This window comes from Monodon monoceros, unplaced genomic scaffold (genome assembly GCF_005190385.1).
Source record: "Monodon monoceros isolate NGI ecotype Baffin Bay Population unplaced genomic scaffold, NGI_Narwhal_1 Super_Scaffold_7, whole genome shotgun sequence".
Taxonomy (NCBI): Eukaryota; Metazoa; Chordata; class Mammalia; order Artiodactyla; family Monodontidae; genus Monodon; species Monodon monoceros.
Window position 1 is genome coordinate 23760819 of NW_021703784.1, and position 72089 is coordinate 23832907.

Here is a 72089-nt window from a genome sequence, read left to right on the forward strand (position 1 = left end):
TTCTTTCTCATGGTGGAATAATATGCCATTGTATTTACCACATCTTTTACTCATTCATCTGTTAACTGCCACTTAGGTATTTCCTTACCTTGGCTATTGCAAATAATGCTGCAATGAACGTGGGAATGTAGATTTTTTAAGATATATATATATCTACACACATGTACACACACACGTGTGTGTGTGTGTGTGTATCCTGTGTTCATTTCCTTTGGATATATACCCAGAACTGGGATTGCTGGATCATATTTTTTTCATTTTTAAATTTTTGAGATATCTCCATACTGTTTTCCATACTTGCACCAATTTACATTCCCACCAACAGTGCACAAGGATTCTCTTTTCTTCACATCCTCAACAACACTTGTCATTTTGATGATAGCCATTCTAATACATGTGAGGTGAAATCTCATTGTGGTTTTGGTGACTACTGATGTTGAACATCTTTTCGTGTACCTGCTGGTCATTTGTATGTCTTCCTTGGAAAAATGTCTATTCACATCCTCTGCCCATTTCTAATTGATTTGCTTTTTTGCTATTGAATTGTGTCAGTTCTGTATATACTTTGGACATTAACCTCTTGTCATATAGATGGTTTGCAAATACTTTTTCCCACTCCATAGGTTGCCTTTTCATTTTGTTTATGATTTCCTTGGCTGTGTAGAAGCTTTTAAGTTTGATCTAGTCCCACTTGTTTATTTTTGCTTTTGGTGTGAAATACAGAAAAAAAAAATTCTCAAGACCCATGTCAAGGAGCTTATCTCCTGTGTATTCTTCTGGGAGTTTCACGGTTTCAGGTCTTGAATTTCAGGCTTTAATCCATTTTGAATTGATTTTTGTATATGGTGTAAGATAGTGGTCCAATTTCATTCTTTTGCAAATGGCTGTCCAGTTTTTCCAGCACCACTTATTGAAGAGACTGTTCTTTCCCCACTGTATATTCTTGGCTCCTTTGTTGTAAATTAATTGACCATATATGCATAGATTTATTTCTGGGCTCTCTATTCCACTGATTTATGTGTTTATTTTTATGCCTATACCATACTGTTTTAATTACTATAGCTTTATAATATAGTTTGAAATCAGGAAGTATGATTTCTCCAGCTTTGTTCTTTCTCAAGTTTGCTTTAGCTATTTGGGGTCTTTAGTGGTTTCATACAAGTTTTAGAATTGCTCTTCTGTTTCTTTGAAAATATGCCATTGGAATTTTGGTACAGATTGCAATGAATCTGTAGATGACTTTGGGTAGTATGAACATTTTAATAATATTCTTCCAGTCCATGAGCATGAAATATCTTTCCATTTATTTATGTTTTCAATTTCTTTCATCAGTGTCTTATACTTTTCAGTGTCCAGATCTGTCACTCCCTGGTTAAATTTATTCCTAGGGTATCTTTATTATTTTTGATGCAGCTGTAAATGGGATTATTTTCTTAATTTCTCTTTCTGATAGTTCATTGTTAGTGTATATAAATGCAAAAGATTTTTGTACCAGGCATACCTTGGAGATATTGCAGATTCAGTTACAGATGACCACAATTAAGCAAATATCACAAGTCGCACAAATTTTTTGGTTTCCCAGTGCATATGAAAGTTATGTTCAGACTATACTGTAGTCTATTTAAAGTGTGAGATAGCATCATGTCTAAAAAAAATATACATACCTTAATTTAAAAATCCTCTATTGCTGGGAGTTCCCTCGTGACCTAGTGGTTAGGATTCCAGTCTTTCACTGCCATGGCCCAGGTTCAATCCCTAGTCAGAGAACTGAGATCCTAGAAGCTGTGCAATGTGGCCAAAAAAAAAAAGAAAGAAAAAAGAAAAGAAAAAGGTAGCTCCAATAAACTAAAATTAAATAAATAATAATAAATTTTTAAAAGTTTTTAAACACTTTATTGCTTAAAAAAAATGCTAAGCATCATTTGAGCCTTCAGCCTTTGCTGGTGGAGGATCTTACCTCAATGTTGACCGCTGCTGGCTGATCAGAATGATGGTTGCTCAAGGTTGGGGTGGCTTTGGCAGTTTCTAAGGCAACAATGAAGTTTCCTGCATCAATTGACTCTTCCTTTCATGAACAATTTCTCTGTAGCTGTTTTATAGCATTTTACCCACAGTAGAACTTCTTTCAAAATTGGAGTCAGTCCTCTCAAAACCCTGCCACTCCTTTATCAACTAAGTTTATGTCATATTCTAAATCTTTAGTTGTATTTCAACAGTCTTTACAGCATCTTTACCAGGATTAGATTCCATCTCAAGAAACCACTTTCTTTGCTCATCCCTAAGAAGCAAATCCTCATTCATTCAAGTTTTATGATGAGATTGCAGCGATTCAGTCACATCTTAAGCCCCAATTATAATTCTAGTTCTCTTGCTGTTTCCACCACATCTGCAATTACTTCCTCCCCTAACATCTTGAACCACTCAAGTTATCCATGAGGTTGGAAACAACTTCTTCCAAACTCCTGTTAATGTTGATGTTTTGACCTAAAGGCATGAATCATGAATACTCTTTTTTTTTTAACATCTTTATTGCAGTATAATTGCTTTACAATGGTGTGTTAAGTTTCTGCTGTATAACAAAGTGAATCAGCTATACATATACACACATCCCCATATCTCCTCCCTCTTGGATCTCCCTCCCACCCTCCCTATCCCACACATCTAGGTGGTCACAAAGCATTGAGCTGATCTCCCTGTGCTATGCAGCTGCTTCCCTCTAGCTAGCTATTTCACATTTGGTAGTGTATATATGTCTGTACCACTCTCTCACTTCATCTCAGCTTACCCTTCCCCCTCCCCATGTCCTCAAGTCCATTCTCTACATCTGCGTCTTTATTCCTGTCCTGCCCCTAGGTTCTTCTGAACCATTTTTCTTTTTTTAGATTCCATATATATGTTAGCATACAGTATTTGTTTTTCTCTTTCTTACTTCACTCTGTATGACAGACTCTAGGTCCATCCACCTCACTACAAATGAGTCAATTTCCTTTCATTTTATGGCTGAGTAATATTCCATTGTATATATGTGCCACATCTTCTCTATCCATTCATCTGTCAATGGACACTTAGGTTGCTTCCATGTCCTGGCTATTGTAAATAGAGCTGCAATGAACATTATGGTACATGACTCTTTTTGAATTATGGTTTTCTCAGGGTATATGCCCAGTAGTGGGATTGCTGGGTAGTTCTATTTTTAGTTTTTTAAGGAACCTGCATACTGTTCTCCATAGTGGCTGTATCAGTTTACATTCCCACCAACAGTGCAAGAGGGTTCCCTTTTCTCCACACCCTCTTCAGTATTCATTGTTTGTAGATTTTTTGATGATGGCCATTCTGACTGGTGTGAGGTGATACCTCATTGTAGTTTTGATTTGCATTTCTCTAATGATTAGTGATGTTGAGCATACTTTCAGGTGTTTGTTGGCAATCTGTATATCTTCTTTGGAGAAATGTCTATTTAGGTCTTCTGCCCATTTTTGGATTGGGTTTGTTTTTTCGATACTGATCTGCATGAGCTGCTTGTATATTTTGGAGATTAACATTTTGTCAGTTGCTTCGTTTGCAAATATTTTCTCCCATTTTGAGGGTTGTCTTTTCATTCTTTTTATGGTTTCCATGAATGCTGTTAATGGCATCTAGAATGGTGAATGCTTTTCAGAAGGTTTTCAATTGACTTTGCCCAGATTCGTCAGAGGAATCACTATGGCAGCTATAGCTTTACAAAATATATTTCTTTTATAAGAAGACTTAAAAGTTGAAATTACTCCTTGATCCATGGACTGCAGAATGGATGCCATTTTAGCAGAATTTAAAACCATGTTAAGCTCACTGTACATCTCGATCAGAGCTTTTGGGTGACCAAGTGTATTGTCAATGAGCAGTAATATTTTGAAAGAAATTTTGTTTTCCTGAGGAACAGTTCTCAATACTGGGCTTAAAATATTTGGTAAACCATGTTGTGAGCAGATGTGCTGTCATCCAGACTTTGTTTTTCCATTTATAAAGCACAGGCAGAATAGATTTAGCATAATTCTTAAGGGCCTTAGGATTTTCAGAGTGGTAGATGAGCAATGACTTCAAGTTAAACTCACCAGCTGCACTGGCCCCTAACAAGAGAGTTAGTTAGCCTGTCCTTTGAAGCTTTGAATCCAGGCATTGACTTCTCCACTCTAGCTATGAAAGTCCTGGATGGCATCTTCTTTCAATAGATGTTTCATCTATGTTGAATATTTTTTGTTTAGTGGAGCCACCTTCATGAATTATCTTAGCTAGATCTTTGGATAACTTGCTGCACCTTCTACATCAGCACTTGCTGAATCTTGCACTTTGATGTTATGGAGCTGGCTTCTTCTTACAAGGACCAATCTCTGGTAGCTTCAAACTTTTCTTCTGCAGCTTCCTGACCTGTCTCAGCCTTCACAGAATTTGAGAGAGCCAGAGGCTTGCTCTGGATTGGGATTTGGCTTAAGGGAATGTTGTGGCTGGTTTGATCTTCTAGCCAGACTAATAAAACTTTCTGCTTACAGTAAGTCCCCCACATACAAACCTTCAAGTTGTGAACTTTCAAAGATGCGAACATGCGTTTGCATGTCCAGTCACATGTTAGTTCACATGTCTGGTGTATATTGTCACATTGCGTGCATCCTCTACAAGTGGTTGTGCTTTTGTCCAGACCCTCCGTCTCCTATTGCTGACAATCCTTCAGCTCTACCATCTCCCACTTCTTCTCCGTCCTCCAGTCAGTAACCTGTTCACTTGATGCCAGCCCCTGTATGCCACCTGTTGTACTGTACTACTATACTTTTCAAGGTGCTGTACTGTAACACCTAAAATGTTTTATTTTTTGTGTTTGTTTTTTATGTATTTGTGTGAAAACTATTATAAACCGATTACAGTACAGTACTATATAGCCGATTGTATTAGTTGGGTACCTAGGCATTGGACTTACAAACAAATTGGACTTATGAACTCGCTCTCACAACAGAACTTGTTCATATGTATGAGACTTACTGTATTAGCAGTGAGGCTGTTTCACTTTCTTAACATCCCTGGGTTCACTGGAGTAGCACTTGGTAACTGGCACAAAAGGCCTAGCTTTCGGACTATCTCGGCTTTGTACATGCCTTCCTCACTAAGCTTAATCGTTGCTAGCTTTTGATTTAAAGTGAAAGACATGTGACTCTTCCTTTCACTTTAACACTTAGAGGTCATGTAGGTTATTAATTGGCCTACATTCAATATTGTTGTGTCTCAGGGAGTAAGGAGGCCTGTTCCCTCCCCTCAGGGAGAAGGAGAGAGATGGAGAAGTTGCCAGTTGGTGGAGCAGTCAGAAGACACAATATTTATCAAGTTCACCATCTTGATATGAGTGCAGTTCATTGTGCCCCAAAACAATTACAATAGTAACATCAGAGATCACTGGTCACAGATCACCATAACAAATATAATGAAAAGTTTGAAATATTGTGAGAATTACCAAAATGTGACATAGAGACACGAAGTGAACAAATGCTATTGGAAAAATGGTGCTGACAGACTTGCTTGATACACAATGCAAGGTTGCCATAAAGCTTCAATTTGTTGAAAAACAAAAAAATACAGGCATATCTCGGAGATATTGCAGGTTCAGTTCTAGACCACTGCAATAAAGCAAATCACAAGTCACGCAAATTTGTTTCCCAGTGCATATAAGTTATGTTTACACTATAGTCTATTCAGTGTGCATTAGTATTATGTCTTAAAAAACAATTTGTATACCTTAATTTTACTGCTAAAATATGCTAACCATCATCTGACAACAGGATTGCCACAAACCTTCAATTTGTTTAAAAAAACAAAGCAAAACAAAAAACCACAGTATCTACAAAGTGCAATAAAATGAGGTATGCCTGTATATTGACTTTGTATCCTACAACTTTATTATATTCATTTATTATAACAGTTCTTTGGTAGAGTTTTTAGGGTAGTCTGTATATAATATATCATCTGCATTTCATCTACTTCTTCCTTTTGTGGAAGCTTTTTATGTCTTTTCCTTGCTTGCTATTTTAATTGTTCTGCTTAGGATGTCTAGTAATATGTTGAATAAAATTGGTAAGAGTAGGCATCCTTGTCTTGTTCCTGATCTTAGAGGAAAACCTTTCAGCTTTTCATCGAGTATGATGTTAGCTGTGGGCTTGTCATATATAGCCTTTATTACGTTGAAGTACATTCTTTCTACACCCCCTATATTAGGAGTTTTTAACAAGAATGGATGTTGAATTTTATCAAATGCTTTTTCTGTATCTTGAGATGATCATATGATTTTTATCCTTCATTTTGTTACTTGGTTTATAACATTGACTTATGGATACTAAACTATGCTTACATCCCTGGAGTAAATTCCACTTAATTATGGTGCATGATTCTTTTAATGTGCTGTAGATTTTGGTTTGCTAATATGTTGTTCAGGATATTTGTATCTACTTTCATCAGAGATATTGGCCTGTTGTTTTCTGTTCTTGTAGTGTCCTTTTTTGGTTTTGGTATCAGGGTAATGATGTCCTCATAAAATTTGTTTGGAAGGATTCCCACTTCTATTTGTTGGAAGAGCTTGAGAAGGATTAGTATTAATTCTTTAAATGCTTGGTGGAATTCACCAATGAAGCTGTCTGGTCCTGGACTTTTCTTAATTTGGAGGTTTTTCATTACTGATTCAGTCTCCTCACTAGTAATTAGTATGTTCAGATTTTCTATTTTTTCATGCTTCAGTCTTGTAGGTTATATGGTTCTAGGACTTTTTCCGTCTCTTCTAGTTTGTGCAGTTTATTGGTGTATAATTGTTCAGCATACTCGCTTATGATTCATTGTGTGGTACTAGTTGTAATATCTCCTCTTTCATTTATAATTTTATTTATTTGAGGCTTCTCTATTTTTAAGTCTAGCAAATGATTTGTCATTTTTTTTTAAAAATCAGCTCTTCATTTTTTTTAATCTTTTCTATTATCTTTTTAGCCTGTATTTCATTTCTTTTTGCTCTGATCTTTATTTCCCTGCCTTCAACTAACTTTGGGCTTAGTTTGTTCTTTTCCTAGTTCCTTGAGGTGTAAAGTTAGGTTGTTTGAGATCTTTCTTGATTCTTAGTGCAGTATGAAGTTCCCTATTAGAACTGCTTTTGCTCCATCACATGTCTTGGTGTGTTGCATTTCTACTTTCATTTGTGTCAGAATTTTTTTTATTTGTTTGGTTTTCTTCTTTGACCCATTGGTTGTTCAGTAGCATGGTTTTTAATCTCCACATATTTGTGAATTTTCCACTTTTCTTCTTATAATTGATTTCTAGTTTCATACCATTGTGATCAGAAAAGATGCTTGATGCAATTTCAGTCTCCTTAATCTTAAGACCTCTTTTGTGGCCTAACATATGCTCTATTTTGGAGAATGATACATGTGCACTTGAGAATATGTATTCTGCTGCCCTTGCATAGAACGTCATAATGTATCTAAGTCCATCTGGTCTAACGTATCATTTAAGTCCAGTGTTTCCTCATTGATTTTCAATCTGGATGAAATATCTATTGTTGAAAGTGTGGTATTGAAGTCCCCTATTATTGGATTACTGTCTCTTCCTCCCTTAGGTCTCGTTTCCCATCCCCCCACCACCACCGGCCACGCTGTGCAGCTTGCAGGATCTTAGTTCCTCAACCAGGGATTGAACCCAGACCCCAGCCATGAAAGCACCAAGTCTTAACCACTGGACTGCCAGGGAGTACCCTCAGGTCTGTTAATAAATGCTTTATATATTTAGGTGCTCCAATGTTGGGTGGATAAATATTTACAATTTTTTATTCTCTTGTTGGATTGACCCCTTTATCATAATATAATGACCTTTTTATCTTCCTACGTTCTGTGTCTTAAAGTCTATTTTGTCCAATATAAATATAGCTACCCTGCTTTCTTTTGGTTTCCATTCATGAGATATTTTTCCATTCCTTCACTTTCAGTCTCTATGTGTCCTTAAACCTGAAGTGATTCTCATGTATGCAGCATATAATTGGGTCTTTTTTTTTTTTTCCATTCAGTCATTTAAGGTTACTATTGATAGATATGGACTTACTATTGCCATTTCGTTCATTGTTCTCTGGCTGTAATTCCTTTGTTCCTTCATGTCTTGCTTTCTTCTTTTGTGGTTTGATGATTTTTTTTGTAGGGGTGTGCATAGACTCCTTTATCTTTTGTGCATCTATATAGGTCTTTGCTTTGTAGTTACCATGAGGCTTATATAAAACATCTCATATTTATAACAGTATATTTTAAGCTATAACAACTTAATTTCAAATACTTAAGTTCTACACTCTACTCCCCCCTCTATTTTATGTTTTTGATGTTACAGTTTACATATTTTTACCTTATGTATCCATTAAAAATTTTTGAAGTTATGCTTTTTTTTTTCTGTACGCGGGCCTCTCACTGCTGTGGCCTCTCCCGTTGCGGAGCACAGGCTCCGGACGCGCAGGCCCAGCGGCCACGGCTCGGGCCCAGCCACTCCACGGCATGTGGGATCCTCCCAGACAGGGGCACAAACCCAAGCCCCCTGCATCAGCAGGCGGAACCCCAACCACTGCGCCACCAGAGAAGCCCTATGCTTATTTTTAATCATCTTGTCTTAGCCTTCACACCAGAGTTATAAGGATTTACCCACCACCATTACAATAAAGTATTCTGAATTTAACTATATATTTATCTTTACCAGTGAGACATACTTTCAAAGGTTTGTCACTAATTAGCATCCTTTGATTCAGGTTGAAGTCCCTTTAACATTTTAATAAGGCTGGTCTAGTGGTAATGAACTCCTCCAGCTCTTGCTTGTCTGGGAAACTATCTCCTTCAATTCTGAAGGACAGCTTTCCTGGATAAAGTATTCTTGATTGGCAGTTTGTTTGTTTTTTCTTTCAGCCCTTTTGAATATATCATACCACTCCCCTCTGGCCTATAATGTTTCTGCTGAAAAATCTGCTGATAGTCTTATGGGGGTTCCTTTGTTCATGACAAGTTTTTCTCTTGCTGCTTTTAAGATTCTCTGTCTTTAACTTTTCACAATTTAATTATAATGTGTCTCCATGTGAGGGCTCTTTGGATTTATCTTTTTTGGATTTCTCTGTGCTTCCTGAATCTGGTCTGTTTCTTTCTCCAGGTTAGGAAAGTTTTCAGCTGATATTTCTTATAAGATTTCTGCCCCTTTCTCTTCTACTTCTGGGACCCCCTATAATGCATATACTTGTTTGCTCACTTGATGTTGTCTCATAAGTCCTTTAAGCTGTCTTTACTTTTTTTCTTTGCTCCTCTGATTGGATAAATTTCACTGCACTGTCTTTGAGTTCACTGATCCTTTCTTCTACTTGTCTGCTGCTTAACTCCTCTATTGAATTTTTCAATTCGGTTAGCATATTCTTCAGCTCTCTGATTTCTGTTTGGTACTTTCTTATATTTTCTACCTTCTTTGAAATTCTCACTTTCTTTAAACATTGTTCTCCTGATCTGTAAGCATCTTTATGACCATTATTTTTAATTCTTTATTAGGTATATCTCTGTTTCATTGAGATGTTTCTAAAGTTTTATCTCATTCTTTTGTTTGAAACATATTCCCATTTCTTCATTTTCCTTGACTGTGTTGGTTTCTGTATCTTAGATAAAAGAGCCACCTCTCTCAGTCTTGACAAAGTGATCTTAGGTAAGAGAACCTTATACATCAGCCTGACCAGAGCTCTTTATCTCTTAAACATTTGTAATTTTCCATGCTGCCTTCTTTGTTCTTAGTGGCTCCCAAAGGGGAAGACTGCAGTCTGTACCTAGATGCAAGTTGATTGAAAGCTGTACTTGTAGGCAGCAACTGGGAAAGTATGTAGTTAGGGCCCTCTCACGGAGAAAACTGGGAGATGGGCTTTTTTGCATGTTGCCTCTGCACTGGGCCCAGGTGTATACCCTTGGGAGGTGTGGGCAGGCCTGCTATACCCATTAATGACTGATTCTTTGCTACAGTTCTGTGGCACCCATAAGTATAAAACCTGCTGGCTATCAGAGCCAGGTGATCCAGGGGCCTTTCCCTTCGGTGGCAGCTGCAAAAGCTGGGGCACGAGATGTGTACTGGGCTCAAGTGAGAACATAGAGGTGGTATCTGCTGGCTTCCCCAGTCTCCAGGGAGGATGCCAATCAGCTCCTAAATGCATGCTAAATTCTCATGTCATCCTTCATAAAAGCCACTTCTTCTATGACCCTCTTTGGATTCTCCATAACTTCATTTTGAGTAATCTTCTTTACATGGAATAGTTCTTGTCCTATTTTAACACTTTCTGCCTTGATGTCTAATAATTTGTGATATACACCAGCCATCTTTTACTTTGTAATTGGGTTTTTCAGCTTTTATCTTCTATAGTAATTTAAAACGTGGAACTCCTTTTTACATTCCAATGGCATTTCCCTTTATTTAGCATATATACATATATATATATTTTTTTTTTTAACCCGTTTCACCCCTATCTTCCCTTGCTCCCTAGTCAGTCCTCAATCATTTTTTAAAAATTTAACTTTCACACTCCCAAATTCTTGATTATTCTTTCCATGTGCTGATAAACCTTTGTCATTTTTGGAGGAAACATCACAGTGCTACATTTTCTAAGCTTTTGCATGCCTAGACACTCCTTCTAGTATCTTTATCACTCTTACTCCATTAAAAATATGTAGATGTTGGTCACTTGTCTTCTGACAGTTATAGAAATAAGGACTAAGGTTACCAATTTTTCTACCTAGCTGTTTGAAGAATTTTTTTCTTTACTGTCTTTTCCATAGAACATTACTGTGATTCTGTTAATTCTGTTAATGAAATCAGGCCTTCTAAATCTGCACACTTAGTAAAAAATCTGAGTTTTTCTCTTATATTGTAATTATTACTTCAGAGTACCTTTCTTTTTCCTTTTTAATAAATACCATTTACTTGTTAGTTCTGTGTCTTTTCTTTTTCGCTCTTCATTTACTCCCAGATTTAAGTTTTCCAGATGACTGACTTTTGGATTCATTGTTAATTCTGCTTATCTTCAGTGAAGTATTCTAAATATTTTGGGTTGGATTTTTTTTTTTTCCCATGTATTTTACCCAGTTCCTCTTACAGTTAGGGCAGCTACTTATCTGAGACTGAGAAGCCAAACATACTGAGTTAAGAACTTGGGCTCTGGAGTAAGACTGCCTGGAACTGAATCCATCTCAGCTACTCACGAGGTATTTGACCTTGAGAATTTATTTTACCACTCCATGCCTCAATTTCCTTATTTTTATAGGAGGGATAATAATGGTACCTACCCTATTGAGTTTTTGTGAGGATTAAAGGAGTTAATACAAATAAAGACTCTAGGACACTACTTAGCACATAATGAGCTGCAAAAGGGAGCTGTAATTACTATACAGATATTTTTGAAAGTAGTCTTTGAATCTTAAGAACAATTTTTTTCCATGTTATCTTTTTTTTCCTTCAACGATAAGGATTCACTGAATAATTCACTGAATTATTTGCCATGAGATATATGTAATACCACTTTTCTGTCCTCTCTACTCCCCAACTATTGTCAACATCAACTTAAACAGGTTTCCCTTCTCAGAACTGCAGCTGAGGTTGGTGTGCATAGCCCCTGCCTACAGTGTTTTTTTTTTCTAGATGAGATGCAACTCAAGATACTTGTGCTGCATTTTCTTCTGCTTAAGAACAGGCATTGTGGCATAATGAAAGTGGCGATCTCTTCCCTTCAGAAATCCATTCAGTTGAGCAGTTTAGTTTCCACCTTCTTTCCCACTCTCTGTGCTACTGTAGTAATTCAGAGCAAAAACCCTAACCCCCACGCCCAAACAAATTCTGAATGATGAGGTTATGAGAAATTGCACCCACTTCAGACCTGAGCACGTGGGTTCCTCCTGTTTCTAGCAACACTACAGTCTTTGGCTTCTTGACTAATGATATGAGGCATTCCTAGTTTGCACAGAATAACTGCTCTTGCTTTGAAGGGTCTATTAAATCTAAATTAGTGATAGATAACATTCACTTAATCTTTAACAGTCCTCAAAAATGTAAAATAAGATTTATTCTCTAAAGTGGAAGCTTCTAGCTACTTATAAGTCACTAATATTGCACAGTGGTATTTTAAACAGTACAGCCTTATAACAAAAATGTGCTCAAGATTAGAAACAATGTAAATTAGAAGAAAAAATTACTGTGTAATCTCAAAAGGTTTGGGGATTTGATTTTTTATCTTATTTTTTTAAAAAGAGTTGAAAATAATAAAAAGTGAAACAGATTATTTTCATACAAGCTGACCCAGGGTAATCAGTCACCCTGATTACAGCAGGCCTTTCTGGCTACATGGGGTTGTTGCCTTAGACAACAGAAGTTGTCTACAGCTTTTGGATCAGCATGGCAGAAGCACCTCCTCCTCCGTTGCAAATACTGGCAAGACCATATTCTCCTTGCTTCAAGGCATGAGCCAAATGGACGACAATCCTGGCTCCAGACATCCTAGGATTAAGAAAGCATTTTGGTACTTTAATGGTTTACAGACTGTATGAATAACCAAGTTAGCCATTACTTATAGCTGAATTTAACTACTTTACTTTAACTTGGGAGACTTGTTTCAAGAAGGGTTACAGCTTTTTTTTTTTTTGGCTGCAATGAGCAGCACGCAGGACCTTAATTTCCCAACCAGGGATCGAACCCATGCCCCCTGCAGTGGAAGCGTGGAGTCCTAACCACTGGACCACCAGGGAAGCCCCAAGAATAGTTACAGCTTTTTGAAAAGCCCAAGCATAGATTTTACTCTTAAATTATCTTCTTCAACATAAAACAATATTAGTTTTCAAGGAACAGATGTGATAGATCTGTGTTCAATGGGGATCCTATCAGAAATGGTATTTGCCCTATGAAGGATGGGTGGGAAGAAAAACTGTTAAACCAAGAGTAACAAGAATTATCATGAAGCAGTTTAAGTTTTGATAGGAATATACAAAGGCAGCCATTAACCTAGGTATATTTTTCTTTATAATTTTACCTACCCAATTGGATGTCCAAGAGAAACAGCTCCTCCATTGATATTCACTTTTTGGGGATCAATCTCTAGCATTTTAATGTTTGCTAGTACGACCACACTAAAGGCTTCGTTTATTTCCCACATTGTAATATCTTCTTTTTTCAATCCTGCATCTTTAAGAACCTAAATTTTTTAAAAATATAGATTATGTTCAGATAATTAAGTCAAAACTTATTTTCATTATCTTCTTGAAATTCTGCAATTTTCGTTTATAATTCCCTTTGATGTAATACATAAATATGGAGTTTCTTAGTTTCCAGGAGGAAGGGCCCTTTTATTTTCTGATTTTAATTTCTCATCTTTTGTTTTTGTTTTTTTTTTTTGGGGGGGGGGGGGGGTGTGCTGCACAGCATGCAAGATCTTAGTTCCCTGACCAAAGATCGAACCCATGCCCCCTGCAGTGGAAGTGTGGAATCCTAACCACTGGACTGCCAGGGAATGCCCTAATTTCTCATCTTATTGCATTGTAATCAAAGACTTGTTTGCATTATCGTATTTCTATTATTTTGGAGAGAGAAAACTTCATTTTCTTGAACATTCCATGGATAACTGAAAAAAATATACTCTTTATTTAGGGGTACATAGTTGATACATATTCTTAAGATCTACTTTAGTGATTATATGTTGCTTAGTTCTAGATTTTTTATCTATCAAATGAAAGAGGTATACTAGTCTCTACTAATTTTTCATTGCATCCCCTAGAGTTTCTGCTTTATAAAAGTTGCTGTGGGGTTATCTGGGGCACAGTTATTCAGAGCTATCGTATTTTCATTGTAAATGATTTATTTAAAGTCTTATTATATGATCTCTTGTTTTGATAGTTCCTCAGCTATTGCAGGAGGGTGTTTATCTTTAGAAATTTTTTTGTTCTGAGCAACAATAATATTAACATGAAACTTTTGTTCCTCCTTGCTCTCTTCCTCCAGCAGGCTCAGGTAGCTTTCTAAGCTGTACAGCTCAAACAGCTTCCTCTAGTTCCAACACCGTGAGACAAAACATGGTACCTACCTAAGTGTAGCCACTTTTCTAGCTCTCAGAATCTAGCTGAGAAGTGTTTATCACCCTTCCTTTCCAATGTGATGCACATTCACTTTCAGAAGCTGTATAACTGTGTGCTTTCTGAGATCTGCCACCTCTGGACAGATCATCACTCCCTGTTGTTTCTGATCCTTCTCTATCCTTATTCCCCACTGATTTTTTTTTTTTTTTTTTTTTAATCTGGGTGCCACCCTCAGACATTTTCTTTCAGGGTGAGGCCCTCTACTTCTGAAAGGGAACATTTGCTGGAGTCTTCTGAGATCCCTTAACCCCTAAACCAACACAACACTGTCTCCTTTCCTGGGACCCCTTAGTAACTTCCCACAAAGACTCAGACTGACAATTGGAGCAGATAGGTCCTCTCCATCTCCAGTTTTACTCTGAGACCAGCTCCCATGAGTTCCCTTTCAGGATGAAGACTGCTCCTTCTAGTAATGAATATTTGCTTTGAATTCTAGAACCCTGGACCCTCAGCATTCCCTTCTTTTCTCTGCTGCACCAACCTCCCACTTTGCGGTTGCCATTCCAGGTATGTGAGTTCCACACAAGGAATTCAATCATGTAGTTTTATCTGCTCCGCTGAAAATATAGTTTGTGGGCTGCCCCTTTACTTTTGTTGTTGTTATCCTTGTTGCTCTCTAATTGTTTTCAGGAGAAGTGAGAAGATTTGAAACTAAGCTACCTCTATGCTTTGGTGGATGAGTAACATGTAAAATCTAAAACATGCAACCTTGGTATAAGCAAAAACAGAAATTGGCACAATGAGTTATGGTCTGTTATTTTGTTCTCACCTTAGGTACAGCATATGCAGGTGCAACTGGAAAATCAATAGGTTCTACAGCAGCATCAGCAAATGCTTTATTAAAAAAAATACGTCGTTAAAATCTTTTTACAAGCACCCAAAGCTATATCTAACAACTCATATAATATGCAAAAATGCAAGTTTCCTAAACATTATAGTGTATTTAAATGTATTTGTGCCTTTTCTAAGATTCTACACTTTACAAGATTATACCAGTCATCTAAGCCATTGACTTTCACAGATAGGGAGTTAGGGGAAACTGCCTCCAGGGACACTGACATTATCTAGAGATATTTTTGGTTGTTGCACAGGTGGAATGCCACTTATTGTAGTATCTAATGGGTAGAAGCCAAGCTGCTAAACATCTTACAATGCATAGAATAGCTCCTACAACACAATTATTTGTTGTGAAATGTCAATGGTGCTGAGGTTAAGAAACCATGATCTAAACAAAATGGTATCTGTTTAACTCCTTATGAAGAAAGCAAGGCAGATTTTACAGCTAAAAAGTCTTAAGGAGACTGAGGACATGCCAAGACCACACAGTTAATAATTAATGCCAGTACAATTAAATTTTTTGTATCTCTATACTCCTAAGCCCATATTCTTTTTATTCTACCTGGCTACCTTTCCCCACAGTGCCAGGGGAAAACATGTACCCTGTAGTCTCCCACACATCATCCAGGATAGGGAAAGATTTTTAAATGCTTTCTCTTATACAAATCAAATACTAACGAAAATACTGAAGGAGGTTCTATCTCAATTAAAACATGTACTAGTTAAATTCTGTCACAAAGTACAACCTACAGACAGAAATAGCCAACTTCAATATTACGTATAATATTACTGGCAAAGAACCTCAATTTCAGGAAGAATATAGCGGTTTAGGAATAAACAAGTTCAGAACATTTTCTACCTGCTATTCTTGCCAGTGGTTTAACACTGAGCCTCTTGGCTGCATCTGCAGTCATCAGAACCATAGCAGCTGCTCCATCATTCAGTGTGCTGGCATTGGCAGCTGTTACTGTACCTGAAAGTATCAATGAGCATGACATCAGAACATTCTTTCACATTGAATTCGTTTGGATCAATTTAACAAATTTCTGCAGAATACTGCCTGGGTTGCTAGATGCATGAAGATATGGATGGAGATAATTCCTGCCCTCAGGAAAATACACATAATTAAATGTGTATGTATATAACACAATTAATGTCAGTATGCCTTTTTACGTTAGATTTTTTAAAATATATATTTATTTATTTATTTGGCTTCACCGGGTCTTAGTTGCTGCCCCGTGTGGGATCTTCGTTGTGGCATGTGGGATCTAGTTCCCAGACCAGGGATCGAACCCGGGCCCCCTGCATTGGGAGCGTGGAGTCTTAACACTGGACCACCAGGGAAGTCCCCTTACATTAGTTTTTTTGTAACAGTTTATTCAAAGCTACCTCAAAAGGCATGTGTGATGGCACTGGGTAAATGCTGGTTCATAATTCCTCAAAGATAAGGACCACTTCATATTTTTCCTAACAAACAAACACTAAGTCTTTGCTTATTCACAGTAGAGCAGGCACTCATTATATATTTTTCAAATCAGTGTCAAAATCAGGTATTTCTTCTTCTCTACAATCAGTTGAAGTTAAATGAATAATAAAAGTCACTAAACTGTACATTTTAAACAGGAGAATTTTATGGTATGCAAATTATATGACAATTAAGCTGTTTTCTTTTAAATACCAATGAAGACCCTAAAATAGACTGCTGCTAAAATTATAAAAATATACTTTTGCAATATAAATTTTTTTTTCTTTTTTTGGCCAAGCTGTGAGGCTTGTGGGATCTTAGTTCCCCGACTAGGGATCAAACCCGTGCCCCTGCTGCGGAAGCACAGAGTCCTAACCACTGGACCATCGGTGAATTCCCTGCAATATAAATTTTTATATGATGCTTTAATAAAAAAGATTAATCCACTCCTATAGTTAGTATTGAGAAATTCAGTCAAAAAAGGGAAAAAAGTTATTTCAGATTATTATCGCAGCTGTATACAGCCAATTTTAAAAGCAGAACTGACCTTTTTTCCTAAAAGGATTTAGTAAAAAAAAAAAAAAAAAAGGATTTAGTAACCTGGGATCCCACTTATACTAACATTCAACATTTATTTGTTGAGAACCAGGCACTAGAGATACAAAAATGAAAAACATCTATCAGCTTAGTCCTCCAGAGGCTTACAGATATTTAACATAATATGTAAACTTGACTTTCATATCACGAAAAACTTTCAAGATGAAGTGCATATGAAAAACTGTTCTACATCATTCTACAACCTGTTCCAGAGGCTTTATATATTGAAAGTATTAACTGTTTATATAAAATAAATAACTAATAAAAAACATACTGTATAGTACAGGGAACTCTACCTCAATACTCTGTAATGGCCTATATGGGAATAGAATCTAAAAACCAGTGGATATATGTATATGCATAACTGATTCACTTTGCTGTACTGCAGAAACTAACAACATTGTAAATCAACTACACTCCAATAAAAATTAATAATAAAAAACAAGTTCAAACACACACAGACACGCAAAGAAAATATTAACTGTTAAGCAATTTTAAATATACTTTGTATAAATATCGTATGTTTTGTTAACTTCACTTGAGCCTGATACATTGAAAATGTTAAATACCATCTAGTTGTTTTCTAGAATTTTTTTAAATCCTCAGGCAGTTCTAAGACGAGATATGGTATACTGACTCTTTTTTCTTATGCTTCATTTCTTAATACTAACCATTTTCTTTTTGGAAAACCGTCTTCAGCTTTGGAACTCTGCTAAAATCAACATGTTTATATTCTTCATCTTCTTTCACCACTACATCTGGTTTACCTAAAACAAAAATCTTTTAAATTAAGTAATCTTAGCAGTGAAGATAATAATTAGTTGCTCAGTAAGAAATGGTACACAAGGTGCCTGGTAGTCTGTGCTTCCCTGTATGCCCACATACCTTAAACCATCCCAAGTAAATTCCACTCAAGAATCTACCATCAATAATTTCTGTTAGTGTCTTAAAGAAGAGTTTATTAAGTAGCCTGATGCAATTTAAATCTTCTATTTAGCCACATCCCATTCTCTTCTCTCAGCCTCCTTCTATGATCACAGACCTCATTCTTCTAACCCCAGGGGTAGATGTCCAACCTAGGCTGGATAAGTTTTGGTACTCCATCATTCTCATCACAGTAATTATTTCTAGAATCGAAATGTAACCTAAACCAAGTTAATTGAGTCTTTACTGTGGATTTATTTTGCTGCAATTGGTGAGGAGGTCTCTTTCCTTTGTGACTGAGAGCCCTACAGATGTGACCCTGGAGATGGAGGCAGCACCACAGAAAAGCTGAGACAATAAAGAACAAAAGCAGCACAGAAAAGCCAAGACAGCATGTACTAATGGTACTGACTACCCACTTCCAATCCCTGAAGTTCCCAGAGCTGACTGGTTGCTGCCATATATCTTTCAGTTCTGGGACGAATCCCCAAGTGGCCTTCTAATAAATCCCCCCCTTTTCACTTAACTTAGTGTGTTGTCTGTTGCTTATATTAGGAAGAATTATATTAGAAATTAAATTAAATTATATTAGAAATTAAATTTACCTCTGAATTAGCAACATTTCCCTTTAATAACCATAAGCAGCAGTGTCAGTGTCCTCAGTTGAAATTAACAAAGATAAAAATGTACTAAAACTCAAACAAAATATTTAGCAACACATAAAGTCTACTAAAAATTAAAATCTATTTATCCTTCAACCTTTTACTGTAATTGTGACAGGAACAACTTCATTTCCAAATTTTCCAGCTTCCCATGCTGCTTTACTTCTGGTATAGGAGTTAATAGCATAAGTATCCTGTTCATCTCGTGCAATATTCAGCTTCTTTGCAGTATTTTCAGCACAGTTGCCCTGATAGAAGTTGGAAGTTTTAAAAAACTAATTAACTTTGCATAACATAAAATAGTGGTTAGTAGTTAAATTTAGTTTCTTAAAATATACTTCTTTCTGTACTAGGTAACTTTTTTACTCATGTCTCATCCTCAAATACTTGAATTAGCCCAGAAGTTGCTATTTTGAAGACAAATAATTAAACACCTATGGAATCCATTATTAAATGTCAGAAAATGTCCTATTTCAGTGTGGGGCAATTTATTCAACAGTTGAGCCAAGTTGATGCAATGAGCTTAGAAAAACATTTTCCTAAAATGAATGGCTCAATCAACATTTATATCCTTCAGTTCAGTTTCTGAGATATATATATTGGACTTTCCTGGTGGTGCAGTGGTTACGAATCTACCTGCCAATGCAGGGGACATGGGTTTGATCCCTGGTCCAGGAAGATCCCACATGCTGTGGAGCAACTAAGCCCGTGCACCACAACTACTGAGCCTGTGCCCTAGAGCCCGCGAGCCACAACTACTGAAGCCCGTGGACCTAGAGCCTGTGCTCCACAACAAGAGAAGCCACCGCAATGAGAAGCACGCACACTGCAATGAAGAGTAGCCCCCACTCACCACAACTAGAGAAAGCCCACATGCAGCAACAAAGACCCAACGCAGCCAAAAATAAATAAATAAAAATTAATTAAAGTATATATATATATATATATATATATTTTAAATCAAGCAGTATTTTATATACATGGCATTTCTCCATTAAAAAGCAATAATTACCATATGAATTTTATTGTAGACATCAGTTAGCCCATCTTTTACAATCAAATCTTCAAGCTTTATGCCACCATATGGTGTTGCTCCTCTGTTCATTACATAGGGAACATTGGACATGCTCTCCATCCCACCTGCCACCATCACATCCTGCTCAGCAACACACAAAAACCCAATGTCAATTCAAGTAGTACTGTTGACTTCTGAACAACACCAGGATTAGGAACGTCAACGCTCCACACACTTGAAAATCTGTGTATAACTTCACAGTCGGCCCTCCCTATCCATGGTTCTACAGGTTCACAGATTCAACTGTAGTACGTGTTTATTGAAAAAAATTTGCACATTAAGTGGACCCAGGCAGTTCAAATCCATGTTTAAGGGTCAACTGTAGTTGCAAACCCATTATACCCTTTACACAGCTACAACAAACAAGTATTCTACATGGACTTTATTAAACATTTGCTATACAGTCACTATAGGAAGTACCCTCTTGACACTGGTAAAAGGAAATGGTCTGAAACGTGTAATGATAATTAAGATCAGAATCAGACATTAATAAGAATGCCAGGAATCTTTAATGTAGAACCATCTTCTGAAATTCTTCTAACCCTTCATTTCACTGACACTGCCAAAAACGTAATCTCAGTTCTCGGAAATAATCCGACTTCCTTGATTGTGATCCTCCCAATCAGCTCTTCCCAGATAGCTATAGTAATTTTCTACTTGATCATCTGATATGCAGCCTGTCCTTCCACCCAAGTGTCATCTATACTCATCTGAGTCATTCTGGCTAGACTGTAAGTCTGGTCATTCCACTCCTTACAGGACTCACCAGCATAGCACATAAGGCCCTTTACAATCTGACTTCTCATTCCCTTTCCAGTCTCATGCCTGGACCTACACCTGAGGTCATACAGAACTGTTTAAATATCTTCAAAGAGATTTCCCTGGTGGTCCAGTGGTTAAGACCCTGCACTTCCACTGCAGGGGGCACAGGTTCAATCCCTGGTCGGGGTACTAAGATCCCACATGCCACGCAGTGCAGCCAAAAAGAAAATCAAGTCTTCAAAGATACCGTGCTAATTCACACCACCTCTGCACTTCTGACCTATCCACCAACATGTAAAACACCTACATTTCCTTTAAAACTAATCAAAACACAGCCACTTCATGCTTTCCCTGACCACGTATTTCTATCCCTTTTTGGAACAGTTTCCCTTCCTTCTTTTGTGTTCCCCAATTACTGTGCATTGCTTTTATTAATAATATTACACTGTACTGTAGCTATATTTATGTGTCAAATCTTCTCACTAAACTAAGCTCCTTTGAGGCCAGAAACACTTGTCATATCTATTTTTATGTCATTAGTGCCTGGCATATATAGTAGAAGTTTAATAAATATTAATCAACTAGCCTGTAATTACAGATTAACAAAAGAAATTCATTTGCATTATAAGCGCTAATTTTAAAAAATAGTTTAATATAAAACATTAATGTAAATATAAAATTAAAGCCAATATTATATTCTCACAGTCTTTAATCAAGAATAAAGACACGGGCTTCCCTGGTGGCGCAGTGGTTGAGAGTCCGCCTGCTGATGCAGGGGACACGGGTTCGTGCCCCGGTCCAGGAAGATCCCACATGCCGCAGAGCGGCTGGGCCCGTGAGCCATGGCCGCTGAGCCTGCGCATCCGGAGCGTGTGCTCCGCAACGGGAGAGGCCACAACAGTGAGAGGCCCGCGTACCACAAAAAAAAAAAAAAAAAAAGAATAAAGACAAACAGAAGTTCTGTACCAAAGAAACCTAAATATTTTGCCTGTTTTCAAATATGGAGAGTCTCAAATAGTTCTCATATAAGTTTTATTCTGTTATCCTGAAATACTGAGTATTTTCTGGGGATGATGGCGATAATAAGTGACAGAAATTAAGTTATCAATTATTCTACAAAATATAATAAAAGTGACCATTCAAAATAAGGCAATTCCTAGTATCCCTCTAAGTCAGATAATTTTATACATGCACAAATGAATCAAAGAACACTAACTGAAAGCATTTGCTAGAGAACCACAAAAAAATCAACTGAGACAAAATTTTCCTTGTCATTCAAACCATTCTGAAACATCTAAACAATTTCATGACTGTTTGACAAGGGTTTGGTAATACCTGATGTCAGTGTTACCTTGTGTATAGGCAAACAAGCTCTCATAAGCTATGGAAAATATGTAACTGGTATAACTTTCATGGAAAGCATTTGAAAATATCAAAATTTTTAAATCTCTGAATCTGAAATTCTCCTCTTAGGAATTTTTCCAAAAGACAGATTTGCACATGATGAGATTTTTTAATATTTTGTTCACCAATCTCCAGTGAATGTCCACATAGTAGATCCTCAGCTAATGATGGGCAAAACCAGGATTTGAAATTAGTCTGGCTCCAGACTTTTTGTTCTTAACCACTACACTATACTGCTTAGTACAGTGAGTTAACAAGAATTGATTTAAGTATTTATAATTACACAAAGATATATATAGGGGTACTCTCTGCAGCATTATTTAAAATAGTGAAGAACTGGAGACAACCTAGATGTCCATTCAATAAGGACCCATAAGTATATTATAGTTGTTCAGTTCAATAGAGTACTATCTTATGTGCTGATACAGAATGACCTCCAAGACATTACATGGGGCACTGAGTTTAAGAAACTTCCCCAAAGTTTCTCTGCTCTTCGGTGGCAGAATACACAAAAAAGTGATGAATAAGTCAGAGATTCAAAGTGGGGCAAGAAGAAAGAAGATTTTTCATTTTATACTTTTCTATACCATCTCAGTTTTTAGCATGTGTATCAGGTATCACTCTTTTTTTTCTCTTTGGCTTGCCTTACAACTGGAAACAAAGCAAGGGAGGAGTAACAGCAAGGGTATGCATAATTATGATTCTTGTACATGTAAGAAATAATCTGCAAACACCTCACAACTGATTTTTACCTTGGTGTGTTATACCCTGATAGGCTGGAATGCACTAGACAGGGATAGGGACACCTGTTTTCTAATTTTACCCCTGTAACTGTGTTTGTAGTCCTCTCAACCTCTTTCCTCAACTGAAAAAAAGGCTTGGATCTGATAAACTCTTAGGTCTACGAGTCCAGGTCTAGACTCCTAACATCCAGCATATGTTCGCTGAGCAGCCTATCTCTTGCTCAGTCTCAGGTAAAGACAAGATCAAAATCATCAAGGCCAATAGAAAGCCTGCACAATTTTACAGCTGAACCTGAACATAAGGAGCTATAAATTAGTCATCAATTTTGGGCTCAATCAACGATTTGATTCCCAGGGTCAGCACCTTATTCTCATTTATGATAAAAACCCTTCTCATTCTAGCACAGACAAAATTTACGGTGTCTTAAAATCAACCAGAATCTCTAAGTAAAGGGGCACCCAAAGACAAAAACGTCCTGGCTGAAAACTACTTTTTAATACCAGACACTTGAGCTATCATTTTGACCTCTACTTCAAATGGAATTGGCAAATCCAGACACTCCTGAGTGTCTGAAACAACAGAGCAACTGCACTTATGAGAAAGAATCTCACTTCTAGAGTATGAATATGCTTAGATTTTTAGTGTTTTTTAGTACTGCATATTATTTTAGTTATAAAATGGAAAAGAAGGTACTTCTTACCTGATGTCCACACATAAGATTCTGAGAGGCCATCATGATGGCTTTCATTCCTGAGGCACAAACTTTGTTTACAGTGGTACATGGAGTAGAAATAGGTAAGCCTAAAACCAATATAAATCATACTTTTGAAGAACAAAGATATTCTTCAAATAAACTGTAATAAAATAGAGCATGTTAAACTATAATCTGCAACATTTCTTCTGCCAGTATAAGTCTATTATGCATTTAACATTTTATTTAAGCTGAAATGACTTCCATTTTGCCATGTCAAACATTTAAGTATAAAAGCAAAAATGTAGTCCTAATACCTGCACCCAGTACTGCTTGCCTTGTAGGGGCTTGTCCTTCACCTCCTTGTAGAACATTACCCATATATGCTTCTTTCACTTCTTCTTTTGGAATCCCTTTTTTAAAAAAATCAAAAAGACATTTCCATATTTTATTCAATTTAATAATTAGTAATTACCTAGTAAAGTACGTGACATTATATAGCAGGAATGGTTTCTTTTTCTTGTCAGTTTTGAGCTTCATTCGTAACACTCTAGTACAAGGATTTCTTTTCAAGGGAATTCAGAAATGTAGGCATTAATTCGTTTCTAAGTGTTACGTATATAGTAAGTGCAAAATAAACATTTGTTCCATTGAATCACTACCCCTCAACACCAAAAGTAAAGCACTACTAACCTGCCTTTTCAATGGCTCCCTGAATTGCAATGGAACCAAGTTTAGTGGCTGGCAGAGAGGAAAGGCTGCCTAGAAAGGATCCAATGGGTGTTCTTGCAGCACTTACTATGACCACTTCCTGGCAAGACAGAAGATGGTAAAAATTATTATATTTAAATATTTTACCCACATCATCTTTCATAAATAAACAATTCATAGATATATTATCCAAAAAACAGACTTTTTATGAATGACTAATTACCCATCAAAGATGAAAATAATATTAGAACAGCCCTAAAATCAGTTCAATTCTGGTACTTTATGATTTAAGACCTAATAGAAAACCTAAGAAAAACCAGTTCTAAAATAGGCATAGACCAGAAGCTTAAGGTTCAATTCTATTCCTTAGTCAAAATTTAAGAAATGATCAGTTTACCCTTGTTAACTGCATAAAAACTCCTAATTAAAGGGCTTCCTTACTGAAGGCAAACTCTGGTCTAGGGTCAAGACCTGTATGTTAGTGGGGGCATACCACTTAACTAGGACACAGCCAGAGCCATATTTCTTAAACTATTAATAAGACAATATAAAATTTAAGAAAAAGATAAAAGCTCTCTTAAATATTGCAAAACACTATTTTAACAATTCTCTCCTTACGCTTGCCTTCTACATGCTCTTAGATAAATACATACATACATACATACATAAATTCTCATAGATAATAAGAGAACCATTCCCTAGATTCTGGTCGAAGGCTATTACTAAGTCTTTTTAGAAACCGTTATGAAACAAAAGGAGGACCCCTCAGGAAGCACTAGGTGACCAGGTGATGGTCCTTCCTGTCTAATCCCCAGTCTCCTTCAGCCCCTTTCTTCTAGTATCTTCCATGTGGCCTCTGCAATGTACCAACCAACACAATATAATGGGGGTTCCCAAAAGTAAAGGAAGAACACTGCCTAGTTTTAGAGAAGGTTGTTTACCATAGACAATGACTGGGGAAGAAGCAGAAATTATGCAGGGCGCTAGACTGAAATTTTTTAGGGTAATTTGGGAGTCTGACTTAATATTTCAATAATTAGCTATTCCTAACCACTGAATCATCCCAAGCTGACCCTCATCTATACATGCTTTAGAATATGCATTTTTAATAGACTACATTTCCTTTAAATGCTTGAAATTTTAAAGCACAATTTAAATTTATACTTACATTCAAAGTGGGTTTTGATACATAACTTCGTTCCACATATCTTATTTCCTGTAATATAAATATTTGTTATGATGTAAAAAATATTAACCTATATCACTTTATACTTCTCAGTAATGGGATTATGATTATTTCTTTTTGCTGCATTATACTTTAATTTCCAATTTTTCCTGTTCACATATCACTGTTACAATTTTTAAAATTACTACTTTTGTAATATTCTCATCTGATTAACTGTTCATTGGAAATGTATGTTTTAACTTCTGATGAATTTATCATCTTAAAATTTCTAAGCCTTTTTAAGTATAAGCTTTATAAAATGTAATTTTAAGTTAAATCTAAGTTCTAAATTAAGTAAGCCCAAATCGGGCTGCTGCTTATATAACCTACTTACACTGAAGGATTCTAGCATATTATCTGTGACCCAACTCTGAATTTAAATTTCCTACTTGTAGTAAACATGCCAGCCATTGCCTCTCCAGCTACACCCCTTTCTCCAAAGGGTCTGGAAGGGACAGCCCTAAGTACAAGGTGATTCCCATCGTCCTCCCACTGGCCAGAGCTGACAGGACCAAAAATGGAATGGACTTTGAACTAAGCTAGCACTCTGAGAGACCCAATCAACTGAAAGATGATGGGCACTTGAAGTGAAAGGCCCAAGGGGCTGGAGTTAGTCAGCAACACCATGTAAAAGCAGAGGTTACAGCAAAGAGAAAAGCCACAAGTAAGCAGAGAAGCAAAGGAATGGAACATATACACTCAGAAAAGGAAGAAAAGACCATGCCACACTACAAGAGACAAAAGAAGATAACATAGTTAGTGATTTTCTAGTTAGGGTCCCAGCAAGGCCAGCTTTACTTTATTTCCTAAACTTGGATGTCCAAAGAGCTTGCCTATTGTATATCTTCAAAAAAGTCCCTTTCTACTTAGCTAGTGTGAAATGGGATATTGTTCCTTGCAATCAAAGGGCCTTTTCTAAACCACTTTAAAGTCTCTGGTTCTGTTTAGTTGAAGGTTCCCTGGTTTCTCCACTTTGCCCTGGATCCCATTCCAGTTGCCTTTTCAAAGATGCTACATCTTCCGTTATCCCTTCCCTCTCCCCAGTATCATTCATCCCCTTTACTCCTGGATTATTCTGTAAGCATAGTAATAGGCTTCCTCCCACCTGAAAGAATTAAAAACAAACCTCTTAACCCGGACTCCCATTGAGCTTTCACCTCATTTCTTAGTTCCTCTGTACAAGAGAAGTTCTCCAACAAGTTACCTACAATTTGCTTCCTTGTCCTCACCTCCTATTTACTGTTCAACCCCACCCAATCTGGCTTTTATCTATCCTTTTGTTGGCTCTGACCAAGATCAACAATGTCTGAATAGCAAAATCCAATAAAGACTTCACTATACTCATCTCATCCATTCAGCAACCTGGGACTCACTTTTCTCCTTGGGGAAACACGCACAGTGGTTAAGAGCCTAGGCTTACTAGCTGAGTATTCTTGAGCATTAAGTTTTCTAAAATACTCTCCACATGTTGTTGTGAGAATCAAATGAGGTAATATGTGTAAACCACTACACAAACCCTCCATTTTCTTGGCTTCCATTTTAACACAATCTTATAGTCTCCCTCCTATCTCTCTAGTTATTTTTCTCAGTCTTCTTTGCTGTTTCATCCTCCCCTTCCCAACCTCTAAGTGCTGGAATGTCCCAGGGCTTTGTTCCAGGCCCCTTTTAATTTTCCATCTTCACTGTCTCCTTAATCATATCTAGCCCTATAGCTTTAAACAGCAATTATGTCCTGGTGATTTCAAAATTTCTATCTCCAGCCTTGACCTCCAGACTCATATATCCAAGTGCCAACTTGATAGCCTGAATTTAATGTCCAACTCATGTCTCTCAATTTCCACCCTAGAACACTAGTTTTTTTTTTTTTTTTAATGGTGGGAGTGTGGTTTATTAAGCTGTGCCTTAGTACAGGCTCTGAGGTTTGCCCATGGTGCTTTTAATGTACAAAATGTTATGCCAATTTTTTTCTTTGTTTTTTTAAATAAATTTATTTATTTATTTTTGGCTGCATTGGGTCTTGGTTGCTGCACACGGGTTTTCTCTAGTTGTGTCGAGCGGGGGCTACCCTTCGTTGCAGTATGTGGGCTTCTCCTTGTGGTGGCTTCTCTTGTTGTGGAGTACGGGCTCTAGGCGCATAAGCCTCAGTAGTTGTGGCACGTGGGCTCAGTAGCTGTGGCTCGCGGGCTCTAGAGCGCCAACCCAGTAGTTGTGGCGCATGGGCTTAGTTGCTCTGTGGCATGTGGGATCTTCCCAGACCAGAGATCAAACCCGTGTCCCCGTCACTGGCAGGTGTATTATTAACCACTAGGCCACCAGGGAAATCCCCTGCCAATTTTCTTGAGCAATGACACCAGGAAGTTGACAGCTAAGTGGATGTTGTACACAGCTCATCATCTGTCATCTGCATGTGGCCAACAGCCACTGCCAGACACAGCACCTTCTTCATCTGGAACTTGATCGTGGACTTCACTTCATCAACTTTGGCCACCATGTTCTCATTGTGAGTCATCACGGAAGGGAACTTGCCAGCCTTATTCAGGCATGGGTCCAGGATTCATGGGATCTTCTTGATCAGAGACTCTGAAGCCAAAAAGGCATCATACTTCTTGGCCAGCTTCTTGACCAGTTTCTTATTCTTGTTGAGTTTCCTTAGCACCTTGATGCCCATGTGGGGTATATCCACAGCCTTGGCCTCATCACAATGCTGCTGGTCCCCCAGAACACATATGGAGAACTTGGGGCAGGGAGTGGACTTAAGCCCAGCGCATCCACATTCACCAACAGCTAGTCTGGCTTCCCAAACTAGCCAGCAGGCTCGGCCAAGGCCTCCCCACACCTCCCCTCTTGTTTTTTTTTTGTTGTTGTTTGTTTTTTAATTTATTATTTCTTGGCTGCGTTGGGTCTTCATTGCTGTGCGCGGGCTTTCTCTAGTTGCAGCGAGCAGGGGCTACTCTTGCGTTGCGTTGCACGTGCTTCTCATTGCGGTGGCTTCTCTTGTTGTGGAGCACAAGCTCTAGGCACACAGGCTTCAGTAGTTGTGGCACACGGGCTTAGTTGCTCTGCAGCATGTGGGATCTTCCAGGACCAGGGCTCAAACCAGTGTCCCCTGCATTGGCAGGCGGATTCTTAACCACTGTGCCACCAGGGAAGTCCCTCCCCTCTTGTTTTAAGACCCAGTGTGGGGGTCTGTCCAGCCACACCTGCCTGGAGCAGGGGGTCTGAACTACCCGGGCACTTCAGTGCCACATGTGCCAGGCCATCTCAGCCTCAACCAGAGCCTGAAGGGAGGAGACGGGCACAGGGGCACTGAGGGCTGGGTGGGATGAGAATGGTGCCAACCTGGCAGTGCCCAAGAAGCGTTTGTCCTTCTGAGGGTCACAGTTGTTCAGGCTGATCTGAAGCTCCACCATCTCCAAAAACTTCCGGGGCTTGCGCTGGTTCCCATGCAGGACTTTCCGTACCGCCAAGTAGAGGGTGTCACGGGAGACTTTGCTGCTCATGGTGCCTCACGCCGTGATAACCGGAAAAGTAGAACACTAGTTTCTTGCCAGCATTTCCCTCCTCAAGACATCACATCACAATCTGCCCAGGTGCTAAGCCAAAATCTTAGGACTCACCCTCCATCTGTGCCTAATACCTAGAGATACTCTATCACAGGTACTGTCAATACTGTCTAAAATATACCTAAATTCTTCCACTTTGCTTCATCTGCACTACTGCCACCTAGTCCCAGCCACGATCTCTTGCTACTGTAACAGCCTTTTACTTCATTTCCTGCATCCCCAGCTTCCCTTCTTCAGTCCATCCGGTTTTTAAAACGTAAATCAGGGAGTTCCCTGGTGGTCCGATAGTTAGGATTTGGTGCTTTCACTGCAGTGGCCCAGTTTTAATCCTTGGTGGGGAACTGAGATCCCAGGGGGGCTGAGATCCCACAAGCTGTGTGGCGTGGCCAAAAAAAACACAAAAAAACAAAAACAACCCCCCACACACATACACACACAAATGTAAATCAGATCACATCGCTCCCCTGATTAAAATCCTTTGATGGGGCTTCCCTGGTGGCGCAGTGGTTGAGAGTCCACCTGCCGATGCAGGGGACATAGGTTCGTGCCCCGGTCCGAGAAGATCCCACATGCCGTGGAGCAGCTGAGCCCGTGAGCCATGGTCGCTGAGCCTGCGCGTCCAGAGCCTCTGCTCCACAACAGTGAGAGGCCCGCGTACAGCAAAAAAAAAAAAAAAATCCTTTGATGGCTTTCCATTGTTCTTGGAATGATATCCACAGTCTTACCCTTATCGTACAAGTTCCTGGCTCCTGGAACTGGAGCTCCTGATGATCTGGATGGTATGGTATGATCTGGCTCCTAATGTTCTTTCCTTTTTCTTTTGGTCTTCTTTTCTAATGTTCTTTCCAAACTCATGCCACTCTTGCTCTGTGCCAGCCACACCAGCCTCCTCTTTGTTCTGAACCCATTCCCACCTCAAGCTCTCTGCAGTGTGCCTCTGCCAGTAACAGTCTTTCCCCAGCTTGCCTTGGCTGATTCATTTTTGTTCTTCAAGTCTCAGCTCAAATGATACAACCCCAGAGTGCTTCTCCCTGACTATTTAAAGTTGGCTTCTATTTCAACATGATTATTTCCTTCAAAGCACCTCTCACACTGTGTAAATACAGGGTTCACATATTTAATCTCTCTCTCTCCGTATAATGCAAGCTTCTGAGAGCAGTCCCGTCTTTCCCCCTTCCCTTCCTCCTCCTTTCTCGTTCACTGCTACATCCTTGTCACTTGGCATAGTGCCTAGAGCTCATTAAATATCCCAGGAATGACAAAATTATAGTAGGATCAAGACACTGAACATAATGTGTGATAAATATGTGATAAATGAACACAATGAGTTAAGTTTTATTTGCATATCACAATCATCTTTCAAGGACAGCTCAGCTGCCCCAAGAACTCTAGAGACCACCCTTGACAATGCAGGCAGAGGTAGACACTCCAGTCTTAGCTTCTGCACACCCTGTGCACACTCTATTTGTCCCAAACACATAATTCTGTAACCCTCACTGGCCTGTCTCCCCACTAGACTGTAAGTTTCAAGAAGAGACTGATTTTATTTTTTATCCCAATGATGGCAAGAAACGCTAAACAAATGAACAAAGTCTGGTGCTTACTAGCAGCTCTGAAAAACATTTGAGGGGCTTCCCTGGTGGCGCAGTGGTTGGGAGTCCGCCTGCCGATGCGGGGGACACGGCTTCGTGCCCCGGTCCGGGAGGATCCCACATGCCGCGGAGCGGCTGGGACCATGAGCCATGGCCGCTGAGCCTGTGCGTCCGGAGCCTGTGCTCCGCAACGGGAGAGGCCACAACAGTGAGAGGCCCACGTACCGCAAAAAAACAAAAAACAACAACAACAAAAAAAACACATTTCAGGTAGGGTAAATATATTTTGAAGCCAACAAAATGGGATAATGAGCTACAGAGTGAGGGCCTATTTTACATGGGATGTTCCACAGAGGGCTCTCTGGAGATGTCACTGGAGCTGAGAAACTGAATATTAAAGAGTCAGCCTGGGGGGACTTCCCTGGTGGCGCAGTGGTTAAGAATCCTCCTGCCAATGCAGGGGACATGGGTTCGATTCCTGGTCCAAGAAGATTCCACATGCCGCGGAGCTACTAAGCCCATGTGCCACAACTACTGAGCCTGCGCTCTAGAGCCCGCGAGCCACAACTAACTGAACACACATGCTGCAACTACTGAAGCCCACGCGCCTAGAGCCCATGCTCCGCAACAAGAGAAATTACAGCAATAAGAAGCCCACGCACCGCAATGAAGAGTGGCCCCCGCTTGCTGCAACTAGAGAAAGCCCATGCGCAGCCACGAAGACCCAACACAACCAAAATAAATAAATTAAAAAAAAGAGTCAGCCTGGGGAAGATCTAGGGAGAACAACATTTGATGCATTGGGAAGAACTAGGACAAAGGCCTTGAATTAGAAACAAACTTGGCGCATGCTAAGTATAGAAAGTGGAACAGTATAGTGGGAGCCACATACTCAGAACACAGTCTGAGCTGAGACTAAAGAAACAAGCAGGGACTAAAGAGGCCATGAGAAGGACTCTGGATTCTAGTCTGTGCAATGAGAAGCCACTGAAGGCTTTTCTATTATAAAAAGACCACTCTGGCTGAAGTATAGAGAACTGATTGTAGGAGCAGGAGTAGAAAAAGGGAAGGAGACCAGGCAAGAGCTCATGTGGCTAGTGCTAAGGAGGTCACAAGAGGGGTGGATACAAACAGATGTATATGGAATATGTTTTAGATATAGAACCAGCCAATGGGTGGGTATTAGTATTCTTATTTTACAAGTAAGGAAACTAAAGCATAGGCAGGTCAAGTAACCTGCCCAGAGTCACAGAGCCAATATGGGGCAGACCTGGGATTTCAAATCCAAACAGTCTCACTCTATTATACATATAGTTTACATATTATACATATATACATATTATATTATGCATATTATATATTTGTTATACATATTATATATTTTATTTAAAATAGTAATAAAATTTAGGAAGCTGAGGCAACTGCTCTTTCCAAAGTACTGCACTATTTTTGAGTAATTAATGATTTGCTTATGATATTCTTCACTAATCAAGCGTGTCATCAGTGATACTAATTTTTCATTATTTCTGTTCACAGGAGACAAATTCATGAGAACTATCCATATGCCAAAATAACTGTAAAAATCAGTAAAATGAATTAGAAATTGAGCCATTATCAAGGAAACATTTTGAGAAAACAGATTAATCATTTAAAAAATTTTTCAACTTCTTAGAGGATTTAGCAGTTAGTATTCAAAATACCTTGTGTTTATGCATATTATTGTCTGTATGGGGAAGCAAAGTTCCCTTACATAAAACTGATATCCCAAATCTGTATTTCTTCAAGCCTTTATAAAGTTCTCCAAGTATTAAACAGTTATGCTAATTTCAATCAACGCTTTTCATTTTATGTATATGTTCATTTTATGTATTTCATTTATATAATTCCTTTGTTAAAATCTTATATAAACACTTATATTAAATTTTTACATCGTTGAATGCTCCCTCTGTTATGGGTTGAATTGTGTGCCCCACCCGAAAGAAGTCCTAACCCCCAGGACCTTAGAATGTAACTTTATTTGTAAATGTGGTCCTTACAGAAATAATCAAGTCAAAATAAGTTCATTAGGGTGGGCCTTAATCCAATATGACTGATGTCCTTATAAGAAGGGGAAATTTGAACACAGAGACAGATGCAGGAAAGGGAAGTGAAGACACAGGGAGATTGCCACGTGCAGACAGAGGACTGGAGTGATGCATCTACAAACCAAGGAACTCAGATTGCCAGCAAACCACAAGAAGCTCAGAAGAGGCACTTGATTTCGGACTTTCTAGCCTCCAGAACTGTGCAACGTATCTGTTGTTTTAAGCTGCCCGATATGTGGTATTTTCTTACAATGGCATAAGGAAACTAATACACCCTCCTTCTTGGAAATCTACCCTCCCTTGGCTTTCAGGTGACACTACATTCCTCTGGTTTTCTTCCACAACACCATCCTCTCTTTTCATTCACCTTCACGGGTTCCCACTTGTTCTGTCTGTCCTGAAATAGTGTCTCCCAAAGGCCCTGTACAAAGCCCTCTTCTCTCCTCTGTCTACACACTTGCTATAGCTGGGCTCATCAAGGCCTGTGGAACTCCTCTCTCAGCCATTCACAGCCAATCAGTCATTAAGTTCAACAGATTCTATCTCCATGCTATCTCTTGAATCTATCCATTTCTCTCGGTGTTTACTGCCAATCAGATCACTATCACCACTTACTTGCTTACCAAAACATTCTGTTCTTTTTTTCTGTATAAGAAAGGGCTGAGAACTGAGGTTCAAAACTCCACAGGGTGAAAGGGAATGGGAAGGGAATGCAAAAACCACGAGTATCCATCAGGCTTCAACCAGGAAAATAAAAACCATTCTATGTGAAACAGAATTTAATGCAGAGAATTAAATGCACAGGTGAGGGACTTCCCTGGTGGCACAGTGGTTAAGAATCCACCTACCAATGCAGGGGACACAGGCTGGATCCCTGGTCTGGGAAGATCCTACATGCCGCGGAGCAACTAAGCCCGCGAGCCACAACTACTGAAGCCCGCACGCCTGGAGCCCGTGCTCCTCAACAAGAGAAGCCACTGCAATGAGAAGCCCACGCACTGCAACGAAGAGTAGCCTCCTCTCGACACAACTAGAGAAAGCCCACACGCAGCAACAAGGACCCAACACAGCCATAAATAAATAAATAAATAAATAAATTTTAAAATAAATAAATGTACAGGTGACAAGAGCTGAGAACAGGAGACAGCAGCACAGAGATTAGCAACAGGAAGGCACTAGCATGCTCAGGCTGTTAAGACAAAGGGAAGAAGCAGGGTTACCAAAGCCAAGGGGTCAGGGTCACCTGGCAGAAACAAGAACCAAAGGACTGGCAGACATTGTCAGAAACACAATCTAAGGTAGATAGAGGAAAAAAATAATTATCCTGACTTCTCCCTTCTTATCTCCCAATCTTCCACCAGTTTCTGAACCCAAACAGAAGCCAGATGATGCTGGCACCTGCAAGGGTCGGCCTCACAGCAATACAGAAAGAGAAGAGAAGATGAATCTGGGAACAAATAGGCTCAGAACTGGCACAATGCAGGATTTGTTGTGTTTTTTTTTTAAGTCTGAGTATTAAAGGAAAATTATCTTGGTTCAAAATAGCAAGACAGGACTTTAAAGGAGGGAATGGCCAAAAGTGTCAAATATAGTACAAAGGAAAGTCAAGAAGAAGAAGAAAAAATACAGGAAAAGAAAATCACTGGTATTCTTCTGTTGAGCAGTACAGAAATCTAACTGCAAAGGTTTAAGGAGAAATGGATGTAAACGAAGGTGACGAGGAGGACTACTCTTTTGACCATAAGAAAAAAGCAATTCCAGCTGGAAAGCAACAAGCTCTGATAAAGTCCATAAAGGTTTCTTGACCGTAAGGGAGACCTGTGTGTATTTGAAGGCAAAAGAGAAAAAGCCAGTTTAATGGGTTAGAGATCAAGTTCCATTCCACAAAATGGCACTGAATATTGAAAACCTGTCAAGACAAACGGATTTCCATGGTTCATTAAATGACCACTTAATTCAAGTAACAACCAATACAACTAATTCCTAGAGCTCAATTAAATGAACACCACAAATCATATGCTACATAACCTACAACTTCATTTTTCTCATCAGCAACAATTGTGTTTGATTTTAAGCTCCCAGTTAAACTATAAATTAAGAGGGTTCTGCACTTGGTTTATGTTTTGTTTTGTTTTTTACAAAATTAGAGTACTTATTTCACCTAATTCACCAATAAATGTTGGTTAAAACTCAGGATGACCCAAGTACATTTTTGTGATTTCCGACATACTAACAAATATGCTAAGAACTCATGTTTCCTGGAAACCCACTCCTCCTGACTTTTCTATTATCTCAGTCACCCAGGATTAATTTTAGACTCTTCCTTTTCCCTTGGCTCCCACCCTCACTCTGCATTTGTCAAGTTCTACACTTATTCTTTCACAATCTCTTGCATAGTGCTCCTCCCTTTCAGCTCCTACTGCCAACACACCAGTTCAAGTTACATCACACCTAACAGACAATAGTTTTTTCCCCACTTCAATGCTCCTATACCTCTAATTATGACAAGAGCAAAAATATCAACGGTCCTCACTGACTTAAGTCAAATCCAAACTCTTACAATATGACTGGATTTCAAACTTTATTGCTCCAACCAAACTGGAAAAGTCAAGCTTCACCAACCACACCCTTAACTTCTCTACCTACTCTTTAGCTTTTGCCAGACCCTAAACATGTGGTGCAAGCTAGCTTGCTTTGATGTACGGAAAATATTCTTTCAACGCTGTCGCTCCTGTGTTCCCTAAACACAACAGCCAGAGGAGAAACACGGCTCTGGACGCCCTTAATACGTAAGCATTACTCATCAAGAAAGTGAGTAGCCATTTATTTTCCCTTATAGGTTTGAAGTTGCTCCGAGTCGGTACACCTTTTTATTATCACCCTGTAAGCCCATAATGATTACCTATTGCATGAAATCAAAATCTCTTGACAATAACGCTCACAAACATGTTTTAAAGAAAAGCTCGAAAACAGTTTTACGGGCCTTCCTTACCCGTCGGGCAAGGTCAGAACCAAGCCCGCGCCTTTCTGCCTGTCAAAATACCTGCCCCACCTGACACACTAGAAAGCAATTATCACGATCCGGGAAAGCCCCTGAGAATGGAAACGCCCTGTGCGAGCCGGCAAGTCTGAGCGCGTGGCTTTCGGGGCGTGGGTCCCTCCGGGGGCTTCCTCAGGCCTGCCCTTAGGGCTCCTTCCGGCCGCGAGGCCGCCGGCAGAAGACTTCCGAGGCGAGGCCCGAATTCCAGTCCCTCTCACCTGCATCTGCCTCCGAAGCAGGGGTCTGCGCCCGCGGGCGCCACCGCGCAGAAGCGCCGCCAGCACAGCCATGGTGGCCGAGCGCCGAGCGGACAGATACCAGCGGAGAGATGTGATCGCGAGCGGCGGGTCCCCGACCCCGCTTCAACCGCCGACCTGGCCGCCTCCTCCAATAGCAGCCTCGGGCCGCGACGGCCGGCGGCCATTGGCCGGCAGCAGAGGAGGGGAGGGGCGGAGCCTGGCGCTGGGACGCCCGAGCGGCGCGTGGAAGGAGGCGCTGGCTTAGAAGTCTGCTGATAAGGTGCTAGGTCCCCTTTCCACTACTTCTGACCTTCTGAGACCAGTGGTTTATGTGTAACCTGGGCCTTTTCTGTTCACTGGGCCTGCCTCTCTCACTTAGTACCCACAAAGCACAAAGGAAATTCATGAAAATATTTTCAAGCAATCCAGTTAGCTTTTCATTTATGATGAGATAATTTTGCAATTGTTTCTTAGTAGGAGGAAGAAGAGGAATAGGAAACATTAATGCCTAACTTTGAACAATTAATAAAATTATATTAACCTTCACAAAAACTCCATGAATTAGATGCTATTATTTTCCACCCTTAACTAATGAGATAACTGAGCTACAAAGAAGTTAACTTATTTTTCCATGATGGCCTGGAAAGTGGCAGAGCTGGGGTCTGAACTGATAGCATTACATGGCATTGCTTTCCTGTACCTATTTCCAGAGAATGATGTGTTAGGTATGATGTTCTCACGTTTTGGGAACCCACTGCTTAATTTTGGATCTTCAGCTGGAGACAGCAAATTTTTGTGACTTTGTAACATTGTTTTCGTTTATATTTATTTTATTTATTTATTTAATTTTGTTCTATTTCTTTAATTTTGCTTGTTGTTGCAAGGCTTTTTTTTGCCCAAGTGGCTTGTGGGATTTTGTTCCCCAACAGATATTGAACCCAGGCCCACAGCAGTGAAAGTGCGGAGTCCTAACCACTGGACCACCAGGGAATTCCCTATACTTACTTTATACAGAAGATGGGAGTGACAACATACAAAGTGAGCACTTTAACCCTACTTACTCCAAGCCAAACCCAGGTTTTTCCTAAAGTAAAATCCCCACCCTTAATTATGTTTTGTAACAAGTGGGAGATTGTATTTTTCAAAGTTGGCCACACCAAAAGTTAGTGTTGGGCTGCACCCCAGCAGGACTTCAAAGCTTGTAATTGCCCAGCCTCAAGATGGAAAGAATCCAGAGTTAGCGACAGAGACATCAATGGTTTATTGGATAGGGGATCTTACTTACACCCAAAGCAAGAGGGTCCTGGAGAGACACACCATTGTTGGCAGCAGATGGCAGGCTGGCAGTGGCAACAGTCTTCCCTACCGGAAGAAGAGGGAATTGTTACGGGGGAATTGATATCAGGTTGCCTCATCAGTTACCAGGGAAACCAGCAGAGGAGACAACCCTCACTGCCCCTTTGATAAACCATCTTTGTGGAGCTGTTCTGATTTAAAGATTACAACACTCACTAGCTGGGGCCAGGGCAAGTAGGTAGGCATTTACTGATCAGGCTCTATGATTAAGAGGGAAGGTCAGTCAGGTGAGTAGGGTATAGGTGAAGCAGGGTCTGGTTGAGGGATGTACAGAGAGCAAGAGAACAGCCATCTTGGGTGGCCTAATCATACAATTAGCCTACCCTACAAGCTCTTCTTTCAATATGACTCTTGCTCACTCCTCCAACCAGAGGTGGGGTCGGTGTTCCCTCCCCTTGAATCTGGGGAGGGAATACTGACTGCCCTGACCATGGAGTATCACAGAAGTGAGGTATGTGACCTCCCAGGCTAGGCCTAGCCAGAAATATGGATTAAAAAAAGCTCTCTGATGATTTCCAGTCCCAGCCTTCAACCTTCCAGCTGAGACCCCAGACATCACGGAGCAGAGACCAGCCATCCCTTCCTGTGCCCTGTCTGAATTCATGATCCACAGAAACGAGAAAATAAATGGCTATTGTTGTTTTAAGCCACTATGTTTTGGGGTCATTTTTACATACAGCACCCCTATCTTTACTTTCCCAATCACCCTAGGTTGGTCCCTTAGAGTGGTGTGTAATACCTTCACCTACCAGATCCTCTATAATCAATAGGTCACCAAGTCCTGCCTACTTCCTTTGAATGTCACACTCAAGCCTTCTCTCTTGCTGACCCTACTGTAGGCCAAGCACAAACTTTTTCATACCTACTGCTTTAATGGCTATGAAAGGAAATCATTACAATGTGTACCAGAGCTGAAATTGTGTTTGTGTGTGTGTGTGTGTTTGTGCATGTGTGTGAAGTGTACAAGATATATCACATCTTTATCTGAAAAAGTTGAATTTTAAAGAAATAACTGAGAAAATTAAACAGCTAGTCTGGCTTAATAAACAGAGGCCAAGGCTAATAAATACACTAGGTGAACAAACAGCAAAAGATGACTGGTTATAATAATAGCTCCTTACATAGTTCTTAGTATGGGGCATTTCTTTCACTGTTTAATTCTTTAATCTTCACAAAAACCCAATGAATTAGGGAGCTTTGTTACTCATTTTATAGATGAGGAAACTTAGATTCCATAAATTGTCCAAGGTCACAGAGCAAGTAATTAGTGACAGAGCTACAATTTGAACCCAGGCTGTCTGGTTGCCAGAACTAGGCTCTTAACCTCTACACTAGTTTTGCCTTACGAGAGACTTGCCTTAGAAGCACAGGGGTCAGCTTTGGACAATTCTGCTGTCAAAAGCACTATCAGGAAATATTGCCACTATGTTGGACAGGATGACTTCTAGAGAAGTTCAAAGAGACTTAGGGGCAGTTGGGAGAGAAGGAGAGCAAATTTACTCCTGAGCTACAGCAGATAGCTTCCCTTCAAACTAAAATTCAGAAAAATAAGGCAGCCAAAATGTAGTTAATAATTTCATTTAAGAATCTAGGGGGCTTCCCTGGTGGCGCAGTGGTTGAGAGTCCACCTGACGATGCAAGGGACGCGGGTTCGTGCCCCGGTCCGGAAGGATCCCGTGGCCACTGAGCCTGCGCGTCCGGAGCCTGTGCTCCGCAACAGTAGAGGCTACGACAGTGAGAGGCCCGCGTACCGCAAAAAAAAAAAAAAAAAGAATCTAGGAATTTGGAAAGTCAAGTTTTTTTTTTAAAGAAAATAGGGAAATTCACTGCAACAAGAATAATTGTAGCACTTGAGTGGCTTACACTTAGACTCCTAAATAAATAAAATCTAATTCTGATCTTTATTTACATTTATCCAAAAAATTTAATTAGGAATCCATTCAAAGCATAGAATTGGGAGTTAGGGCAAAGAAGTAATTGTTGATGGTATTAAATAGATGAAATTACCCAAAGAGTCTACAGAGAAAGAAACTTGGGGAACACCTGCATTTAGGTGGAGGAAGAGGACTCACCAAAGTAGATGGAGCAAGAATTATAAAAAGAAAGGTAGCAGAGAATCAGATTATGCTGTGAGCTGTGTCACGCTGGACCCTCCACCTCCACTTCTTTATACATCTGTGATAATCCCCATTCACACCCCGGATGTGAAGCCACAACCACCCTGAGGGGAAGCAGAACCAAAGCAAACAGACAACAGGACACTAAACTTTTTATTCCAGAATTCTAAAGTCACAGTTCAGGTAGAAGACAACAAGTATTGGAAATCCATTTTTCCTACCCCTATCCAATACTAGTTAAGTAGGACTCAGGGGAGAAAGGCTAGAGCTGGAGAGGAAGCCAGAGGATCAGCCTCTGAGGAGTGTCCCTGATCTCTGTCTCCTCCTGCAGCCCAGCCACAGGGGAATGTGACGTTAGAATCATCCCCTCTACACACACACACACACACACACACACACACAGAATAAATTCAGTGGTATGACGGAGAGTAGATCTCAGTTCCCTGATTCAAACCAGCTTGTCTGAAAAGGTAGCCCACATGAGCACTCGAGGTTAAATGGAAGATTGCTTAGGGTGCTTGGATATGAGGAGCCTAAGGTAGCCTCACAGAAATTCCCCATGACCCAAAGAGCCCCCCCATACAGCTAAATGGGTGATTTTCCTGTTATAGCTGTGAAGAGTACAGAAGTTAGCTGAACTGGAGCTGGTGATCCTCAAGAGGCTCCACTGTTGGGAAAGAGGCCCTCACCATACAAGTCATACAGGCGTTACCATGCTGGATATGAGGCAGATCAGGACGATATCATACCCAAGATAGAAGGGGTGAAGGGAACAATCCTGAAAGTGACAAACCTTTAACTTAAAATTTATGAAAAGATAACTGAATTTGACTGAGTTTAGGTGAAAATGACTAGATTAAAATTTCTTCCATGAGATAGAAATGAAGTGTTTGAATAAAAAAAAAAAATTAAGTCCAGTTTAGAGAGAATTTAAAGCTTTTTTTTTTTTTTTTTGCATATCTGAATTTGTAGCTTCAAGTTATCATTCCTATCACATTAGATAACACAGTGTCTGGACATAGAGTCGTTAATAAAGACTACATCTTTCGAAATGTACCTCATCTTGGATTCTAAGTTAACTACATTTGTTAGAGATCTAGCCAATAAGTGTAAGTGGAGTCTTATGTCTTGGAAAGTATACTATCAGTATTGATAAAATAAACTTTTTGGCCTCTTCCTCTTTATAAATGTCCATAACTATAGTCATAAGCCCCAGAGTGCTTTTCTAAAAGTATAAGTTAGTTTTAGGAACATTAGAATAATATTTTCATAGCAGAGAACAAAGTGGAAAATAAACAATTTTCTTAAGAGTTTAGAAAAAATGCATGTATTCGATTCACAATACAAGGATATTTGTTATTCACTTCTAATTAAATTCTTCTATAACAAGTAACTTCTATCATAGTTAGTCTGTTGGAATAACTCGTTGTACTAGCTTGACTAGTGTCCCCCACAAATACTGCCTGTGAATGACTTTATTTGGAAATAGGGTTTTTGCAGATGTAATCAAGTTAAGATGAGGTCATACTGAATTAGGGTGGGTCCTTAACTAAATACAATGACTGGTGTCCTTATAACAAGAAAGGACACACACAGTGAGAGGGCCATGTGGAGGAGGCAGAGACTGGAGTGATGCACCTACAGAAAATGAACCACCAAGGAATTCCAACAACCACCAGAAGCTAGGAGAGAAGCATGGAATAGATTCTCCCTTAGACCCTACAGAAGGTACCAACCCTGCCAACACCTGGATTTCAGACTTCTAGCCTCCAGAACTGTGAGAAAATAAATTTGTTTGTGGTATTTTGTTATGGCAGCCATAGGAAACTAATATAGTCATCCTGAGTCAAATTACATGTCACTTCCTTATGTTTCCTAATTATATACCCCACAAAACATCTCCTTTCTTGAAATCCTGGGAAGGACAGTGTCAAGAGCTTCTTTAGCAGATATCTAGAAATGTTTGTACCCCATTGTTGAAATAATTTTCCAAGCCCAGGGTGAAGCTCCTCCTGCCTAGGGTGCCATGTCAGCAAACTGAAACTTAGATAATTTTCATGTCCCTGTAAATGCTTCACTTGACCAGAAATAGAGTATATCAAACCAGCCAACCCCCAACTGCCAAGAATTTGTAATAACTTCTTTGTTCTAAGTAAGGTCAGATATGCAAACTCAGACAATTAACTAAGACAAATACTCTTTCCTTATTCCCTGATTGACCTGCTAGCCTTATAAGGAAATCCCTGACCTCCAAGCCAATCATGCTGTTTCCACTTTGCCACTTCTAAAGCTCTATAAAACTCGCTCTTGCCCCAAATCCCTCAGGAAGAGTACTCCGCTGCTTGTGAGGCACTGTACTCCCCCAAATCCATGGGGAGTACAAGTTTTCCCTTGAATAAAGGATATCAAACTCGTTATTAAATTGTCCTATTTTTGTCATTTGACAACAGGTATTCAACAAGAAAATGATTACATTTTCATTGTAATGAAAGATGGCGCAACAGAAGAGAGTTCCTAAAAATAACTTTCATATGATTTATCTTGGGGTTTAGAACAAAAAGATACAAAAGAAGATATTTTAGGAAGTTCTTATAAGTGTAAGACAGAAGTCCTACTTGTCCCAAGAATGACTTTTGGGCTTGTTACATGTTCCTCCACCTTTAGGAGGTCTGCTCAACAGTGGCTCCCAAGCCTTTCAATTCAATTTTACAAGTAGTGGGGCCCCTAACTGAGCAAGGAACTGCACTAAAAAATGTGGGAAATTTTTTAAATGATGAAAGTCCTTTTCCTGCTTTTATGTTTTAGATTTGGAGTGGCTCCTCAGCCACAGGCTAAAAGGAATGACCCAATTTACATCTGCTGCTGTCTTAGGCCTCAGACACTGAGGTATGAGCTCAATTAAGAGAAAAATTAGAGCTAGGACAGTGGTCCAGAAATGCCACAGATTTAAAGCAAACGTAATCTTACTGACCACTACTTATCACTCAGTACACTTAGTCTACTTCCAAACGTAGGCTAAGAAGCAACCCAACAGCTAGTCCCTACCTACTTCACCTAGTATAAGCATACTATGAAATGTTCTTATTCATTCAGTGAACACAGAAGTAAAGGCGAACAAAGGTCAGATTCTAGAGACAATACATAACTAGAATCAATAATGTGGTGTGGGGAGGGGGTCAATAGACAGTCAAATGAAGGTTGCTAACCTGGAAGATGGAGATAGTTATTAAGTGGAGCAAGTCTGTGATGGATGATGAGATGTTCAAGAAATACCTGGAAATACATGTTGATCTTGCAAGCAGTTGCAGACAGTCTGGAGCATCAACATGCAGACGGTGGTTGAAGCCACAGAGGTAGATAAAATTACCCAGGAAGAGTATGTAGCTCAGCAAGAGTAGAAATGGAGATGAAATTCTGGGATGTGCAGGCAGAGGAAGAGCCAGAGAATGAGACTGAGAAAACTGAGAGATAAATGTGGGACCAGGAAAGAATGGTATCTTTGAAGTCAAGAGACGAACAAAATTCAATAACCAGGAGTGTTCAAGGTGCAAATGCTGTAAGGAGGTCAAGTTAGAGGAAGATTGAAAATGAGCTTCTGATTAAGCAATAGGAGGTCACTGATGACCTGGGCAAGAGGACCAGTGGGGACATAAGCCAATGAGTACTAAGTAGAAGAAATAGAGACAGATTGTAGACTATTCTTTCAAGATGTTTAGCAGAAAATGGAGGAAGGAGGAAAACAAGGGTCATAACTTGACCAAGGTAGGGGAAGGCATTTTTTTTAAGGATGGCGGATACTTGAATGTTTGTAAGACAGTGGTTCTCAAACTTTAGTGCATCAGCATCACCTGGAAGGCTTATTAAAATTCAGATCGCTGAGACACCGCCCCCCTCCCCCGACAAAGACTTTCTGAATCAGTAGGTCTGGGGTGGAGCTCAAAAACTTGCATTTCCAACAAGTTCTTGAGTGATGATAATGCTGCTGGTCTGTGGACCAAAACTTTGAGAACCCCTGTTGGAGGCTAAGGAGGAAATAACTAATAAAAAGATGTTTGGAAGATACAGGAAATGTAGGTATTCTGGAGCAAAACACAGAAGCAGAAGGAATTCAGGAAAAGATAAAAAAAACAGTTGGCCTCGAGTAAGGAGTGAGGCAGTCCTTCCTCTGAGATAGGTAGGCAGATGAAAATGGACACTGTTAGAGGTAAAGTTTAGAGGTAGAGAAAGCAAGTTATGAAAGTGCATGCCTGAAAGCCTTATTTTATTTTCTCTGCTTATATTCCCAAAGTAAGGTCATCTGCTGAGAATGGAAGAGGTAAGGTAGAGTAGGGGGCAAGAAAATTACACACCTAGCAGCCATAGGAAAGGGGCCTTGTAAAGGTAGTCCCAAGCCCCACCCTTTCTTAGAGGTATGATAATTGTGGTCTCTTAACAGGAGTGTTAATTTTCAAACCTGGCTTGTTGCAAAGTTGGCTCTTTCCTCTCTGCCTTCCTGGTTCCCACTGCTACCCTTCAACCATCAACCAGTGTCAAAGAAACATCTAAGTAGTATCAGTCTGCTTCAGCAACCACAATAATAAAATACTGCATTTATCATTAATGAAAATAGCAAACCCCAATAACACCCATGGAAGTCTCCTGTCATTCTTTAGATAAAAACAAAAACTAGTATAGATCTAAGTTTGAATCAGCACTTGTGACATTAAGCTGTTACCAATTCAGAGAGCAGGCTGCTACTTACTTTCTTTACTCACTGTGGGATCTCATTATCAAAGATTTTTAATCTTGAGTGTTGGAATACTTAAAATTTATAAACAGAATTGTCCGTATCTTTATATGCATGTCTTTTTCTTTAATCAGATGCTCATAAAAGTCTGTAACTCCTCAACAGTCTAAGACCCCTGTCCAGACTGTCCATTGGTTAAAATAGAAGTTTAGTGACATGGCAAAGTCCGTATTTGATTTTACAGTCTAGAATAGGCAATTAGAAAATAAACTCTTCCCATTTAAAACAAAGGATTAAACTCTACTCTGTTCTCAGGCACACACACCTCATTCATTCAATCCACACTTGAATGCCTTCTGTGTGCTAGACACGTTTCTTTTTGCATTCAGTTTTAGCAGGACTGGATTCAACCTTGGATATTTAGGGGATTCTCTTTGAGAAAAATAATATAAATCACACATACAAAACTCTTAGGGCCCCTCCCAGCGCCTTGGGAGACATGGGCAAGTAAGGGGCCCAGAAGCTTCTGCCTGTTTCTATGCCTAACCTGTTTCTACGTTCTGGGGAATCTTAAACTGAGGCCACACTTTTCTCTGCCTTCATTTCCAAGTCAATTTCCCCCCACCTCCAAATCCTAGAAAGTCCAAGGTTGATTTTAGGGTCATTATGAAGTGCTAAAGACTGAATGTCTGTCTCTCTCCAAAAATCCTATGTTGAAACCTAATCCCCAATGTGATGTTATTGGTAGGTGGGGCATTTACTTTGGGAGGTAATTAGGTCATGAGAGTGGAGCCCTTGTGAATGGGATTAGTGCCTTTATAAAGGAGACCCAGAGCTCTCTAAACCCTCTTTCTGCCATGTGAGGACACAGTGAGAAGTCAGCGGCAACCTGAAAGAGGTTCCTCACCAGAACCAACCATGCTGGCACTCTGATCTCAGACTTTGAGCCTGCAGAACTATGAGAAATAAATTTCTGTTGGTTTATAAGTCATGCAGTCTATGGTACTTTGTTACAACCACCAAGACTAAGACACAGTCCATCTTCGTAACCTTATTACAACTATCTCTAGCTTTGAAATTTAAATATTCACAAACTTCCAAAAATACACAAAACATGAAATAATTTGTGATATATTTTTTACTTTTGTCTGATATAAAATTTAAATTTTGGTTATGACATGACCTGTCTAAATGGATTAATGAATGCATTAATTACTTTCAGGTTTGAAAATTTTGACCTCTTCCAGGCATGATAGCCCTATGCCATCATCAATGGAAAAGCTACATTCCTGTTGGCTTTCATTTTGAACTAGATTTTGAAATTTAAAAGAAATAAGTGGGTTACTTTTCATATTTCTGATTCCTAAGGCTGGCTAAGATTTACTATTTCACAATTAAATATATAAATATACCTGTTATAAAAATTTTAACTAAACTCTTAGAAACTATTTTACAGTAGAACATCAACATTTTCTTGATAGGTGAAAGCTTTTATATTACATTTTTATTTTGCAAGAAAATAAATTATACAACTTAAAAAATAAAATCCAAAAATTAAGCAGTTCATCAAAATATTTCAGCCTACTGCATACAGAAACTGCTACCATTTAAAATTGTACAGCATTATCATCTCAGTATGTAGTGGCACACATTCAAAATTGTATATACGAGGATAGATTACAACTTAGGAACTCAAATTTGTTCAACACTCCAGACAACATATATAGTGTAGATGACAGGAAAGCTCTCATTGTAATGTTTATTTCACAAACATGACATTGGAAGAGTTTATAAGATAGCATCCCAGTCATTTACATGAAAATAGAAAAAACAAGCTTGAGTTTAAGATAGCAAATCTTTCTGGAAAACTAACAAAACTTTCACCCAAATTGAATTTTTAAAATTTGCCCTTTGAGCAGGGCCAATGACATCCTACTGCAAATAATACAAAATACTTTTAAACTACTCCGGTCATAGTTTGTACTAAATTTAATAAAAGGTAAAAATAAGAAAGCTAACATTTCATTTTTGGAAATTTTAACATTTATGCACAAAATAAGAGAAAGAGACTTAAATAAAGTTTGCCAGAATGCAGGGACCCCTCCAATAAATGTAAAAATTGGAAGACTTCAGAATTTATTTCAAGATACTCATTAAATCATTAGAACAGTAATACTCTAAATATTTAACTCATTGTAAGCATTAAAATTGTTCTGTATTTTCACTTTGTAAGTTTTGTTTCATATCTACTTACTCTGGCAATGAGATGGCAATAAAGGTTAACATTTTCAAGATGGCTCCACCTTTATATTAGAAGATGAATGTTCAAATCTTAACCTCTGAAGTGTCCTATTGCCATACTGCTCATGAAAAAAATATATGCATATATATGTATATATTTTTCCCCTTAACTATGTCAGAGTTCATCCCTGCTCAGATAGCACTAATTTTAAGTGCACATTAGAGAAAAGGGACTTAGTAATAAAGGATACTAACTGTGATTCTGTATCTTTAGCAAATTGCTGGTAGTTTTTTTTCCAGATCCTTTTTTTTTTTTAAATTAGCAAATCTGTTGTCAAAATATATTTAAAGAAAATTCAACAATGGTATAGGCACCTTGTCAACTAAATGGTTTTCATAAACACCAAAAAGTAGTCAGATATACTTTTGTATACATAATGAACAAAATGATGAAAACTGTAAGTCTACAGTATTTGTTGCTGTTCTATTCCCCAAAATACAATTAGGACATAATTAGCAATTTAAAAATTTATAAAATTATTAGAAAACTTTGCTATGGATTTAGAGTTACCCACTTTTGCATTAAATTTGCCTTTGTAAATCAAAACATCATGGCTCTCATTCTTAAATGACTAAAAAAAGATTAGAAATTCCAAAAAAAGTTCTGAGAACTATTTTGGTTTAAAACAACAACAAATCTTAAACTTTAAGAAATGGCCTGTAATTTTTCTTTCCATTGCTTCCTCCTTTGGCGCTCCTTTATCAGATAAGCAAATATGCCAATACCAAACTATTTATTAAACATAAGGGCCACAATTATTACCAAATTATCAGTTTTTAAAAATTTTGAATTTATCCATTGTTAACAGTCATCTAATCAGAGAAAACAGTGAGTGCTAATTTAGTTTAATCTTCACAATATGCTTGGTCTAATAAGTGACATATGCTACCTTAGAGCTCAAATGTAAGATTTTAAATTAGAAACAAAATTCCAATTTCTTATGAGTTTCAGAATAGGCCTTTGACTATAGCCAGCAAAACCTTAAAAATGTTTTAAATTTGCTGTCCTTCCTTTCAGCAGGCAGCTCACAAAGTCTCTTGGGATTGGGGACAGATTCCATGAAATGCTCTTGAAAGCACTCTGTAGTAATACTGTACGCCTTTCAACACTCTGGCACTCCATTTCCTACTATCATCAAAATAATTTTAAATATTACTTAATATCAAATAAAATATAAAATAATTTGCAAGAAAATTTGAAATGTGCACCACAATGAATAAAATCCATGTTGAGCCATTCTTTCCCAAAGGGGAGTAAGTTTTTCTCTTTTAAGTTGTTCATGTCCTCAAGTCCTAAAATCTCCATTACTCTGGGTATTCAGTTGCCAGCAACTAGTGAGTTGCTACTTTGGATTGACTAAAAGGAACAAGGTAAGTGTTGCCTTCTGAACATTTTTTAAATGCTTATTTTTAAAATATATAAATATATATGTACATATATTTGGCAAGTTTACTGCTCATATTAAGATTGCAACAATTTTGCTTATGCTTTTCAGGTCTATGTTGTGGTTTTTCTCTTCCTCCTAGGTGACTGATACCTAATTATTACTTTTTAAAACAGAATGTCTTCCTTTCCAGAAACCTGAGGTTATAAATCCCTAATCATGAGACTTTAAAATTTCAAAATATTTCTATGCTACAGATTAAGAGGTCAGTTACATAACTGTATTATATTAAAGCAGGAGATTTCTGTCTTGTTTTTAATAAATTTGAATATGGCATAATAAATATTAAGTATATAAATACTAAGTGTCTTAGTAAACACTTAATATGCTTATTTTGCTGTTTTGACTCTGCAATCGACCAACCTATCTCCATACATTTTTTTAAACAATTAAAATAATAATTAATATGAGCTTCACTTTTTCAAAACAAGCTCTCTTAGCCATGTAAGATTTAAAAAACTCTTCATCATTTAACAATAAACAACTAAGACAGTAGTCTCCTGCTTAAAGAAAGCCAACATTTTTTAGTTGGAAAAATTTAATACCATTTTTAAGTCACCACTAAAATCCAGCTGTGATACTGAAGCAGTGTTTGAACATATAGTTTGATACTATTATAAACTTATCTTTTCACCTATATCTGCCCTGTCCCAATGTTGTGTAGACCAGCTCACTCTTTTGATCAAAAGAAACCAAGAGTGCTATTTCTAGTTTTAATTGCATTTTTTAAAACAAAACGTAACAGCATTTTTCAGCACACAAACATCTGAAGATCCTTCCTTGTGCAAGTACATTTTTGTAAGAGAGGAAAAAAAGAAAAAAAAAGAAAAAGCAACAAAAACCCCACTTTCACCCTTCCCAACTGTATTTCTTCCGGTGGGTATAAATCAGATTTTTAAAAGTTCATCATGGGCTCTTCATGAATGCAAGTTTCTCCACAAAACGGCATGCTGTTAAAACAGAGTGTGCAACATGAAGGGAATGCCACCATGCTAACTAATGTGATTGGCAAAATATAGTTGTTTTGTTAGGTAAGGCAGAGATTTTAATATTTATGTAACCAAAGTCCAAATAAACCTTCCTCTAGCACAAACTGCAAGAACTTTCTGCCCAAGCACTCCAAAATTTTGGTTCTTAATACTGTCCATGATATTCAAAATTATGCCATATATATGAAAGTGTTGATATCAGATTCATCTCTTCTGATGTATTTGTGCTCTATTAGCCATTCTATTTGCTCTTTTATCATTTTCTTTTGTGGCAAGAACATGTTTTTCAAAATTTCTACTAATTCAGTCTGCAGCTGAGCATTACTAATTTTCTTTCTCATCTTCATTATTTGTATGATAGCTTCCTAAAAGAAAAAATAAAATATTAAATTATTTTAAGTAAAACAAAACAAAAAATGACTTTTAATGTATTTTATCTTCTATCCAATACCTATCCAAATGATTAGCAATCACTAGATTAATCTTGAGACCAGTTATCTTTTTTTCACTCTGAAAAATAAAATCTGCATATTATGGAGATTTTAAAAAATGAGGAAAAACAAAATTACCCATAACTTCTCTGATGAAAAGAAAATCACACCTAAGGTTTTGGTGTATTTCCTTTCATTCCTTCGTATCCACACTATGTACATTTAAAAAGTTTATTTTACCTGTGAACACAATATGTATATAACCTGATATTGTGTTAAGAATCAACTATCAACTAAGATACAACAAACCCCTTACATATACTTTTTCCCTTGTATTCACAGTTACTTCTTTGTATAGCAGTAGAGGCCAGTTGCTGTCTGTTTCAAAAGTTAACAATTACTATTCTTTATAAATTTATCAGATTAATAAACTGTACTCGTTATAAGTATCTTCAGTTTGTACTGACTCAATTAAATGGTTTAACTTTCTGTAGGAGTAAGCACTTTTCATCTAAATCAATTTTATCAATAGCTTCCTTAATGATTTCTTTAATTATTATTATTCTTTTAATAAGGAAAATTAGAAAATTACTACATATTTTCTCTTTTGCCTTTTCCAGTACAAGGTGTCTGCTTAGTCAACAAAAGGCATTCATCTGCCTTAGTGGAGGTTAGAATTCATTATAAAAGAAATGTGAAAACAAAAAAGGGAATCAATATTTGCTTTTTAACATTGAAAATGGAGTTTGGCTACAAGGCAATAGGCTTGGGAGTCAGGCACTACTCAGTGTGAGAAAAGTATACCTTCAACTTCCCCTGTACAGATATGAGGATTCCTACACTGCCACTAGGAGGTCAGTTGAATTACTCCCAATGTCAGTATGTCCAGATCCAGGCTCTTGATCACAGGGGTTTATGTCAAGGGTCCAGAGAGAAAGAAAGAAGATGGAAAAAGTCTGTCCCCCTACAGGCACTTGTACATTACAGAAACCGGAACAACTGTAAATATTCCAATTTCTCCTATTCTAGCTTCGGTAGAGGTGAAGATGGCTGTGTTAGAGATGTTAAGAGAAAAACAGAGGGGTTCTGGCCCTGGTCCCATTTAATAGGTTGGAGGTCACTTGAAAAGTGGCATGATATGATGGAAGTAATTTGCACTCCTGAATTTCTCTCAGTTCCCATATGATTAGAGTTTAGAGCCAAAGGACCTGCCACAGGGCCTTCAGTGTCAGGAGAGGGTGATCCTGTAACAGCAGATGATAACAGTGTGCCATGTAGGCCAAGGGCCACAAAGAAGATGTAGCAGAGGCTCAGAGGGCTCAAGAGCTCAGTAAGAGCAGAGGACAGGCAGCCAGAACAGGAAAGAGGCCACGTGGTCCTTACCAACTGGAAAAAGAATAAACCATAGTTCATCTGCTACAGACATCAGCAATAGATAGCAATAGAAAGTCAAATCCCCATAGGTGACAGATAAAGCACTCTAGAGCTGACAAGACCAAAAACCTAGAACACTGTTACAACTGTACAGATAGGACAATCCCTTCACTGTCACTATGAAGTCAAGTGAATTTCTCTCAACCTCAATATATGCAGATACCATCTGTGAAAACAGCAAAGAACAAGGATGGGTGGAGTAGAATCAGGGAGAAATAAGTCTGAGCATTACCTAAAGGGATAGCTTGGATTAGCAGATTGAGCATTATTATGAATCAGTTTTAGACAAAACAAAAAAACTTCATTTTCTTTGCACATCTTATAGTATGACTATACCTGCCCATTCCACTTCATATCTCAACTCTAATCCATCTGTATTTATCCTGGTGTAGCCATAAACTAAGACTATATCATGCTTTTTCCTCCCAGAAGTAAAATTTTCCAAAATCTCTTATTGAATAATACATTCTCTTTTCATGGGCCATGGAAATGATTTCCTTTATTGCAAAGTTCATCTACACTTATATAGGAGGTTTAATTCTGAGCTATTTTCTTCTATTAATCTGTATGTTATGCTATTTTATTTTTGTAGATATTTTAATAAGTTTTAATATTTGGAAAGGCAAGTTCCACTACCATTAACACCTTATTTTTTTAAGGTTCTCAATTACTCTCATCTATTTGTTCTTTCTGATAAAACTGAGAATCAATTTTTAAAATTCCAAAAATATTCCTAGTTGAATTTTTATATGAAATTCAGTAGACTTGTTACTAGTATGGGAAGTTATTCAGCCTTATCATTAAAAAATATGGTATTTCAGACTTCCCTGGTGGCACAGTGGTTAAGAATCCATCTGCCAATGCAGGGGACACAGGTTCGATCCCTGGTCCGGGAAGATCCCACATGCCACAGAGCAACTAAGACTGTGCACCACAACTACTGAGCCTGCGCTCTAGAGCCTGTGAGCCACAACTACTGAAGCCCGTGCGCTCTAGGACCCATGTGCCGCAACTACTGAGCCTGTGTGCTGCAGCTGCTGAAGCCTGTGTGCCTAAAGCCTGTGCTCCACAACAAGAGAAGCCACCACAATGAGAAGCCTGCGCCCTGCAACAAAGAGTAGCCCCTGCTCTCCGCAACTAGAGAAAGCCCACACGCAGCAATGAAGACCCAAAGCAGCCAAAAAAAAAACAACAACAACAAATGGTATTTCATGTTAAAAAGAAGCCAGATACAAAGAGTACACTGTCTGATTCCATGTATATGAAGACCAAGAACAGGCAAAACAAAGCAACGGTGATAGGAATCAGGTGGGTTGAAGGTGGAGATTGGCTGAATGGAGACATGGAGAAATTACTGGAGTGATAGAAATGTTCTGTATTTTAATTGAGGTGATGGTCACACATGTATACACATTTAGCAAAACACACTGAAAACTATGAAATATGTATTCTATTATATGTAAGTTATACCTCAATTTAAAAATTTAGTAAGAAAAAAAGGAACATGATCTTTCTATTTATTCAAATCTCCTTTTGAATCTCTCAGGCGAAGGCCCCTCTCTTCATACAGGTCCAACACACTGCTTTTTAAAGAAATGCCTGTGAATTCTATGGTTTCTTCTTTTATTTTCTTAAATTTATTTATTTATTTGTTTATTGCTAAATAGAAAAGCATTTGATTTTTATTTATCTTTTCTCTGTTCCTTTATCATATTATATGATCTACAAGAAGTGAAAAATTTTAATCTTTTCTTCTTTTTTGTTTCATGCTTGACTGCATTGGCCAATAGTTTCAAACAATATTAAATGAAAACAGTAAAAGTGGAACTACTTGGTTTTAATAAGACTATTTCTAAAGTTAAAACAGTCATACATTAGTTTGCAATAGGTATTCTTTATCATGTTCAGAAGGTATAATCCTAGTTTTAAAATACGTTTTTTAGTGTCCCTAATTTCCCATTACAATGGAATTAGAAGTGTTAAAATTAAATTTTAAATACTCAATCCTAGAATTGTACTTGTTGCTGATATACATTTATCCTCTTTGACATGCAGTCAGAGAAGCATAACCTAAAACCAAGGTTTCTGCCCAACCAACAGAACCTACCAGAGACCACCAAGTCACATAGACATCTCTTTGCACAACTAAGAGAATGTTACTAATACAATTTTTATATTTCAGTAAATTGAAAATTAGCTCTTCTGCACGAAAAGTGTGAGTACCTACATTCCTTTAATTTTAAAAAAAGATTTGAAGATTAAAAAAACATTTTTCAAAATTTAGACATTGTGTCTTAATATTACAAACCTGGGTTCTCAGTATTCTTAGTTGAACTATTCCTTCATTCTCTTCTTCTCTCATCCTTTCTGTAGTGAGCTGCAAGCGTCCAATCAAGTTGATTTTACCCCTTTTCTGAACTTTTGCATTTTTTCTATAAAAAACATTAAATCAAATATTTTACAGTGAAAGGCTTTTTAAACATCATATTATAGCAACAATGTCTAAGAGAAAATATTTAGAAATAGTCTAAAAATTAATATCCAACACTGTTTAAGGGAAAAATAACAAATAACCAACATGTAGCTTTATTAAAATGAACCCTATGATTTCCCTCAAACATGATAAAAGCTCTGTTAATAAGTGTGACTATGCTCCCTGTAATAACAAAGTTAATATAATTTATATTGCCATGAAAGTGATTAGATAATTGAAGATATGTGGGTTGTAATTCAACATTATCTTCTAATTGGATATAAAGGAAACAGTACTCCGTGTGGATAAAGCTGCTTTAGAGTGCAAAAGGATGTTTACTTTAAAGATGAAAAGCAATATAGTATGTCAGACACCAAAATGTATCCATGAAAAATATGTAAAGAAATAATAAACATCTCTAGTTCATTAATATGTTTAATAAACAACTAAATGGCATAAATCTAAAGTGATGACAGCATACAGATGTTTTAAATATCATGTAAGGAAAATTATTTTGCTAAAAATAAAATATTAAAATTCAAACAAGGTATTTTTATTTTAGATCAATCAACATAAACCTTACATTAAACTGAACTCCTGGTTCACTGAGAAGAGGGTACCTTCTGTAAAGTCTTTGGGTGAGTTGACTTGAGGTTCATACAATAAAACTTGCCGTTTGAGCTTTGGGAAAGCTACTAAAGACTATGAAGAATAAAGAGAAAACAATTAGCTTCTATAAACACTATAGAATACCAAGATCAATTTTACAACATGACCAATATAGGTGAGAAAAAATTATGAGCACAAATTAATAATTCAAAATTTTATTTGGTACTTCCATGAATATAACAATGTAAATGCATAATGAGGAAAGAGAATGAGGAGAAAAGAGTTGGTTATGAGGAAGCAATAAATGCTCTCTTTACAATAAGACAATGAAAAAAACACAACAACAACAAACTAGAGGGATTGGTCATATATGACCACAGCAAACATCATTGCCGGTTATAAACCAGCTGTTTCTCTCTAGGTAATAATTTATTTTGGAACTTTTAACAGGCATATGGAGTAGGGGGTAAAATGTAGTTTTGAAGAGAAGGCTAATAAGTACATTTTACAGGGCCTCAAAAGGACCAAAGTCTTCTTATTCTTAGAATTTTGGTTATCATAAAAAACTTTGAACACATTTTCAATATGAAATCTTTGGTCATGCTCTTCACAGGCAAAATTTAAACACCAACTCAATCTCTTTCTTTCTCTCTCTCTTGCCATTCTCTTAGTAACTTGCTTATTTTCAATTTTTTTTTCCATAAATACCTCACTAGTGTATTTTTCTTGCTTAAAAGTCATTTGAGTGTTATGAATTCATAAATTTATTATAACACAAGCCAACACATGTTTCCTGCTATGTGAGAGGATGCAATGTTAAAAACAAAAAACATAAAAACAAACCAACCCATAAAGTTCTTCTAAGCTCAGCATCAGGGAGTTCAGTTGCAAGTTTTAGATTTTCAAAGCTGATTTTCTCTCTGGGTCTTTGGTTCCATGCAAACAATACAGCCAGCTGAAATGTTGTTACCTCCAAATCATATTGACCTACTTCATTCTTAAATGTTATCTATAATAGATAAAATAGTTAAAAAAATAAGAATCTCTTCATGATGATTACTATCTATCTACTATAATATCTCTTATATGAGATTATATACAAAAAGACTGCAAGCTGTCTTTCAATATCCATTCTTCCTTTCTTGCATGGTAATAAAAATTTTAGCAGACTTTAATGACTGTCCAGAATAAAGGCTCACCTCCCAGCTTTCCTGAGCAAAAATGTGGCCATGTAACTAAGTTCTGGCCAATGAGATTTGAGTGGAAATAATGGGGGAAACTTCTAGAAGTTGCCGTTCAAGGAAGCTATACCCTCACATCTTTCCCTTCCTGTTGGGCTGGAAGACAGACATAGTGAGAGCATCATACTGGATTCTGCAGGCAAGGGAATACCTTAAGGATGGTGCTGTAACCAGAAGTCTATGTCCCTAACAACTTCATGGAACAGATCTACTATACCTGCTCAAACTTTCACTTGTGAGAGAAGGAAAGATCTATCTTGTTTAAACAAATCTTATTTGGAGTCCTGCTACTTTCAGCCAAACCAATATCTGAACTAACACACCATCTACTTACAATTCCATTTGACATGAGATGATGCCAATGTAATTTTCTACCACTATGGTTTTTTTTGTAGAATTCTTCTACTTCGGGTATCAAATCCTCCAGTTCAGTAGGAAGTGAGACAAAGACTTTTTCAGAGCTTCTTGACCAGGCACCAGCATTCAGAATTTTTATATTAACTGAATCAGCTATAGGAAAGTATATCAGAAAATATAAAGCAAATAATCTTGACAATGGGTAAAATACATACACAGAGGACAAGCTTTGGTGAAAAATAAGACTCTAAAGATTTTGTTAAAAGTGTCTTTCTGTTTCAAAATAATAGTAAATCTAAATTCTGCTTTGTAGGATATTTTCAAGGAATGTGGACTTTTTAACATCTTTGTCTCTATTACTGCTTAGTTTTATTTTTAATTTACTAGAAAACAAAGATATTCTTTTGTAAAATGTTTAAAAAAATGTATGTAATTATAAAATAATACCTGGTAAAGCCAATTTATTATTTTTGTGCATTTCCTTAAAAGCTTGGTTCAAATCTTCAGATACTTTAATGTCCTGAAACATTCTAGCAAGCTTGTTTACATAATCTGCTGGCATACCAACTTCCTATGAAAACGAAAGACAGAAGAAGTAATAAATAATAAATAATCTGATATAATATTAGGAAAAATTTTAATGGAAAACTAAGTTTTAGATGATTTAATACAAAATTCTTCTTCTCTCTTATATTTATAGAATGTTTATAATCTAATACCTATTAAATTTGATTCTTAGAACCTAAACAGAATATACAGGCAATCCTGGCTTTCTGTGCATGATTCCAATATGCATGAATTTCAATTACCACAGTACAGTTAAAAGAACACCAGTACCCCAACAACACTGTTCAACTTTCAATTACCATTATATATTAAACGTGAGTTATGCATAAAGCACAAATTTCACTTCTAGCTCCTCAATCTACAAATCACTAACAAAGCACATCACATCATTGACCAATCACAATATTTCTTTCAAAATCTGTTAGTCATCTGTTTATTCAGTTCACCCACAGACAGCAAAGCATGTAGCTTTGTTGCATCCATGTCTTCCACTGATAAATCCACATGACATTTTACAAAAACGGATAACTGAAAGAGATACTGGTCAAGAAAGATGATAAAAGTACACCAAAAAAAAAAAAGAAGAAGAAGAAGAAAAGGAAAGGTAAGAAAAGGAAGGGAGGGAGGGAGGAAGGAAGGAAGGAAGGAAGGAAGGAAGGGAATAATGTTGGAAATGAAAATAAAATAGAACATAAATGGAGTTTCTGAAGAAAGAGCTAACTGTGGTTGTAATGTTTGTTGATAATGCCAATGCTGAAGAGTCTAAACATGCAGGTACAAGGAACTTAATGAAGGCAAATTATCAACATAAATGAGAAAAGTGGTAGTGACAAAAAACTTAAGAAGAGGAAGTGATGCCAGCAAAAACTCTGACGACTTTGAAAGACCAAAAGACAAAAGTTTGGAAGCTGATCCAAACTTACAGAGCATGAGAACTCTTCAAAGTATACCAAAGGTGCTCACTAAGTAACTTGTAAGTTACATGACAAGAAGGCAAGTACTAGTCAAACTACTCTTCATTTTAGTAACAGTGTTGAGATATAAATCACGTACCTCAAAATTTGCCCTTTTAAAGTGTACAATTAATCAGGTTTCAGTATATTTACAGAGTTATGCAACCATCACCACTATCTAACTTTAGAACATTTTCATCATCCCCAAAAGAAACTCCATACTTACTAGCAGTCACTCCCCATGTTCCCCCACTCCTCCATTCCTGAAAACCATTAATTTATTTTTTGTCTCTACAGATTTGGCTACTGTGGACACTTTGTATTAGGGAATCATATAGTATGTGGTCTAACTGGCTTCTTTGCTTATTAGCATAATATTTTCAAAGTACATCTATATGGTTGCATATATCAGCACTTCATTTATTTTTATTACCAGAAACATTCCGTTGTATGAATAAACCATATTTTATCTATCAGCTGACTGACCTTCTGGGTTATTTTCACTATTAGGCTATTATGAATAATGCTGCTGTGAACATTCATGTACAATTTTTTGTGTGCTCATTATGTTTTCACTTCTCTTGAGTGGAATTACCTAGTAGAACTGCTGGGTCAACTTTATGTTTAACTTTTTGAGGAACCGTCAGTTTTCCAAAGTGGCTGCACCATTTTATATTCCTACCAGCAATGCATGAGGGTTCCAATTTCTCCTCTTCCTCACCAACATCTGTTATTGTCTGAATTTTCAGCTATCCCAGTGGTTTTAATTTGCATTTCCCTAATAACTAATGATGTTGAGCATCTTTGCATACACTTATTGGACATTTATATATCTTTTGTGAAGAAATGTCTATTCGAATTCTTTGCCCTTTTTTTTTTGGGTACACGGGCCTCTCACTGCTGTGGCCTCTCCTGTTGCGGAGCACAGGCTCCGGACGCGCAGGCTCAGCGGCCATGGCTCACGGGCCCAGCCGCTCTGCGGCATGTGTGATCTTCCCGGACCGGGGCATGAACCCGTGTTCCCTGCATCGGCAGGCGGACTCTCAACCACTGCGCCACCAGGAAAGCCCCTCTTTGCCCATTTTTAACTGAGTTGTCTTTACTGTTGAGTTGTAAGAGTTCTTTATATATTCTAGATACAATATCAGACATGTGAACTGCAATAGCAGTTTTTTCAAAGAAATACACTTTAAATCTGAAAGTCTGTTTTAAATTACAGTGTACTAAATACATATTAATTTTACTAATTTTTTCTTTCTCCTATATACTTAGATAATAAGAGGTTTTTAATATTTTGACAAAAATTTCAAAGTCACAAAGCAGTAATTTCCCAGTGATTGTTAATATTAAGATCACCTGAACAGTAATTTTTACTATCCCACACTACCAGGCAAAACAGGGCTATCTGCAAATCTTTAATTTGAAATACACATATAAATGAAAAATATATATATAAAATACATATAATTATACACATTATAATAGATGTTTTATTATCATATATTAATGTAATATTATATATAACACCATATGTATAAATGAAAGACATTCATTTATGCTATACTGATATAACTCAAATTCCATTAAAATGGACGGAAAGGAACAGACGTAAAATATTTTAACATGGGAATTTAGCCATAATTAGCATTGATTAACCTAAATAAGCCATCAACTTTTACCTATTTGTTCTTTTTCCTTAATAGATGTATTTATTTACAAACATCTCTATGGTTAAATATTTAGTACTAAAAACATCTTAAAAATGAAACGATTTGTCCGTTAGTTAAGGTCAGTTCAAATGAGAGCAGAGATACAAAAGAGTGAAACAACAGAAGCAAAGCAAGAGCAAAGGTGCTTCACCAGAAGTCTTAAGAAAATATACTTTATTTTATATAATTGATGCTATATTCTTCTAAAACGTTCCGTATTTCTTCAATATTAACAATATCAACAAAATGCATTACTTAAGCACACATATGAACCATGTGCTATTTTAAGAAAAGCAAATATTTTTTAAAATTTTACTTACTCTTAGCCACTCTACCATATTCTCTTCAATTTCACTATCAGCAGAGATGTCTAATATAAGACGTCGTGTCAAATGAGCTTTGTGATATCTCATAAAAACGTCTTTGTTTTGTACATATTTAAGTACCAAGAGCTGTACAGAAAAAAAAGTTACTTTCAATTTACATACATTCTTAGCCATCCCTCTCATTTAGACCTTTCTACATCCCCAATTGTCAAAATTCAGAAATTTATATAATCAAATACAGAGAGAGGTTTAGTAAATTGCCCATCTCTGAAAAATAACCAGTCCTGAAATACTACAATACTTTAATACTTTAAAAGTTAGCAAATTTGAGACTGTAACCAAATAACCTTTTAATTCTTAGAAACATTAAGTTTTGAGATTTAATATAAAATGTGATAAAACTTTACATGAAAATCAATGGTTCTTCCCCATTTTTTTCTTCTACATTTCTTCTTCACTTTATTCTAACACTAATCTTCTCTCTAACCACCCCCCCGCTTTGCTGGCTGCGCCATGCAGCTTATGGGATCTTAGTTCCCTGACCAGGGGTTGAACCTGGGCCCAGCAGTGAAAGCAGTCTTAACCACTGGACTGCCATGGAACTCCCCCCTCTAACCCTCTTTGTCTATACTTTCTCTATATCTTTACTTACTAATTTTTTCCTCTTTGGTATGATGTCCTTGGCTTATATCATATTACAATAACAAGCAGAGACAAATAAATATGAAAGCAACTAACTTTTTATCTACACTCATTTATCCCTGGCTATCTATTTTGGGCTCTCACAAAAAGAAAGAAGTGAAAAACTCCTGGTCTCTCAAATATCATTCCAAATACCACCAGCTAGCTCCATTTTCCCTTTTTTTGTCCTTTAATACAAGCTAGAATTTAACTGACTTTTAAAAATAATCAAGAAAGGGGAAGAATTAAATACTATTTCCCTTTCTGGCAGCTACAGAATAAAAATTGTCAGTAAGAAAAATAACTGCTCTATAGAGATCTTGCACTGGTAAAATTTCATAATATTAGTTGCTTAGAGATATACGTTAAAAAAAAAAAACTGAGGCTATCGCAGAAAGCCTTATAAGCAAAACACAAATTCAAAGATAATTTTAAAATTTCAAGTTAAAAAAATTTTATGTACCACTTCTTTAAGCTTTGCTTCAATCTCTTCAGAGGTTAGTTTTTTGCTTAATGGTGTTTTTCTTAGCAACATGTCACAGTAATTGGCAAGCAGCTCAGGGCATTTTGATTCAGGCTGAGTTTTTAATCCCACCCTAAAAAACAAATTAAAAGCAGTTGATGAAAATGACTGAATCTGCAAATATTTTTTCTAAAGCCAATTTTTCACAGATTTCTTATGTTGTATAGATCCAATGGGACTAGGGTAAGCAAGTCTACATCTAGGGTGCATAGTTTAAGGAGGCACTCCCTCTTAGGTTCCCATAAGTGCACTTGGAGAACACTGAGAGTGAGACCTCCTTGTATTTTGTAACCTATGTGCCACCTTGCCTCACTCTAGTGGCAGCTTTGCCAATGATCTTTAAAAGATTTTATTAAGATGCTTCTAAAATAGTTTTGAAAAACTGTGTAAATCCTTGCATATTTATAAGTTAACATTTAAAACTTTTTTTTTTAAAGCACTCAGTGTTCGATTTATTTGCAAGATGTCACACAGGTAGCATTCTCCCGTTTTTCACAATCTGATTCAGAACATCAATCAATTTATGTTAAAACTGTTACTTCACTCTTTGAGACATATCCAATGTAACCTAAATTTCACAGTGATATGATATATATCATCCTTCATTAAAAACAACTGTAAACAAACTTTCCTTAAACAATGAACTTACATCTCTATTTCACTTTCCTAACAAAACTTTAAAACGAGTGTATCGTATTTTATGTTTGAAAGTCTTTCATTTATTCTTTATCACACTTCTCTAAACTATATATGTAAATAAATTTAAATTCAACATTTTAAAACTTTTTATGTATAAAATTCAACTGTTATCAGAAATGAGTTGTCCAAATTATTATAAGTACACGACTTAACAAAACAACATAATTATATTGTGTGTGTATAAAACATATGCATATGCAAAATTTTGTCTATGAAGTGGATGAAACTTTTTTCCCCTCCCAATTATGAATGCAGGAAATCATCAATTTTACTTCTACTTTTTGTATTTATAAATTTATGTCTTTTACCTAAAAAATCTTATTCATATTTATAGATAGGACTAGAAGAAGTTTTTCTTATAATGTCACTCAATTCATTGAGCACCTCCTGAGTTATTTGCTAAAAAAACATATACTGATCTAACAAAAAAAGTTATTTTTTAATAATGGATCAAATTAGCCATCAATTGTGTTGAAAGCAAATAATTAGAAACCATTTTGCAAAAGGATATAACATCTAGTCATTAGAAATTCATTTTCTGTACAATACCAATATTTCAAAATATTCCTTTCTTAAACGACTTGGAGGCATTTTACAATTCAAGGCACATACCATAGTAAGAATGAAAAGAGATATGCCTTTCTTTACAAAATAGGGAAGAGTAATTCTGGAAAGGAGAAGTGAAAGGAGAAACTGCAATACTTCCACCAGAGGGTTCAATTTCAGAAAAAAGTAGATGTGGAAATTGAGGATTTAGAAAGTGATTTCCTTAAAAGTATCTACACTGGCATACTCTTGGGAATTCTTTCTGTATCCCTCGAGGTAGATATAGCAAGTCTAAAGACCACTAACTTACTTCATAAGAATCTATCCATCTCCTCCAATCTATTCACATTGCCAATACCTAGCTTCTATATGAACTGCTGTAATAACTGCAGTGGTCTATCTCCCTTCCTCCAATTCAACAGGTTGAGAAGACAGTTTTCAGTCTTTTATTGTTGTTTCTTTGGTATTGTGTCATTCCCCCGATCTCTGGCTTTTTATGTTTCGTTTTTTTCCAGTTTTTAGCTGTTTTACTATGATGTACCTAGGAATGGTTTAATTTGTAGTTATCACGCTTGAGATTCAAAGAGTTGCTTGAATACAGAAGTTGGCATCTTTTGGCAATTTGGAAAAATTTTGGTCAATAGCTCATGCCTCCTTTTCCTTTCTCTATGATTCCAATTACATATCGCTATAGATATTTTACCTTTTCTCAGGTAACAATTTCCACCTATTTGTCTATTAATATGTATTACTTACTCATTATTATTCATGATCTATTTAAGATTACTGAGATATAATTCACATACCATACAATTTATCCATCTGAAGTGTGTAATTCAATGTTTCTTTAAAGTATATTCACAAGGTTGTACAACTATCATCAAAAGAAAATTTTAAACATTTTCATTACCCCAAAAACAAACCCCATACTCATTAGTAGTCAAATCTCATTTTCCAGCTATCCCTCCCTCCCAGTCCCTAGTTATAACTAATCGACTTTCTGTCTCTATGGATTTCCTTATTCTGGACATCTCATATAAATGGAAGCATACAATATGTGACCTTTTGTGACTGGTATCTCTTACTTAGCATAATGTTTTTATTAATCATCCAGATCATAGCACATATCCATTCATTCCTTCAAAAAAATTATCCTTTTATCATGGTCAAAAGATTTAGCATATTAGCCATTTTAAGTGTACAATTCAGTGGCCTTAAGTACATTCACAATGTTCTGCAAATATCATCACTATCTATGTCCAGAACTTATTCATTATCCTAAACAGAAACCCTGTACTCATTAAACAATAACCTTCCATTCCCTCCTATCCCCAGTTCCTGGTAACATCTATTCTACTTTTCTGTATCAATAAATTTGCCTATCCTAGATACTTCATATAAGTGTAATCATAAAAAATTTGTCCTTTTGTGTCTGGCTTATTTCACATCTCAAGGTTTCATTCAAGCTGTAGCATGTATCAGAATTTCTTTCCTTTTATGACTAAATAAAATTCCATCGCATAGATATACCGCATTTTGCTTATTCATCATCAGATAATGGACATTTGGGTTGTTTCCATTTTTTGGCTATTAAGAATAATGCTGCTATGAACATTTATGTACAAGTTTTTGAGTAGATATATGTTTTCATTTCTTTTGGGTATATACCCAGGAGTGGAGCTGATGGGTCACGTGTTAACTTTATGTTAAACTTCTTGAGGAACTACAAAAGTGTTACCACAGTAGCTGTGTACCAACTATAATGATCCCAATCTCTCTCCACATCTTCACCAACACTTGTTAATGTCTTTTTAATTTTAGCCATCCTAGTGGGCGTGAGTGATATATCACTGTGGTTAAGTTATTAATCTTAATTATTTTAAAGTCCTTATCTACTAACTCCAATAGTGGGATCACCTGAGAGTCTGCTTCTGAAATTATTTTTCTCTTAGTTGACCATAAATTTCTCTGCCATCACAGGACTAGTAATGTACTGAATACTACGCACTGCATATAAAAGAATCATGAAGGGGGAGAGGGATAAATTAGGAGTTTAGGATTAACATATACACATTATTATATATAAAACAGATAACCAACAAGGATCTACTGCATAGCACAGGGAACTATACTCAATATTTTGTAATAACCTACAGGAAAAAAGAATCTGAAAAAAATATAAATGTATAACTTAATCACTTTGCTGTATACCTGTAATTAACACAACACTGTAAATTAACTGTACTTCAATTAAAAAAAAAAAAAAAAAGAATCACAGAGGCACGAGACTAGTTTATCTTCCATTAAGAATGTGTGTTCAGGGGCTTCCCTGGTGGCGCAGTGGTTGAGAATCCGCCTGCCGATGCAGGGGACACGGGTTCGTGCCCCGGTCCGGGAAGATCCCACGTGCCGCGGAGCGGCTGGGCCCGTGAGCCATGGCCACTGAGCCTGTGCGTCCGGAGCCTGTGCTCCGCAGCGGGAGAGGCCACAACAGTGAGAGGCCCACGTACCGCAAAAAAAAAAAAAAAAAAAAAAAAAAGAATGTGTGTTCACCCTTGGTTCTGCTATGGCAGAGGCTGATCACTTTAATCCAATCAAACTACTTTGGCTCAAGGATGGGTTGTAGTTTTGGTAAGAATCAGTCTACCTCTGGTTACCCACTGAATCTAAGGAATGTCCCTCCTGGGCTTTCACTTGAGAGCCTAGTTGAGTTTTGTCATTCCAGTCCTGTGTGACCACCAAAAGCTCTACTGTCCCCCAGCAGTACTGCTCAGCCTGAGTGAAACCTAGATTCTCAGTTACTTTTTTTCAGGGAAACACAGCTACAAAGCATCAGCTAACTTCTGAAGGTTCTCTCTCATTTCTATAACTTTCATTATTTTGTTCTAGTTGCTTCTGTAGCTCTTTGATAATATTAAAATGACTATTTCCTAAATTTACCTGATTTCCCTGATTGTTCTCAGTGGAAGCACTGGCTCACCATGAACTACTATATTCCTCCTCAGGAGTGACTCTCCCAAATAACCTGGATGATACTAGCAGCTTTATTCTTCTAGAACATTACCTCTACCACCTCCAATAGCCACAACACTCATGTTCTGCTGCCTGAATCATCTAATAATACTCATTTTATTCCACAGAAATTTTCTACTTAATCTGGAGCTAAAGACAGGACCTGGTCACCTTAGAATAAAAAAAATAAAGAGAAAGTAATCCCCACTTCTGGGAATTTAGACTGTAGAAACATATAAAATGGCAAATGTACAATATTATTCACTGGAGCACTATTATTAGTAATAGCAAAGTATTAGAAAATACTTAGTGTAGAAATAAAGGATCAATTAAATAAACTATGCTATATGTACCAGACATAACACCATGCTGCTATTAAGAATAACAAAGTTATGAAAAAAACTACAGCTAACATACTAATCAGGAATAAGACAAGGATGTCAACATTCACCACTGCTGTTCATCACTGTGCTAGAAGTTCTACCTAGAGCTAGAAGTTCTAGTTAGAGCAATTAGGCAAGAAAAATAAAGACATCCAAATTGGAAAGAAAGAAGTAAAAGTATCTCTATTCACAGATGTCATGACCTTCTATATATAAAGTATTAAAGAATCCACAGAAAAGCTACTAGAGCCAATGACTAAATTTATTAGCAAAGTTGCAGGGTACAAGATCAACACACAAGAATCAGTTGTGTTTTCATACGCCAGCAATGAACAATCCAAAAGGAAATTATATAAACAATTTCATTTATAATAACATCCAAAAGAAAAACATACCTAGAAATAAACTTAACCAAGGACATGAAAGCCCAAGCAGAGTAAAAGAGCCATCCTTGCAGGGCTGCAACTTTGCATGAGGTGTCAGAGCCACTAGAAAGGCCTAGCATCCAGGCATCAAAGACCAAACAGTTAAGGGGTGTGTTGACATGAAGGAGCAGCCATGTATGGCGTATGAGAGAAGAGACCAAATAGGTAAGGAGGGTGTCCATGCAAGGAGAAGGTACAACGGGAGGCATTAAGGCTCCAGTTGGATGAGGAAGGCATTCATGTAGGGGGTGGCCCAGTCTGGGGAGTCAGAGCCTCAGCAGGGTGAGGAATGCATCCACAAAGAAACAAGGCCAGGTATTGTAGTTGTAAATGCATATGTGTACCTTTAGCTTGTCCACTGAGAGGCTCTAGGAGCAGTGACACCACAATAGCAATGAATACACCTAGCAACAGATTTTGTCCACTAAATACCAACGTCCACTAAAAGCAACTAGAGCTCTGTGAAAAAATGGCTAACCCTGAGGCTAAGGCAAGGGAAAGTACAAAATGAATCCGGAAATCTTCACATCCCAAAAAGAAAGAAGAATTTACTTTAAAAGGACCCAGAAACCAGCTCCCATTAGTGAAATCTAGGATAATCTAAAAATCAAAACAAAGAATAAAAGTAAATTATGGGAGCTCCCTGGTGGTCTAGTGGTTAGGATTTGGTGCTTTCACTGCTGTGGCCTGGGTTCAATCCCTGGTCAGGGAACTGAGATCCTGTAATCCATGCAGCACAGCAACCCACCACCCCCACCAAAAAAAAAAGTAAATTATAACCCATTGAATAAAAATAGTAAACTATGAGTTCATACTGAGATGATAAATCAATGTACGAATTGAAAATTTAATGAGCAATGATGGGATCTTTACAGTTTTAAAGTACCTGTCAAAAAATACTTAATTACAAAAAGAAAAAGAATGAGTGGATAAGTTGGGCATACACCAACTTAATTAGGTAATCAAACTAAACTAAATCAGTACTGGGATAAATCAAAATCATGCACCCTCCCTCAGATAAGATGCAATGACGGAAGTCCCTGGTGGTCCAGGGGTTATGACTTCATGCTTTCACTGCTGAGGGCCCAGGTTCAATCCCTGGTCAGAGAACTAGGATCCAGCAAGCCATGTGGCGTGGCCAAAAAAAAGATTCAATGAGAATAATAAACTTTCACTTCTGCCAAAGATGCAAACCTGAATCTAATCATAAAAAACATCAGATTAACTCACACTAAGGGACATCCTACAAAATAATTGGACTGTAATCTTCAAAATGTCAAGATAATGACAGTCAAAAGAGAGACAGTTCCACACCAAAGAAAAAGGAATATAAGAACTAAATGCAACACATGATTCTGCGATGGATCCTTCTGCTATAAAAAATACAACATGGTCAATAAATTTAAAGGGATCTGAGGAGTAGATGGTTATTATGCATCAAAGACAATTTTCTGACTTTGATAGTTGTATTGTGATTATATTTGTAGAAAATATACACTAGTGTACTTGGAATAATGAGCAACTTACTCTCAAATGGTTCCAGAAAAAAAAGTTTTAATGTATTTCCAAAGAGAAAAGGATAATAAACTTACAGCTATATGTACGTTATTTCGACAACTGAGAAGATTCCTTGTAAAGCACCACTTCACCAAAACTACAACTAGATTAAATTTAAAATTTTGAAAAGCCTGTATCTATTAAAGAAATCGAACTTGTGATCAGTACCTGCCCACAGAGAAAACTCCCGACTCAAATGGTTTTACTAATGAATTCTACCAAACATTTAAGGAAGAAGTAATGTCAATTAAACTAATTCTTTTAAAACATACAAAAGGAGGGAATAACTCTCAATACTTTTTGAGGCCAGCATAATCCTGAAACCAGAAAAGCACAAATATCAAAAAAATGAAAATTGTACAAGGCACAAAGGCCAGAAAGAAAATGGTAAATCCACAAATATAGACAAAAAATATTTAACAAAACACTGGCAAATTAAATCCAGGAATATATAAAAAGAATAATACAGCACAACCAAGTAGAATTTATCCCAAGAATTCAACCTTGGTTAAATGTTTTCTTTAAAAAAATCAATGTATCCTGAAGAAGAAAAATGGAACTGAAGGAATCAGGCTCCCTGACTTCAGACTATATTACAAAGCTACAGTCATCAAAACAGTGTGGTACTGGCACAAAAACAGAAATATAGATCCATGGAGCAGGATAAAGCCCAGAAATAAACCCATGCACCTATGGTCAATTAATCTATGACAAAGGAGGCAAGAATATACAATGGAGGAAAGACAGTCTCTTCAATAAATGGTGCTGGGAAAACTGGACAGCTACATGTAAAAAAATGAAATTAGAACACTCTCTAACACCATACACAAAAATAAACTCCAAATGGATTAAAGACCTAAATGTAAGACTGGACACTATAAAACTCTTAGAGGAAAACATAGGCAGAACACTGTTTGACATAAATTGCAGCAATATCTTTTTTGGATCTACCTTCTAGAGTAATGAAAATAAAAACAAAAATAAACAAATGGGGCCTAATTAAACTTTAAAACTTTTACATAGCAAAGGAAACCATAAACAAAATGAAAAGACAATCCACAGAATGGGAGAAAATATTTGCAGATGAAGTGACTTGACAAGGGATTAATCTCTAAAATATACAAACAGCTCATGAAGCTCAATATCAAAAAAAACAAACAACCCAATCAAAAAATGGGCAGAAGATCTAAACAGACATTTCTCCAAAAAAGACATACAGATGGCCAAAAAACACATGAAAAAATGCTCAACATCGCTAATTATTAGAGAAATGCAAATCAAAAATACAATGTCACCAGTCAGAATGGCCATCATCAAAAAGTCTACAAACAATAAATACTGGAGAGGGTGTGGAGAAAAGGGAACCCTCTTGCACTGTTGGTGGGAATGTAAATTGATACAACCACTATGGAGAACAGTATGGAGGTTCCTTGAAAAACTAAAAATAGAGCTACCACATGACCCAGCAATCCCACTCTTGGGCATATGTCCAGAGAAAACCATAATTTGAAAAGACACATGCACCCCAATGTTCATTGCAGCACTATTTACAATAGCCAGGACATGGAAGAAACCTAAATGTCCATCAAAAGAGGAATGGATAAAGAAGATGTGGTACATATATACAATGGAATATTACTCAACCATAAAAAAGAATGAAATAATGCCATTTGCAGTAACATGGATGGACCTAGAAATTATCATATTAAGTGAAGTAAGTCAGACAAATATTATATGATATCACTTATTTGTGAAATCTAAAAAAAATTAATCAAACTTATTTATAAAACAAAGAGACTCACCGACTTCAAAAACAAACTTATGGTTATGAAAGGGGAAATGTGGGGGGGGGTATAAATCAGGTGTTTAGGAATAACATATACACACTACCATATATATATAGTGTGCATATATATATATATATATATATATATATATATATACACATATATATATAAATAATCAACAGGACCCACTCTATAGCACAGGGAACTCTACTCAATATTCTGTAATAACCTAAATGGGAAAAAAGTCTGAAAAAGAATGGATATATGTATATGTATAACTTAATCACTTTGCTGTACACCTGAAACTAACACAACATTGTAAATCAACTATACTCCAATATAAAATAAAAATTAAAAAGCAGAACTGAGGTTTCCCTCAGGTTTCTTTCTGAGAAGAAATTCTGCCCAAAGATGTCTAATAATTCCTGCCCAAGAATTTCCAGCCTGCTAGCCTGCCCTACGAACTTTGGATTTGCCAGCCCCCACAATTACATAAGCCAATTCCTTTAAATAAATCTCTCTTCTATCTCCCCACACCCCTCCCCCAAATCAATGTATTTCACCACATCAAAAGAATAAGGAAGAAAAACCTTCTGGTCATTTTAACACAGAAAAAGTATTTAATAAGTCAACACCCATTCATTATCAAACTTTCAGCAAATTAGGAATAAAAAAAACCCAATTAAAGGCATCTATGAAAAACCCTCACCTAACTTTGTACTTAATGACAAAATATTAAGGCTTTTCCCCTAAGCTTGCCAAAAAAGGCAAGGATGCCCACTCTTACTACTTCTGTTCAATACTGTACTTATGATCCCAGCCAGTGTGCATCAATCCAGAAAAAGAAATAACTAGTATAAAGATGAGAAAGGAAGAAATAAAGCTGCCTTATTCAAAGATTACATGATTTTTTACATAGAAAATCTCAAGAAATCTAAAAAAGAACTACTAGAACTAATAACTTTAATAAGGTAACAGGAGGTAAGATCTATATACAAAAATCAACCATATTTTTATATACTAGCAAAATACCAGAATATCAAAAGCACTCAAGGAAAAAAAAGAACAAAGTTATACCAGCTGACTTAAAGACTTACTGCAGAACTATATTAATCATGGCTGTTTGTAATGGCCAAAGGATACCCATTTAATTCAATGGAATAGAATAGAAAGTCCAGAAAAACATATTTTTAAGTCACTTGATTTTTCACATAAGACACTAAAGCAACCCAGTAGGGAATGGGAAGTATTTCCAACAAATGGTGATGAAACCACTTGCTATCCATACAGAAAAGAAAAAAATGAAAGTTAATCCCTAACTTACACTATATGCAAATATCAATTTAAGGTGGCTCTTAAATGTAAATATGAAAGCTAAAACTTATAAAGCTTCTAGAAGAAAACAGAAGGTTATCTTCTTGTCCTAGTGTCAGAGGTAGACAAAGGTTTCCTAGACAAAACACAGAAAGCAAAATCCACAAAAGAAAAGCATATATATCTTACAAAGGACCTACATACAGAATATATAAGAACTCACAGCTCACTAATAAAAAGGAACAACCCAATAGAAAAAAAACAGAAAATAAGAGTACCAAAAATACCAAAAAAGTGTTCAATATCAATAGACATGAGGGAAATGGGAATCAAAACTATACTGAGATAATACTACATACATCCAGAATGACTAAAATTAAAATGACAACACTAAACACTGGCGAGAACAAGGATTAAGTGGTATTCTTATACTTTGCTGGTGGGAGTGTAAAACAGTACAACCACTTTGGAAAGCAAACCACTGTGATACAAAAAACATGGATAAATCTTAAAAACACTATGCTGAGTTGAAAAAAGCTGTACACAAAAAGTACATATTGTATGAATTCCATTTATATGTAGTCCTAGATCAGGCAAAACTAACCTATGTTGAAATAATCAGAACAATAGTTGCCTTCTGGAAGGAGGTGGGACTGATTGGGAATGGACATAAGGTAATTCTCAAGGATGATGAAGATATTGTGTATCTTAATAGGGATGCAGGCATTTGTCAAATCTGACAAAATTATACACCTAAGATTTGATTTATGGATATGACTGTAGGTAAATTTTATCTCAAAACAAACACAAAATTCAATTAATGACTGCATGCTAAAGTGTTTAGGGAGCAAAGTTTACTGATGCTTGCAACTTCTTTTGAAATGCATTTAAAAGTTGACTGATGGATGTATAGGGAGATACATATAAATAAATATACATATATATATAAATATACACATAAAGATACATATACATATAAATAAAGCAACAGAGTGACTTTACTCTTCAGTTTGAATATTTTCATTAAAAAATGCTGGGAGTAGTGGAGAATAAGTAAGACCTTTATGTATTCACATGAAGAGATCTCCAAGATGTAGTGTTATATGTTTCATATTTATAAAGAGAACACAATAAATGCCCTTCTAAACAATGCCAATAAAACTGTATGACCCAGGTAGGTGTCTTCCACTGTGATGGCACTCAAATAACTTACACGGTTCAAAAAAATACAAAATGAAAATGATTTTTAAAAAAAACCAACAAAGCCCTGAACAATTACTTTTCCTTCTTGAGAAATGCTATTTTTGAATATTTTAGCATTGTGTATAAAATTTATTTAAGATTAAGAAAGAAGTTTTTCCAATTAACCTTTAGCACTACTTAGTACAACTCTGAAGATACTATAACTAGCTCAGATTAATTAATATTTTATTAACTTTTCATTTTCAGATTTTCTGTAATAGTAGCACAAATAAATCTATCTTACTTGAGATTGAGATCTCACCAATGAGAGATCAACTAAAAAAAAACATATAAAAATTTACATTAAAATTGATTTCCCTTAAAATCATTATGGTGAATAGAGTCATATTCTATGCTTTTGTAGGTTATAAAATAACTTTGGTGAAAAACGAGGAGGGAAAATCAAGAAGAGATTCAAGAAGATTAAGAACAAAACGTTTTTTACTTAAAAAAATAAGGTCAACATTCTTTGGTCATAGAGGAGATAATATAAAATTTAAAATCAAGACAGAATTTTTAATGATCAAAGGTGGCAAAAATCATAAAAGTTAAAAAAATGAAAAACAAACCTGATAGGATTAGGGAAACAGGGCACTTTGCATATCCAATAACATATAATACACTCCAAAAAAATTTAAGAATTTTAATGTAAGAATTTTAAACATATGATTTAAAAGACTTACCCTTTCTGCTTCAAAGGTAATTCAAGTTTAAATATGGTAGCATCATTAACAACTGCTTTATATGCCTACAAATAATATAAAATAAGATACGAACATTATTTTTAATACTTAAAATAGATAATTATAATTCTAAAAATACATAAAATACAAATTAGTTTTTATTTTTAATGATGTATCTGGCCAAGTCAATGATTTCAACATGCTCTTTCTCATGTTATGATTATCATTATTCTCAAGTGAGGTATTAATGCTGCCTGACAACCATAACATTTTCTCTTGTCCACACATTCTCCTAGAAAACATTTTCATACCACCTCCTTTCTCTTCAAACCTCCAGTATTTCCTCTCCCATGCATACTCTCAGCTGATGATGTGGCTTCCTAATTCACTGAGAAAACCAAAGTAATCAGAATTCCCTCCTTTTTC

The 72089-nt window shown here is 37.1% G+C and overlaps 2 protein-coding genes across 3 annotated transcripts in view; both read right to left on the reverse strand.

Moving 5' to 3' along the window:
- Positions 1-9423: 9423 nt before the first annotated feature.
- ACAT1 (acetyl-CoA acetyltransferase 1) lies at positions 9424-35919 on the reverse strand. The gene is made up of 12 exons (XM_029207705.1): positions 35757-35919; positions 25203-25250; positions 24017-24134; positions 23641-23736; positions 23333-23433; positions 19660-19803; positions 18745-18895; positions 17733-17828; positions 15859-15972; positions 14932-14996; positions 13068-13225; positions 9424-12534 (listed from the first exon to the last, which is right to left on the reverse strand). The coding sequence occupies exons 1-12, from the start codon at positions 35826-35828 to the stop codon at positions 12414-12416; spliced, it is 1284 nt and encodes a 427-aa protein (XP_029063538.1). The 5' UTR covers positions 35829-35919; the 3' UTR covers positions 9424-12413.
- A 10602-nt stretch (positions 35920-46521) lies between these two features.
- Positions 46522-72089, reverse strand: part of CUL5 (cullin 5) — a 95937-nt gene continuing 70369 nt past the window's right edge. For both annotated transcript variants that reach the window (XM_029208005.1, XM_029208006.1), the window contains 9 exons: positions 71664-71728; positions 59956-60088; positions 58806-58937; positions 55704-55827; positions 55234-55409; positions 54506-54667; positions 53633-53751; positions 52885-53008; positions 46522-49076 (listed from right to left, as the gene is read on the reverse strand). In XM_029208005.1, the coding sequence (XP_029063838.1) occupies positions 48882-49076; positions 52885-53008; positions 53633-53751; positions 54506-54667; positions 55234-55409; positions 55704-55827; positions 58806-58937; positions 59956-60088; positions 71664-71728 (1230 nt within the window). In that variant the 3' untranslated portion in view covers positions 46522-48881. The remainder of the gene's footprint in view (positions 49077-52884; positions 53009-53632; positions 53752-54505; positions 54668-55233; positions 55410-55703; positions 55828-58805; positions 58938-59955; positions 60089-71663; positions 71729-72089) is intronic.

What these genes read in the sequence shown, in the direction of transcription:
- ACAT1 (XM_029207705.1), bottom strand. Translation starts at nt 35,828, where the DNA reads ATGGCTGTGCTGGCGGCGCTTCTGCGCGGTGGCGCCCGCGGGCGCAGA. An exon ending in ATCTTATGTGTGGACATCAG is followed by an intron (nt 19,804 to 23,332) that starts GTAAGAAGTACC and finishes GTTGCTGAGCAG; the next exon opens with GATGTGATGGTGGCAGGTGG. An exon ending in TCTACAATAAAATTCATATG is followed by an intron (nt 18,896 to 19,659) that starts GTAATTATTGCT and finishes AACTTCTATCAG; the next exon opens with GGCAACTGTGCTGAAAATAC.